At 37.0% G+C, this 69,599-nt stretch overlaps 7 protein-coding genes and 1 pseudogene across 14 annotated transcripts in view; 3 read left to right on the top strand and 5 right to left on the bottom strand.

Annotated features, from left to right (window-relative positions):
* Positions 1-660, bottom strand: part of LOC109009858 (germin-like protein subfamily 3 member 2) — a 955-nt gene extending 295 nt beyond the window's left edge. Inside the window, exon 1 of the mRNA XM_035685223.1 lies at positions 1-660. This exon is cut by the window's left edge and continues 295 nt beyond it. Within this exon, the coding sequence (XP_035541116.1) occupies positions 1-400 (400 nt within the window). The 5' untranslated portion in view covers positions 401-660.
* A 2,447-nt stretch (positions 661-3,107) lies between these two features.
* LOC109013970 (ACT domain-containing protein ACR12) lies at positions 3,108-15,313 on the bottom strand. 2 transcript variants are annotated; one of them, XM_018996254.2, is made up of 10 exons: positions 15,065-15,313; positions 7,473-7,527; positions 6,531-6,653; positions 5,908-6,002; positions 4,734-4,818; positions 4,519-4,578; positions 3,973-4,028; positions 3,674-3,779; positions 3,521-3,589; positions 3,108-3,401 (listed from the first exon to the last, which is right to left on the bottom strand). In XM_018996254.2, exons 1-10 carry the CDS (start codon positions 15,298-15,300, stop codon positions 3,339-3,341), a joined length of 948 nt encoding a protein of 315 aa, XP_018851799.2. In that variant the 5' UTR covers positions 15,301-15,313; the 3' UTR covers positions 3,108-3,338. The 2 variants fall into 2 exon arrangements, with proteins under 2 accessions (XP_018851799.2, XP_035541115.1); XM_035685222.1 differs by having other exon boundaries at positions 3,521-3,779; positions 15,065-15,284.
* Positions 15,314-18,235: 2,922 nt separating this feature from the next.
* LOC109013967 lies at positions 18,236-35,744 on the top strand. 3 transcript variants are annotated; one of them, XM_018996249.2, is made up of 16 exons: positions 18,236-18,480; positions 19,340-19,850; positions 20,149-20,380; positions 21,289-21,566; positions 22,735-22,899; positions 23,025-23,786; positions 23,906-23,997; positions 24,929-24,991; positions 25,100-25,188; positions 25,301-25,366; positions 25,932-26,585; positions 26,867-26,941; positions 28,042-28,112; positions 28,244-28,301; positions 29,910-30,144; positions 34,837-35,744. In XM_018996249.2, the coding sequence occupies exons 2-16, from the start codon at positions 19,438-19,440 to the stop codon at positions 35,553-35,555; spliced, it is 3,972 nt and encodes a 1,323-aa protein (XP_018851794.2). In that variant the 5' UTR covers positions 18,236-18,480; positions 19,340-19,437; the 3' UTR covers positions 35,556-35,744. The 3 variants fall into 3 exon arrangements, with proteins under 3 accessions (XP_018851794.2, XP_018851796.2, XP_018851797.2); XM_018996251.2 differs by having other exon boundaries at positions 18,384-18,480; positions 19,499-19,850; XM_018996252.2 differs by lacking the exon at positions 19,340-19,850 and having other exon boundaries at positions 18,386-18,480.
* A 4,344-nt stretch (positions 35,745-40,088) lies between these two features.
* On the bottom strand, positions 40,089-42,053 carry LOC109013965 (iron-sulfur assembly protein IscA-like 3, mitochondrial). Its single transcript, XM_018996247.2, has 3 exons — positions 41,791-42,053; positions 41,303-41,420; positions 40,089-40,553 (listed from the first exon to the last, which is right to left on the bottom strand). Exons 1-3 carry the CDS (start codon positions 41,987-41,989, stop codon positions 40,448-40,450), a joined length of 423 nt encoding a protein of 140 aa, XP_018851792.2. The 5' UTR covers positions 41,990-42,053; the 3' UTR covers positions 40,089-40,447.
* A 1,184-nt stretch (positions 42,054-43,237) lies between these two features.
* Positions 43,238-45,446, bottom strand: LOC109013964 (protein YIPF7-like). Of its 3 annotated transcripts, none has more exons than XM_018996246.2 (2): positions 44,634-45,446; positions 43,238-44,001 (listed from the first exon to the last, which is right to left on the bottom strand). In XM_018996246.2, the coding sequence occupies exons 1-2, from the start codon at positions 45,299-45,301 to the stop codon at positions 43,923-43,925; spliced, it is 747 nt and encodes a 248-aa protein (XP_018851791.1). In that variant the 5' UTR covers positions 45,302-45,446; the 3' UTR covers positions 43,238-43,922. The 3 variants fall into 3 exon arrangements, with proteins under 3 accessions (XP_018851791.1, XP_018851789.1, XP_018851790.1); XM_018996244.2 differs by having other exon boundaries at positions 43,238-44,007; positions 44,634-45,375; XM_018996245.2 differs by lacking the exon at positions 43,238-44,001 and having other exon boundaries at positions 44,419-45,375.
* Positions 45,447-46,952: 1,506 nt separating this feature from the next.
* On the top strand, positions 46,953-56,035 carry LOC109013972 (probable aspartyl aminopeptidase). 3 transcript variants are annotated; one of them, XM_035685461.1, is made up of 10 exons: positions 46,953-47,205; positions 47,329-47,419; positions 49,610-49,745; positions 50,086-50,358; positions 51,423-51,570; positions 52,072-52,311; positions 52,817-52,949; positions 53,109-53,290; positions 54,529-54,641; positions 55,580-56,035. In XM_035685461.1, exons 1-10 carry the CDS (start codon positions 47,038-47,040, stop codon positions 55,686-55,688), a joined length of 1,593 nt encoding a protein of 530 aa, XP_035541354.1. In that variant the 5' UTR covers positions 46,953-47,037; the 3' UTR covers positions 55,689-56,035. The 3 variants fall into 3 exon arrangements, with proteins under 3 accessions (XP_035541354.1, XP_035541355.1, XP_035541356.1); XM_035685462.1 differs by having other exon boundaries at positions 53,118-53,290; positions 55,580-55,905; XM_035685463.1 differs by lacking the exon at positions 46,953-47,205 and having other exon boundaries at positions 50,078-50,358; positions 55,580-55,905.
* Positions 56,036-57,572: 1,537 nt separating this feature from the next.
* Positions 57,573-64,037, bottom strand: LOC109013963. Its single transcript, XM_018996242.2, has 5 exons — positions 63,515-64,037; positions 61,817-62,525; positions 61,266-61,635; positions 58,040-58,504; positions 57,573-57,901 (listed from the first exon to the last, which is right to left on the bottom strand). Exons 1-4 carry the CDS (start codon positions 63,792-63,794, stop codon positions 58,454-58,456), a joined length of 1,410 nt encoding a protein of 469 aa, XP_018851787.1. The 5' UTR covers positions 63,795-64,037; the 3' UTR covers positions 57,573-57,901; positions 58,040-58,453.
* On the top strand, positions 58,867-61,249 carry LOC118344524 (annotated as a pseudogene).
* Positions 64,038-69,599: the final 5,562 nt, after the last annotated feature.

Raw genomic sequence — 69,599 nt, 5'->3', positions numbered from 1 at the left:
AAATCCTGTTACTTGTATCAACAAATCCCGAATAAATCCTCCCCTCCAGCACAAACGCAGTCTCGGTTGCTCTAGGATGGAAATGTGGCACGTTGATGCCACCCACATCAAAGTCTGCTCTCACAAATGACATGCCAAGCGTGTTTAAACCTGGAAAGACATTTGAATTCACTGGCATGGCTGAAAAGCCAGTTTGGCTGTAGTTTCCAGGAAATTTTATGCCTGAGAATGTGAAATCTTCCACCGTAACGGCTGATGAGTTCTTGCACGAGTGGTTACTGTTTGCAGATGCTTTGGGGGTTACGCAGAAGTCCAGAACTGGATCTGGGTCTGAAGCAAAGACTACATGGCTGTGGAGGAGAATAACAACTAATAAAACTGCCCTTTTCTGCATCATCATCCTCTACTCTCTGTTATTGGATCCAAAGACTTCGATTTGTTGGAATTACAATAGCTCTATATCACAAACTAAATACAGGGAACAAACACAAACAAGTGGTAATGCAACTGTAAGAGCAAGATAAAACTTGTGGAAACAGCTGCATCAAGCAGGGAAAATTTAAGGCTATAGCTAGCTGAAGAAATAAAAGTTATTCTTTCTGTATTTATAGAAGTGACTTTCCATGGTGTACTTTGCTTGAGGATAAAGAGAGGTTAGGTTCAAAAGATAGCATCTATCAACACTGGTTTGCTTAATGCTTTTGCCTTTTTGCTGTTTCTAGCTAGTGGGGGAATTGGTTGTCAACTGTGTTCATGGCTTAGATTATTGCACAAGGCGTATATTCAAAGACAGAAAGCTAACAAATCCCACACCCCTAAACACTTTTCATCAATTTTCAATCTTTATATTGTAAATTTGACCAAAACCCAAGAAACTCCAACTGGGAAAACGTTGACACTGTTAATAAATGTTCATAAGGATATATAAAGGCATCACACGAGTTTGTATACAGCTTGTGCACATGGTTTGATCTCGACTTTTGCGGTATTTTAAGAGCACTTGTAAACAAACATTATCCCAAATCAAGAATAGAGATTATTATTATTATTATTATTATTTTTTTTTTTTTTTAAAGGGGGTGGGAGCTTCGGCTCCTCGCCCCCTCCCCTTGCCCTCTCCCTCTTCTCTGTCTAGTTTTTAACTTCTGTGTAGTGTTTTTATTTTTCTTTGTGTTTTTAGGCCGAATAAGGGAGGATCGCCGTTCGAGCCTTTCCGGCCACCAGTTCTCTACACGCGCCCCACCGGTGTGAAGCCCAACCGCCGATCTTCAAAACCTCCAAATTCGGTGTCCATCGGAGTGGCGCGTAGACCGCACGCGCGGGACGAAAATCCGGACAGCGTTGGCTCGTGGCCCTCACGCGCCACCGAGGAACCCTCTACCGACACCACGCTCGGTTGCTGTGGAACCGCTAGCTCCAGGTCTTCCAAGTCTGACCGTCGGCTTTCCTCCCAGCGTGAACAGTCCTGCACGAAATATTGCCGACCAAATGTGTACTGTTCATCCGTTTTGTTTTTTTGTACTGTCTTTTGTTTCGTTTCTATGTTGTTGTCCGTTTCAATTTTTTGTAGCTTGTCTTGTTTTCTTATGTTAGTGTTGCTTTTGTTGACCCGAGTGAGGTTTGGACCTTTAGATCGGACGTAATCCGGGGCAAGGCTTTTGAGAGTGTTGGGCGATGCTACGGCCGGTGGTTATACCGCCGGGCTGTTTTGGTCTGTATGTACGCTGGGTGCTCGCTCCACCAGAGTTCGAAATGACGATGCTTGTGGTGGGCGTGTCGCCTGAGGTCTCATCAGAGCTTGTGGTCTTGTAGTTGTTATTGTAGTTTTTTTATAGTAGTTTGTTAGTTTTAGTTATAATAAAATAGGAATAGGCTTTGGATTTGATGTCCATAGCAGTGTCCCGTACTCTTCTTCCCTGGGAGGATAGAGAGGACTTTTAAGTTCTGTTTTTACAGAGCGCTTTCTCGGGTTCGAGAAAGTTTGATTAGAAGTTAAGACAATGTCTACCGCAAATGTATTTGTGTGTGGAGAAGCTACAGATCTGTTGAGTTAGTTGGCTTATTACTGGATTTTCTGTGTATTGGAATTTCTTGTATCGATAAGTCACATTTGTAACTTCGATTTCTTAATGAGATGAGTATGCTCCATGCAAACAGAGATTATTTTTTTTTCCTGGGTCTTGTACAAGTAACATTAGTCATTCTTAAAGCTTCTTTTTTATTTTTTGGATTGGGTTCACACGAGGATGAAATTATATTTTGGTTATTAGGAAGTGGGATCAATGATTATTAGAAATTGTTTCAAAGGGAGTCCATTCATCCATCCAACTTAGAATGATTGCAAATGACCCAAAAAAACAACCAAGGCCAGATGAAGCATTTGGTACGCTTTATCCGCTGTCAGATCACCAATCAAGTACCCAAAAAAAAAAAAAAACCAGTAATAAGTGGAGAAATAGAACAAGAATTCTCCAAGGGCAAGAGATCAACTGGATGGCACTTCCAAAAAGTTTTCCCTTCCAACGAGGTTCTAATTTTAAATTGAAAATGAAAAACAAAACCAAAGATTTCAACTCAACTCATTTTATTTCATATCATGTAATTTAATTATTATAACTTTTTAAAATTTTCATATAAAATAAAATAAAAAATTCAAATTTTTTTAAATCTCAAAATAAAAATAATATTAAAAAAATTTATTCTAATAATATTTTATTTAACTTTTTAATTTTAATCTCAACTCATCTAATCTACAAAAACAAACGAGGCTTGAAATTTTTATTTGTAAAAATCTCGTTTATTTTCACAATTTCTCTCAACTCATTTCATATCATATCATCTAATCATTACAATTTCTTCAAATTTTTACATAAAATAAAATAAAAAATTTAACTTTTTCAAATCTTAAAATAAAAATAATATTAAAAAAATATATTTTAATAATATTTTATTCAATTTTTAACTTTAATCTCAATTCTTCTGCAAAAACAAACGAGTGCTTAAATATACCGATCTTGCTGGCAATGTTAGGATTCCTAAAGAAAACCAGTATTAGCGAATTCTTAGCCCACTGTAATTGACCACGTATGCCAGCAGAACATCTGCAATGAAACCAAAGGTCCGAAAGTAGCTGGTTTTCATATTCCAATTTATTATTTATATCAGTCATTACCCAGGTAACGAGAAGGGAGACACTGGCATCTGTTAAAAAAGCCTTCCAGAATGCGAGTAAAGAACCATAGCGTCTGAGTTTTTTGGGGATTTTTACAGCTCAAGGACGATTTGATACAAGAAGAGTTACACTGGGTTTACAGACATGAAAGTGGTATTTCCGGGTATTAGTAACTGTCTATATCTGTTTCTGGCCTTCGGAGATAGTAGCGTAGACAATTCACCAAGACCTGTACATTCAAATAATTCGTTACGTGAGAGTGAAATGTATCTGATCATATGATTGTAAGCTAAAATTGTCTTGAGAATGACTTAATAATCATTAAGAAGATCTACATGGGAAACTTGCCTGAGACAAGGAGGTGTTTAACGCTGCCCCTCTGTAGCTGACATGAAACTTATCTTTGGCTACCAGTCCCTGTTGAATGAGAGATGAGCACTTGATCATAACATAATGTATGTGTATGAGAGAGAGAGAGAGAGAGAGAGAGAGAGAGCCTACTTCTGTATCAATTTCAGCTGATTCCACATCAATGTTAATATCAGCAATAACTTTGATGATTTCTACCAGTAATCCAGGTCTATCTGCTGTCTCTATATAAAGTAAACTGTAAATTGCAAAGCAAAATCCATACTTGAGATGATAGATCGTCACCCTCATTCTTTGCAAATACCTTCAAACTTCACTCAGATTATGATCTCCCAACAGGGTGGGTCGTGCAAAGGTAGGACCAGTAGAGAAAACATAAAATAACCAATAAATTGTAACGGTAAAAGACAACAAAATTAAAAGTAGCAAACCTCCTCTTGGGTCCATCTTCCTTCACTTGTACGTGCGTTGCAATATCAACATCAAGCTGCACAACAAAGTCACAAAGGTTACAAAAAGAACACAAAATGGAACTTGGGTGGCAAACTAGATCCTGGCCATGTAAACCCCCTAGATCCCCAATCTATTATATATACATTATTGATCACTGTTGGCCAATTAAAATGAGGCAAGCAAAGCAGTACTTGGCTACTTCATTAATGTTTTGAGATCCATCCTCTCCGTCCAACTGTTCCGAACGCTAAATTTGACATGTTGTGGCTGACAGCTATTAGCACAGATATTTTTTGGGCTGCTATGCTATTTCCATAATGGAATCAACAAATGCCGAGACTCAGTATATTTTTTTTTTTATAAGTATGAGACTCAGTATATGCAATCCAAATAAATGCAAGGTCAAATAAGAGTGTGCATTTTATGTTCAATCTCTGAAAAGTATGTCCCAATGCAAAGAGAATGGAAAAATAAATTATGCCAAGAAAATCAACTTAAAATAATTCAAAGGATCTTCAGCACACCTTCTTCTCTGGTGCTTTTATTCCAAAAGCCTCACCCATAGCAAGTTGGGCACTAGATTCCTACAAGAAATTCAGAAGAGACATGAGATTTGCATATGAAAAATTCTTTTTGTAAGAACTGTAAGATAAATGAGAAAGAACTTTCTCCAACTTTCATCCATAGAAACTTCAAAAGAACGAAATAAGACCTAAATAGAGTATTTCAGCATACTCACTGGATGATACTTCAAAAGATTGTTAATGATGGTCAGTCGAATTCTCTCTAACATATCAGGATCTTCGACTTTGCGCCCAGTGTCTCTAGCATAACCAAATTCAATCTGTAAGTGCTAAAAACTAGCAGTAAAAGAAAAAGTATTGGAGTTAATCTAGTTTTGTAAATGTAATGAATGGTGATGATGTGTTGGAGTTAATCTAGTTTTCTCTATCTTTTTAGTCGCTGTGTGTAGGTATTTCCTCTTGTATACTTTCTGTGTACTGGGCTATGCCTATTCATGGTAATAAAATTCTTATTAATTATCAAAAAAAAAAAAAAACTAGCCGTAAGCAAGTAACAGTACATAATTAGACCAGTGGGCTGATGTAATTTTTTCAGAATACTGATATCTAGTGTCGGAAACATTAACTGTTTAGACAACTATTTAAAGCATCTTATCAACTTCTGCTAACTAAAAGGAAAAGACTCGAAAGGGAACATTAAGAAGACAGTGCAACTAGTTTCAACACTCTTGGCTTCAATATTGGGGGTTTGCTTCAATGCTCGTATCTTCAAAATGAGCAAGACTATACTTAGATATATTGCACTAGCACCAGCCTCGAGAGGTGTCTGGCAATTATTTTATCGTGGAAAGACAGCAGTTTCATCTTGCTGTCTGCAGCCAGTGGTTCATACAAAATATGCACTATTACTGCCACAAAATTTTGCACATACATTTTGGGGTCCTTTAGCCATGGTCTAAAGTCGTGTGAAAAGCAAGTATGTTCGTATAATAATTCAGGGCAGGGTATGCCTATTCTTATTAATACTTTACTTATAAAAAAAAAAAAAATTGTTCAGGGCAGGGTAACGGGAGCAAGTGTCCAGTGGTTTTGAGATAAAATACATGTTTTTTTCCTTGCTTAGTAACTGAAACACTGTCCTGCTTGACTAAAAGTTAAATGTTACTCAATAACTACAAAGAACCGGCATCAATCTCAGAACAGAGCTTTAAGAATTTGTCTCTAAAGGTAGAAAATGTAAAGGAAAAAGTACACTCAAGAATATTATGTTGCAGATGAAAAATTAGCACCAGACAACTATACAAAACTTCATTTTTTTCCTTCAGAATCATGTATGGGGGATTAACTCTATTAAAGCACCATTGGCAAGATGCCAATAGAATTACTTACAATCGTGTGATGAAAAGTTTTGTTTGTTTGACTGACCCCTCAGTGGCAACAGTTCCCTTTGACACATCCAGTCCCAAATCTTTCAATGCTTTCATCTGCCCTAGCATAATAAACAAGGGCAGGTCGTTAACTATAACCATTTAAAGAACATACTGGTATTAAAAAAAATAGAGGGCATTTGCTCAGCTCAGTGGCAAGTGGCAACACCGTTGTAATTATTTGCTCATAACTAAATAGAAGGAAAGGGACAACAAAAGTGGAAAAATTCCAAACAATCCATTCGTGGTTTTGAGTTACTGAGCAAAACAGCCCATTCATTGATTAGGTTGGTATGTTTTTCACCAATAATCCCTACCCGTACCTATTTTCTAGTAATCCCTTAAAGTTGTGGAATTCCAGGATCAAATGTGGCCCCTACTCGAGAATCAGCCTATTTTCATTCTCTTCAATAAAGATTATTACTTATAAAAAAAAAAACTTTCTCAGAAATTCAACAAGGAAAACTTGTTGCATGAAGAGAGTGCCTCAAGAGAATACAGAAATTCAAGATGTATTAACTATTAATCCTATGCAAATGTTTATTCAGAGAGGTGAATGCCACATGTTGCCAGCAGCCACTTTACCGTGTCAATGAGAGCTCCCAGGCGATCTCCAAAGCTGAGCTGTACAATTGTTGCATCAGAATCTGAATCTTGATCTATTAGAACTATTGGCATAGGGACATAATCGGCATCTCGATCAAACTTCTGCATTTACAGTTATCCCCTTGATCAGTAAATATATTTTTTTAAGAGAAAACTTAGCCGTACTGGAGGGATATATGATGTCATTCTCACAATTTATGAGTTAAACCAACTTCCAACGCCCCAAAATTGTAAACAAAAGAAAAAATGTATAAATATTTTTTTAATGACTTGTAAGAAATGCATAAATATCAGATATTAAATTCATAGATTGTAAATAATTTGGGCCACTTGGACCAGACAAGCATGTTTCAAGTGAACTGTGGTCCAAATTCAGATGCTTAAAAGTAAACAGTCATTGGTAAGAATCATGTCATACCAGTACTTGTGATTTAGAGGAAAAGAAAAAGAATTCCATGCAAAAACATCCAAAATTGAATATGTCCACTTACAAATCCCTCTCAGTTATGGATGGAAAAACACTTGTCAAAAAAGGTCAAAGACACAAAAGCACTAATCATATAATACTGCTCAAAATGAAATTGTTCAACCACCCTAAAAAAATAAAATAAAAAACTGGCAATCAAGCATCTCATCTAGACTATCTAGTCATGCAATTGCTCAAGAAATCTTTGAGAACCAAAGCTAAGTCACCGGTTTGTAATTTTCAAACTCAATCACAAACCAGCCTTCGAAGGACCAAAAATCTGCATGATTTTCCATTCATTTCAAGAGCGCTACTGTTAGTACAGCAATACTCAACATCTTTAACATATTTTATACTCGGTTTTTCTTAATAATGAATGAAACAAATAAACTCAATTTTTCTTAATAATGAGTGAAACAAATAACATATCAGGTAGAAAGAATCATTTTACCGACCAATGAGGTTGAATCAACTGCATTCAAACCATCAGTAGATGCATGCAAAATATTCCTGCATAACAGTACGAGCAACATTAGACAATAAAACATTCAGGGTTATCCTTTCACAATATCATACAAAGAGAATCGAAATTGGACCACATAACAATAACATACTATACACAATACTAAAGCAAGTGATTTAGCAAATTAACAATGACTGATGAAGTCACAACCTGCAAAGTTGCACTACAAAGACAAGATCAGTGAACAAGATAAAGCAAAGCCACAAGCATCAAATGACATTAACAAACTTTCTTCATCATTATCCCTCCAGAAAATTAACACGACTGTAACAGTACGATTGAAGAGAATCAGCAAGAACCTAATGCTCTGTTGGAAAAGTAAACAATGAAAATATACTTCAGCCATCTCTTTAGCCTTGGCCAAGCAGCACCTTCTGAGATCACTTTTATTGTTGACAACTAAATATGAGCGTGAAAACAAGACAAATTCAAATAGAATAAAGCTTATACGCACAAGAAGTTGTCAACAATCATTGGCTGCTAACAGATAGGTCTAAAAAATCACCCTCTTTTTTAGTGATTTTTCAGTAACTGTATTAAGATAGGTTGAGAATGGAGATGGTCTTAAATTCCTTGAGGGCCAAAATCTAAGATTTAAGATACAATGCTTTTGATTGCTGTAGAGAACATAGGCAACAAAACTGAATGAAAAAGAAAGTTCTGATCAGCAAATGGTTCAGTCGATTAAGACAGACTAAAACATCTATTTACCACAGCTGACTTAAGACTTTCATTTTCTTGAGATGTTTAAAGAGGACATGAGACTCGAAACCCCGATGTTATTTTCTTCTCCTTATTATTTTTCTCCACCACACGGACAGCCGATTAAGCATTTTCTCAGAAGCCAAACACAGCACCAGTACAAACAAAGTTATTTTATAATTAATTTATCAAAAAAGAGCTTCCAGATCCATGGAGTTTTTTTACGAGGAACCGAATCCTATCAAGATGTAAGGTAACCTCTCCGTACATTTTCGTTCTCATACACTTTTTTGTGCATGAAACTGTATTTCAATGGCGTTTGTGATTGCTTGAACATCTGAGTCGTGTTTGGGTTGGGAAGGAAAATGGCTCTTGTGAAAGCTGTTGTCATTGAGCTAAAAACCTTTGAGGTAGCTAGGAAGGGCCGATGGTTGATTCTCACAGAAAGAGGATGGAAGTTTGTGAGAAACATGAGAATGGAGTTAGACACTGCACGGTGGTTCAGCAAAGCCCTGGAGGATGGCAGGAGGAAAGGGTTTTACGCTAGTCATCGGAAAGGGGACAAGGGATTCACTGTGCAGAGGTGTTCAAATATTCAAGGTACGTTCATGGCGTTGGAAGAGCATCGAGGGGGAGGGCGTCGTAACTGTATCCTTGTTCCGGAAGACAAAGAAGGGAGGGGATGGTGGAAACTGGCGGAGATGTTAAGGGAGGCTGCTCGTACAGGTGGGCAGGCACCACCAGCGACAACGGCAACGACGCTTTCGAAATCTTTGTAGTCGTATAAGGAGGCGCTTCAACAACCAAGGGATTTGGACCTGTCTAATCAACCTGATAGGCTGTATGGAAGGGGTGTATTGCTGCAAAGGCATGGAGTAGCCGCGGTTTTTGGAAGGGTACAGAGAGTAGAAGGGGATGACAGAGGAGAGGTCGGGCCAAGTAAGGAAATGTTTCTAAGGGAGCTGAAGGTGATGAAGGGCGCAACTGAATGAGATGCAAACTAATATGATCTGGATGATACGGTGAGTTGAAGGAGAAATAGAAAAGGGGCTGGGTTTCGGTTTGAATGGAGGGCCAGTGCTGAGTAACTCACATGGACTGGGCCAAGTGAATGGGCGGAATGTGGGTAACAAAGGGAAAGGCCCCATAGGCCAAGAGGTTGGGCTCCAACCATTAGGTAAGAAACCCACCTGGAGGAGACGACTTTCAGCTGAAGCAAGCCCATCGACAGAGGGGGCTTAGTCCTTACCGCCGGTGAAGGGTCAGGGGGCTCCAGCGACTACTGTAGCGACATCAACGGGGGCTAGGCAGCCAGAGACGACGCCCATGCAGCTCCCAATATGCCTGGTCTCGGACGAAATCTCTGGAGTTCTTGCATCTAGAGCTTCGACTAGGTTTGAGGGGTCATATTCAACATAGATCAGGTCGGCGAAGGTGGTAGCACCATCGACGGGGGCCAGCTTGCCGGATATGGCACACGCAGAGAAGTTTTCAAGAAGCGATGGGTCGGCAAGTTGTCTCGAGGCTCCTACGATCAGTACCCTTGAGCCGATGGCTCCATCCAAGGCTCAGCAAGTCCCGATTGTCTCTGAGGAAGCCTCAGGAGGGCTAGTGGTGGGGCCCTATGTGCAGGATTTTGAGGAAGGGGAATTGGTGGAAAGATCACTGGGAAAGACAATCCCAATGGCTTTTGTGGGAAAGGAGATAAGGCTAGGGGGTGAGGGTACTAGCCTGTTGAAACACTTGTTGAGTTTTGAGGGCAGTAGACAGTCTTGGGAGGTGTCTGCAGATTTTCATATAGAATCTATAAAAGAGGTTGTCAATTCGGATCTACAGTTGGAGGTATTCGCAGTAGATAGTGATGAGGAGGAGATAGGTAGTCCGTCACCGTTACAGATGCTTCCCCCCTAAATTGCACCTAGAGCATCAGATTGGGTGTTAAAAAAAGTGGAGAAGCTTCAAGGTTGGGTGGGAATATCATGTGATAGCTATGAAGAACAATTCATGACTCTTTTAGTAGCTTTAGAAGCTGGTCAATCCACGGCCATGAAGTCAATAGTTCGAAAGGAGAGAGAGTTGAGACGACTGCATTGCTCTATTAACTACGACAATAAGGAGGGAACTTTGGGGAGAGATAGAGCCAAAGGGAGGGAGTTTACTGTTGATAATGAAGACTAAAATACTATCTTGGAATGTAAGAGAGATCAATGACGTGAATAAACGTCTTCGCATTAGATCTCTTCTTCGTAGCAGGAAAATTGACATCATTTGCTTGCAAGAGACCAAGTTGAGAGGTATTGATAGAAACATTATTCGTAGTTTGCGGGGGTGTTCATTTGTGGGATGGAGCTACTTAGCTTTGTCAGGGACTTTGGGAGGTGTGTTGGTGATGTTGGGATAAGAGAGTGGTGGAGATGGTAGACGATTGTACTGGGTCTTTTTCAATGGCTATAATTTTTAGGAATATTGAAGATGGGTGGAGGTGGGCTTTTGCGGGGGTGTATGGGCCTAATGTGGATGGTGATAAAAGCTTTCTGTGGGAGGAGTTGGCGGGTCTATATTCTTTATGGGATTTACCTTGGATTTTTTGTGGGGATTTCAATATTGTTAGGTACCCTAGTAAGAGGGCGGGGGCATCTACGACAACAAGAGCAATGGAAGACTTCTCAAAGCTGATTTTTTATCTAAATCTTGTGGATCTTCCTTTGGTTGGGGGGGACTATACTTGGTCTAACAGTAGAGGGTGGTCAAGGTTGGATAGATTTTTAGTCTCTTCTTCGTGGGAGTCTCATTTTCCAAACCTATGCCAGAAAAGGTTGCCACGGGTATGTTCCGATCATTTCCCAATTTTGCTTTATTGCGGAGGAATTCATGTAGGTAGGCGTCCTTTCAAATTTGAGAATATGTGGTTGGAAGTTTAAGGCTTTGTGGAGAAGGTAAGAGCGGTGGGAAGCTTATTCTTTTGAGGGTACCCCTAGCTTCATAGTGGTGGGTAAACTTAAAGCTCTAAAGGCCGACTTAAAGAAGTGGAATGAAGAAGTCTTTAGACACACGGAAGTGCAGAAAAATATTCTCTAGGATGAGTTGCAAGCATTGGAGGAAGGGGATGTTAATGAAGATTCTTTGTTAAGGAAGAATGTGGTGGTGACAGAAATTGAGAAAGTATTGTTGATGGAAGAAATATCTTGGAGGCAAAAATCAAGAGCGCTTTGGTTGAAGAAGGGGGATAAATGCACTAAGTTCTTTCACAAGGCGGCCAATTCTCATAGGCGCAACAATGCTATTGAAGTACTTCACTCAGGTTCAAATGTGTTACATTCCCCCAAAGAGATCCAATATCATATAGTGCAGTATTATGAGGATCTCTTAGCTGAAAAAGTAGAGTGGTGTCCTAAACTTGACGGCTTAAGTTTTGACCAACTGGATCCGGATGTTGCAAGTTGGATGGAGAGACCGTTTGATGAAGAGGAGGTGCATCAAGTGGTGAGAGTTATGTGCAAAGATAAAGCACCGGGTCCGGATGATTTTTCTATGGCTTTCTTTCAAGAGTGTTGGGATATAGTGAAGGAGGAAGTGATGCAAATTTTCCATGCTTTTCATTCTAATCTTAGCTTTGAGAATTCATTAAACGCTACTTTCATCGCACTCATCCCAAAGATAGCCGGTGCCCATGACTTGAAAGACTTCCAACCTATTAGCTTGGTAAGTGGGATCTACAAAATCATTTCAAAGGTACTAGCTAATTGTATGAGTTTGGTGATGGACTCACTCATTTCCAAACCTCAAAATGCTTTCCTTCGGGATCGGCAAATTTTGGACTCAGTTTTGATAGCAAATGAGTGTTTGGACAACCGGTTAAGAGAAGGCCTTCCGGGAGTCCTTTGCAAGCTAGACATGGAAAAGGCTTATGACCATTTGTGTTGGGACTTTCTTTTCTATATGCTTAGAAGATGTGGCTTTGGAGATAGGTGGTGTGAATGGGTTAAACATTGTATTTTGACCACTCGGTTCTCAGTATTAGTCAACGGAAAATCTTGCGGATTTTTTCAAACTTCGAGTGGTTTGCGTCAAGGGGATCCGCTATCTCCTTTCCTTTTTGTTATAGTGATGGAGGCTTTTAGCCGAATGGTGGATTTCTTGCAGGTTTTTAGGTGGGAAACAATAGCAATGGTGTCAGCTCCATCTCCCACTTACTTTTTGCAAACACTCATCTTTTGTGATGCCATTAGTGAACAGATTCAAGCTCTAAGGGCGGTTTTGTTGTGCTTTGAATCGGTTTCGGAACTCAAGGTGAACTTGGATAAGTCGGAGTTGGTACCGATGGGAGATGTGAGTAATATTGCTTTTCTAGCAGAGTTGTTGGGTTGTAAAACTGCCTCTCTTCCTATGAAATATCTTGGACTTCCTTTGGGGGGCGTCATTCAAAGCAAAGGGCATTTGGGATGGGATGGTAGAGAAGATTGAGAAAAGACTATCAGGGTGGAAGCGGCTATATCTATCAAAATGGGGGAGATTAAGGTTACGTTTGGGTAGCCAACATACCTCAACACTTTCCAAGTATTCTCGTACTATTGGAAATACTCTACATGCCAAACGCAATGAACTATCTTTGTATCAAAGTCTTTCCAAAAATCACTATAATATTTATCACTATTATATATAAATTAAAATTAAAATCAATAATATTTATCACTATAATATATAAATAAAAAATAAAATCACTATAATAAAATCACTATAATATATAAATAAAAAATAAAATCACTATAATATATAAATAAAAAATAAAATCACCATAATATTTATCACTATTATATATATATAAATAAAATCATTATAATATTTATCATTATTATATATAAAAATAAAATAAAATCACTACAATATTTATTAATATTAAAAAATCACTATAATAAAATCACTATAATAAAATCACTATAATAAAATCACTATAATATTTATGGGACCCGCATCTTTTTCAACTACCTATCCAAAAATCAACAACTCAACATATTTCACACATCCAAACAACTCAAAATACTCTCAATGGGACTCACAAACTCACTCCAATCTCTACTCATAACTATTCACAAACATTCTCAACACTTCTCAGGTATTCTCACTACCCAAACATAGCTAACTCTTATCAAAGATTCAAAAGTACCATCTCCAATCTCCCCACTTACTATCTTTCTTTATTCTCATTACCGGTGTGTGTGGCAAACCGGATTGAAAAGTTGTTTAGAGCATTCTTGTGGGGTGGCATAGGGGGGAAAACTATATTTCACCTTGTAAGTTGGCCAATCGTGAGCTATCGGATTGCGAATGGTGGGCTAGGGGTGATAAATTTGAATACTTTTAATAAGGCACTCCTGAGGAAGTGATTGTGGAGGTATCAAATGGAAGATAACTCGTTGTGGAGAGCGGTTATTGATCACAAGTATGGTAGTGTGTGGGGGAGATGGTGCTCTAAGGAGGGTAGGGGGTCATATAGAGTAAGTTAATGGAAGTTTATTAGAAAAGAGGTGGAACACTTTTGAAAAACATATTAAGTTTGAGGTGGGTGATGGAGTAAGAAACCGATTTTGGTTCGATGCTTGGAGTGGGGAGAGCCCTCTTTACACTGCTTTTCTAGTTGTTTTTAATTTGATAGAAAATCATCAAGCTGCAGTTCAAGATTTGTTGTGTCATACAAATGGGATGGTAACTTGGAATGTCATTTTTACTAAAAATGCTCAAGACTGGGAACTTGAAAAAATGCCAGAGTTTTATAGATACCTGTATTCAGCAAAGTTAGGAGGTAATGGAGGTGATCATATGTTGTGGATACACACGCCCGAGGGGTAGAAGTTTACTGTCAAATCTTTTTATAAGGATTTGACAGTTCAACAGCCCACATTCTTTCCGTGGAAGAGCATTTGGAAGGTTTAATCCCGTCTAAAGTTGCGTTTTTTACTTGGACAGCTGCACTTGGAAAGATATTGACGGTTGATAATCTAAGGAAGCGGGATATGGTGGTCACGGAATGGTGTTACATGTGCAAAAAGAATGACGAATCGATAGATCACTTGCTTCTACACTGTGAGGTGGCTGGGGAGTTATGGGCTGATATTCTTAATAGAGCTGGGCTGAGTTGGGTAATGCCTAAGAGTGTGGTGGAACTACTAGCGTACTGGAACAGAAGGCACAATAGCACTCAACTGGCAGCAGCGTGGCGAATGATACCTTTGTGCTTAATGTGGTGTTTATGGTCTAAAATGATAGGTGTTTCAACAACAAGGAGCGGGCAGTGGGGAAAATATGGAATTTATTTGTACTCTCTCTTTTACAGTGGTTTTCTGCTATTGTACTGAAGGGTGGGAATGTCCATGAGTTTCTATCTTCTTTTCAGCTCACTATAATGTAATTAGGTGTCTCACTTTGTATACTTCTTGTGTACTTAGGCATTGTCTAATCTCATTCTCTTCAATAAAGATTCTTACTTGTCAAAAAAAATAAATGTAAGGTGACTACTTTGAACAAAAGTGAAATTCACACATATAGTACAACTATCAACGTGTAGCTGCTCAGAAAATAGAGAAATCCACGAATACGATAAATTCAAAGGAAAATAAGCCAATAGTTTTCTCCTGAAGTAATTCAAGTGCAGGTTCAGTCTTACTGGGGCAAGACACTGATATAGTGATAATTACAACAAACAATACTTCCGATTTCTACTTTTTTATGCATATAAAAGCTGTCTTTTTACTTTCGATTTGCGCATGAATATTTTCGAGGCAACCGAACAGCGCGTGAAGGAAAATATCGGAGGTTGCATCTTACTTCTTACTCGAGAAAGCGAGTGCAGGTTCTGAGCACTTGTAGCGAACCGGTAAAACTGTGAGTGGCTCGCACGGAGAGAGCTGTGGAACGAAACCGAGACCAGAAACCCTAGATCGACGGAGGGCAAAGGACGAGGAGAAGAAGGCGGTGTTTGCGAGGGCCATGGAAGTGCTGGATTGACAGTATAGTTGGATTGCTAAGCAAATTTTGACTTTTGGCAGGGTGTGTGCGTACATATAAAGTGCGATATTTTCACTGTTTGGAGCGGTGGTTCGCTTGTTGCGTCACTCGGTGGGGACGGCGAGAGCTGGTTGGATGCCACGTCAGGTCGCATGCGTAAAAGGTACAAAATTTTGTTCTTTTGGAACCAAAAAGTTTAAAAGTGGTTCTCAAAAATAAATAATAATAAAATAAAATAAAGTGGGGCAAATGGTCGTATTTTGTTGCGATGACGGTATATTAAGAGAATTGAAATAAAAATTAAAAATTAAATAAAATATTATTAATATATTATTAATTTTTTTTAATATTATTATTATTTTAGTATTTATAAATTTTAAATTATTTATTATATTTTATGTAAAAATTTTAAAAAATTATAATAATGAGATAATTTTAAGATAATTTTTTTTTTAATAATAATGTTACGAACAAATCTTAAATATATAAATTTTTTATCAAAATATGTATCACATAAAAAAAAGAAAAAAAGAAATTTTCACACTTTTTTATAATAAAGTCTACTTTTTTATGAACACTAACTCGTGTTGAATTCTATATTAAATAAATCCTAGTCGACTTTAACTATACAAGTAATTATATTGAAGAAGCCCTGAAATTCTTGAAATATCACTACAATTGCAGCTCGCACTATAGGTTATAAAACTCCCATTAATTATAGCTTGATGCCAAAGCTCTTCTCTCCCTTATTATGAAATGAGTTTTTCTATTTGCAAGTCAGCGTGTAAAACACATCAGCGTCATTATTTATATTATATTATTTAATAGTATTTAAATTTAAAAATTTGTCTTTAAAATCAAATTACTCCACGTAAACATTTATGAACTTTCAATATGAATTAAATCATAACTGCTACGTACAATCGACATATACAACTTTTATGCAATCGGCTGACACAACTGGGACCCACTTATCACTTAATTCCTCCCTCCCTCTTTCTCTCCCCTTTCATTTGTCTGTTTGTCAAAAAATTTAAAAACTCGATTTAGTGTTTCTCTCTTACAAGATGGACTATGTTTATGCATTTCATCACCCAGTCGTTCTTTCTGTCTATGCATTTCATCACCCAGTCGTTCTTTCTTTGCATAGTGTTCTAGCCACCTCAACTCTCTCAAACAGGAAATGATAATTTGTAAATAATCTTCAAGCATTTGAAGCAAAAAAAATCACACTTCTGTCATTGAACTCAAGTTTAAACATTACATATAACTAAAATTGAAAATCAAGAGGTTCTTTAAACTGAAAAACCACAAATCATATCATTATTCAGCCAAAGTCTTTGTTCTTGTAGAACAGACAGATGAAACCCTTCAACAGTACTACAAGAAAAAATAGAATCCACCCAAAATTATATCAAATTAGAAAACAATCAGAACCTAACAATTAGAGTAGGACAATAAATTCATTAGAAAAATAATATTTTACCGAAGCTAATTTTTTTGGCGTTGCTACGGAAGCATTGCCTATCAAGCAAAGAAAAAGGCAACACAAAACTAAAGTCGGTACCTTCAAACTTTTTAAGCTAATACCAGACCATGTACAAAATCACAACTAGAATGAATGAGCCATAAAAATCCAATGCACGGAAACTAATTCATTCTAAAAATCCATCCACAAAAACTAATTCATTTTAAATCCAATCCACGAGCTTGTTCTATGTCTCAGCGAAAGGGGAAATTGGAGAGAACTGCGGAAGCAAGAGAGCAAGAGGCTTTGAGAGAGAGGAAACGAAATGGAGAGAGAAAGAAATGAAAACTTTTATTAAATTCACCGCCGGTTGCACGCCGGTTTCACCGCGCGGTTGTAACAAGTATTTCTCGAATTAAATATTTGTTTTTCTTGACGAGTAAATGATTTCCATTCAAATTAGGTAGTTAGAGTTTTTAATACTTGTTCACATACCTTTTGCTTTTTTTTTCTTTGTTCATTCCTCATATCTTTCTTTATCATCTTCTTATTACATACATTGAATATGAAGGAAAAAAAAAATACGGAGGAGTATAATTGTGAAGATTACAAGCCATAGGTTCAATGAATAAAAATACAAAACGGGCAAAAAAAAAAAAAAGAATTTACGGAAATAAAAAAGGAATTTAGATAAGCCAATGATTCTTATGTTCTACTTTGAGTAAATTAATGATTATCTTTGCGTGAAAAAATAATTGAATGGTTAATATTTTGTAAAAAAAACAAAGGGAGTCCTGTGGGTGGGTGGGACTATAAAAATATTCTATCTAGCAATTTTTGTAAAGCCTATTTTAATTATATAATTCAAATAAGATGATATGAGATATTTTATTAAAAGTTGAATAAAATATTATATAATATAATTTTTTTTTTAAATTTAAAAAATTAAATTATTTATTATATTTTATATGAAAATTTTAAAAAATTATAATAATTATATAAGATAAGATAAGATAATTATGTACAATCAAATCAACCTTTAATGATAAGAATAACGATAATTTTATATTATCGTTTGGGCATCCAAATGCTTTTTAAAATTATACGTGACTCGTCACTTATCACACTCATCCACACACCCTACAAAACAATAAGCAATGTTTGATTAACTAATTGTTTTAAGATTTAAAAAAAAATATTTCAAATCCAATCCAAACTTCTTTTAAGTTTTCATTTAATCATTTGCCTATGTTTCATTAAAAAGTTAAAAAAATATAAAAACCAAAACAATTTTTATAAAATTAAAATAAAAAAGTTATATTCAAATGATTTTTTAATTCTATTTTTATTTAAGCGCACATGCATTCAACACAAAAATTTGTACAAAATTCACGAAACACATCCCTACAATTCACAGGTGCTTTGGAGGTCCTACGTACGACGCCGTTTCAGGCCAGGGTTAGGAGAGTTTGCATGACGTGGCTTGTTCTTATTTGGCAACTGGTCGGTATTGTAGGGATTGTAAATTTGTACGTCTCTTGTAGGCCCTATCTTCCCATATCCTAGATGTTGAAAACCTGATTAACGGCCCTGATTTAGCTGGCTGTCCTCCCCAAGCTCTACATATATCTCTGCGGGACCCTCAAAATTTCTGTTTCGACGAGAATCTCCAATACGACAGCCCTTGAGCCCAAAACGAACCGAACCAGCCTCTTTTGCTTGCTCGTCTTTTCTACAATTTGATGTCCAGTTCGATCGGTCAATGCCGGTACGTCGACGTCGTGTTTCGATTATCTTTAACTTCGCGCTCTAGAATTTTTCCATTTTCTTGGATTTTTGTGGTGCAATTGGAGGTTTTTTTTTTTGTGGAGAAACCCTAGAATTTTTCGCTCGAGTTAGGGTTTCAAAGCTTGCTGACTTTGGTGTCCGTTGAATTCTTCAATCTCCGAAGCTCTGCTTCTGCTGAATTATACGAGTTCTAGGCTTCTGTTATTAAAAAATATTTGAATTTCTGTGTTTATGTACAAAGTCTTGGATTTCTGGCCTTTTTTGCGGGTTATAGTTTCAAGATTGCTTCGTCTGGTTTTTATGAGAATGTATGAAAGAAATAGATAATACAATTCCGATTTGTATTTTTGAATTCGGAATGTCACTAGAAAATGTTAACTTTTACTTGACTGTACTTACCTATGTTTTCGCTGAGTTGAACTGGATGTTTTTTTTGTGGGGGTGGGAACTACATTTGAAGTTTATTTATTTATTTATTTTAATTTTGAGTTCAGCTGCCTGACGGGTTTAGTTTAGAAAATTGTTTTTTTCCTCACGGGCTCCATATTAATGCTTCATTCTATAAAAATTTTACCCCAATTGATAGTTTTTTTTTGCTAGAGATGCCGAATTGTCAGGTTCAATTTAAAAACTCGAGTGAACAGTGGGTTCCAGACTAGTTATAGTTCCTTGAATCACTAAACTAGCTAGCGTGCATAGGTGTCCTGTATACTCGGGCCTTTGTCTATTTTATGCTCAATAAAAATTTTTTTACCGATAAAAAAAAAAAAAATTACAGTTCATGTGGTTTGAATTTATACTGGTGCTTATTTCTGGATTGCTGACTTGTTCTCGAACAGGTTGCATTAGGTCACTGCTCTAGTTTTCTCAAATCACTGGATTGTGTTGTTGAGGGAAGCTCTCTCTCAATTTGAGTTGTTTCAATTGAATCTGGGTAATGGCCAGAAATGTGAGGTTTGAGTCGTGTTCGGCTAGTTCTGAGGAATTTTCTTTAACAGGGAGCTTTTTAAATGGTCAGAGGGGGAGTTATAGCAGTGTTAGTCTGGATAGGTCTGGAAGCTTCCGTGATGGCGGGGAGAGTCGTGTTTTTGGTTCCAGCTCCCGGGGGAGTCCTACATCAACTGGGGATTTGCCCCAGTTATCTGATTGTTTAATGTTGGATCCTGTTAAAATGGGGGATCAAATTTATTCTCGGTCCGGTGAGTTAAGGAGGGTATTGGGGAGCTCATTCGGGTGCTCTGTGGAAGATAATTCTTTTGGAACTTCCCATTCAAAGCCTCTACCTCCAGTAGCTATAGAGGAACTAAAACGATTTAAAACAACTGTGCGAGATGCTTCTATCAAGGCCAGGTAGTTCAAGTTTTTTTTTTTTTTTTTTCAAAATAAAATTTTTCTCATGATGTTATTGTACTTTTGTATAATTCCATACATATTACCAGGTTCTAAACTACTTTGAATAAGATAGAAGTTACTCGCAGTTCATATTTTTTTGGTCATATTTATCTTGGACACGTATGCCACATATATCATGCTGTAGGTGCTTTGTAGTGGATAAATCGAACTTGGTGTGATTGGCAGAACCTAGAATGTAATGATGTTGGAATTTGAATAGTCATTCTCTACTGAAGATACCACAATTTTTTCTCAGGGGTAGGGCGAAAAAGTTTGCTGATTCCATTCATAAGCTGAATAAGTATGGTGAAGCTTTAAACACAAAGAAACAACGGAGTGATATGCTATCAAATGAAAGATCAGTGGGTTCAAACTTTGTGAAGATGGGAACTCAAGCTGAGCGATACCTCTTGGCTCAAAGATTGGAGGACAAACCAAAAAATGTTGGTCTAAATAAGCGAGTCCGCTCATCTGTTGCGGAGATCCGGGTTTGTATACTAAAATATCTTGAGATTTATTCTCTATTTTCAACCTATAGAATTTATTGTCCCATTTTTTGAAAAAAATATTTGTTAATAAACAATTGTTTCCTTTCATGTTATTCCTTAATTTTTAGGACATGTTTTACTTGTGTGTTCGCATGCAAATTTTCTTATACTTGTCATTCTGTGCTATTAAGTGTTTCTTATCCTAGGACTACTCTTGCCCTATCATGCTTAATGAGATATTTGTGATGGATTCTGGTGCTTTGGTGTTGCTCTGATCGCACACAAAGGCTATAAGTGTTTGGATGGATGCTCACAGTAGATTTTTGCTCATTTTCTTCATTTTGCTAGTTGGTTATAAACTTTTGTATATTTTTTGTGTACTTGGGTTGCCCCTCTATGCACTTCTATTAAAATAGCATCATCTAGTGAAAGACTATTTCAAAAAATAGAAGTAAGGGACAGCGGGGAAGAAATGTTACTTTTTTAGAAAATGAGGGAGGAGATGATGGGATAGGAGGGGGTCATCTAACACTTGCAAGCCAAAGGCCAAACAGAGCGCTATAGAATCTGATGTATGGTACCCTGTCAGGTTGACAATGAAGAAAGAGTAAGAAAGGAAATTAGCATGAGATTCCATTAAATCTTCTTTCAAGGAAACAACCTTTCATCTAAACTTCAATTAGATCTACAAAATCATACATGATTTGTAATTTTTCCCATTTTCAATAATACCTTTGACCTTTTAAGATCAATAAATATATTACAAAATGTAATACTAAGTACAGTAATTGCTTCAAAATCCCTTTGTAACGCAAAACTGTGGATTTATTTTGGAACTTTTTTGCAACATGTCTTTAATATCTCATTGTCTACCATGAGTTCTCATTTTCTTCCTGTAAATACTTTAGGCTGAAGGTCGAACTAATTTCTCTTCGAGGCAACCTCTGCTCATGGGAAAAGATAGAGATATGATTATAGATGCTGTTGAAGGTTCTGACATTGTTGAGGAAAAGATCCGTCGACTGCCTGTTGGAACAGAAACGTGGGACCGGAAAATGAAAAGGAAGCGTTCTGTGAGTGCTGTCTCTACCAGACCCATAGATGGTGACGCAAAGCCAAAACAAGTTGTGCATCATAAGTTTAAAAATGAGAGTGCTTTGCGGTCTTCTGATGTCCACGATTTTAGGTATGTGTGTTTCTTTTTTGGTGTCATGATGTCTTCAGTTTCTAATTTGCTTATGAGGTATTGATTATTGTTTATGAATGGCAATGGGATTTGAGAAGAATGATATAATTTCTATTATATGATTCTACCAGATTTCTGGGAGAAAAGAATATTCCTACATAAAACTAAACCTTTGTTTTTGATTCCCAAATCAAGGTGCACAACATGTTGCTAAGACAGTTCCCTCCCTCCCTACCCATCTCACATTGTATGTTTTAAGGTTTATGTTCCACATACCTGCAGTTTGGCAACTTCAATGAATTTGAGTGCCATTAAAGTGAGCTTACATCCCCGGTTGTAAGCCCTACTAGTTAGGTACTTCTCATGTATACATTCTGTGACTTGGGCTATGCCTCCTTTTCTTATGAATAAAATTCTTGATTACCTATAAAAAAAGTGAGTTTACATCCCTAATGTTGGTATGCTTAACCTGTACCGTTTAGTCTTGTAGATAATACCAACATTTTAAAAAAGAATGCAAGGATTAAATATGCAAATAACCTGATCATGCATGATATTTAAACAACTTCCCTGTGGTGGATTAATAGCGAATCTTTAAAAAGAACTCATAAGGATAAAATTGTAGAGCAAGTGAGAGGCAACCTGAACTATATTTCATCTAGTCTTTGTATTGTTTTTAGACAGGATTTATTCTGGAAAATGTTGCATATCAAGTTTATCATTTTATCCAATCAAACTCGCCACTTTTTATTTGTAGAGAACAAAGTATGAGGAAACTCAATTAAATGAACCAGATTAATTGTCCTAAATTACTTTTGATAGTGTATAAGATTTATGCTGAATTTCTTGCTTTAGACAATTAAATTCATCAATGTGTCAAATCATTGTTATCATTATGGCTGTAGTGGTTTTCTTTTCTTTTGATACAGTTGCACTACTTGTTTGCAAGTGTATACTTCAATAAAGTTTGATACTGTCAGTTATACTAGTGCTATTGTATCGGAAATATAATGATAGGTTTAAATCTTTTTGCCTCAGAAAAACTTCAGTTCCATTCTTCATTAGGGTCATGTATTCTGTTTTCATGTATGGACTTGAAAATATTAGTATAATTTTCATGCATTCTGGAAAAAATTACATAAATCTTCTGAAACTTCATATCTTGCAGAATGGGATCATCTAATGGTTGTAGTGGCATTAACAAAGATGGTACAACCCTTCCAGTTGGTTCAAACGCCCGTGTGACTTCCAAGAATGAATCTGAAAGAGTCTTTCTTTCAAGGGATTTAACGTCTGCATTGAGTAAGGAACGAAGGATAGCAAAGGGAAACAAGTATGTGTACACTGCTTAGTGTCAATCTTTCTATTACTTGGTACCTGTCTTGAGAAGTAGTTTGAAGCTTTGTTTGATTATTTTATCTGAACTCACTCCATGTTTATTATCATAATTGTGTTTAGGTTAAGTTCTTGTGAGGATAATGCTATAGTCAGCCCTAATTCATTATCAAAGGGGAAGGTTCCACTAGCACCACGATCTGGCCCTGCAATGTCAGGAAGCTCATCTCCTAATCTTCCTTGCACTTCTGGGGCACTTGAAGTCTCTGAGCGTCCTCCAAGCATAAATAAATTTCATTCTACGAGTGGGTCTAATAATCGCAAGCGTCCTTTGCCCACAGGATCTCCTTCCATGGCTCAATGGGTCGGTCAAAGACCACAAAAAATCTCTCGTACCCGAAGAGCAAATCTGGTGTCTCCTGTGTCAACCCATGACGAGGTGAAGATGTCTTCAGAAGGGTGCTCACCTTCTGACTTAGGTGCTAGGGCAACTTCTATTGGAACCAACGGGTCACTTCTTGCCAGAAATGACAAACATTTTAGAGTGAAACGTGAACATGTCTCATCTCCAGCCAGATTATCTGAAAGTGAAGAATCTGGTGCTGGTGAAAATCTTGAAAGCAGATTGAAGGGTAAAGGATCAGGAAGTTTTGTAGCAGATGAAAGAGGGGTTAACTCTGTTCAGAATGCTGTTCCTTCTGTATTGTTTACAAAGAAGAATAAAGTAATCAATAAAGAAAAAACTGGTGATGGTGTGCATAGACAAGGAAGGAGTGGCAGGGGATCATTAGTTTCTAGGGTTAGCATTTCACCAATGGGCGAGAAATTGGACACTCTGGCAAAGCCACCCAGAAGTACGAGGCTTGCTTCTGAAAAGAATGGAAGGTATAAAAAAATTTTCTGTGCTGTTGAATGGAAGTCTCTCTCTCTCTCCCCCCTTTAAAACAAAAAAAAAAAATAATCATTATTGTTATATATTCAATTTATGTATATACATTTTTCAGTAAGTCAGGGCGTCCTCAAAAGAAACTGTCAGATCGTAAGGCCTTCAATCGTCTTGGGCATACATCAATCGGCAGTTCCCTGGATTTGGCTGGTAAGCTCTCGAAGTAATCCATTTTAGTATGATTTTTTGTTTGTGGAGGTTGGACTAAGCATTTATTCTGTGTTTTATATTCCTACTAATTATCCACAGTTGTCTTTATCGTATTATAGTTTTTCAGATTTAGTTATATGTGCTTTTATATTTTGATTTGAATAAAATGATAAATGAATATTTAACCCAAAAAATGGTGAGTATATGTGGCAATAATAGCTGAAGTAAAAGAACAGGGACATATGTTTTTTACAGGGATGGCTAAAATCTTGTTTACCGATACCTTTAAAAAAAAATAAAAATTACAGGGATTGCTAAAACAGCCACCTGCCCCAGTGGCTGGCCACATCTTGTTATTTTCTTGAAAGCACATGAAGGTTAAGTTCCCATGCAGCATGCCTACAAAAATATTGCATTTTGAAACATTTATGCCAGCTTTTAACGGGATATATGTAAAATTGGAAGTATAGTTTTACTGGTTGGACTTGGGTACTCCAGTTTTAATAACATGACAGGGGAATGCTACGAAAAATTGTATTTCTTTTAGATGTGCAGCCATATTGTCTATATGTATTATTTAGACTTGGTTGTGGCCTACATTTTATGCAGATTGCATTTTCCTCTCTCTCTCTCTCTCTCTCTATATATATATATATATATATCGCATAGTTCCCACTAATATTTCCAATAACATTGCAGTTCTCATTTGCTGTGATTCACTGCTGAATTATAAAATAAAGGAATGAAATAAGAGATGGAATGCTTTCATAACGTTTTTTTTTTTTTTTAATAAGTAAAAAATTTTATTGCTCAAAGAATAGGCCTAGCCCAGTATATACAATAGGGAGCCCTGGCTAAGAGGGCGCAAGAGAGAATGCTTTCATAACTGACCTTTTGTTGCCATGGTAAACTGTTATTTATGACCTTCCAGGCGAATCGGATGACGATCATGAAGAACTTTCAAAAGCTGCCAATTTGGCATGCAATGCCAGCTGTATGTATTTTTTTTTTTTTTTTTTGCTTTCAGTTGAAAGATATACCTCAATATATATCATCTTGTATATGAGCATTTTTATTTAGAAGAATGCTGCTTACTTTGCAGATCTTGCCTGCTCAAGTTCATTCTGGAAGAAAATGGAACCAATTTTTGGTTCTGTCAGCTTATTGGATGCATCCTACTTGAAACAGCAGGTGATAACCTGAAAGCAGAGCTAGAAAGATCTCATACTTTGAGTCATATAATGTAGTCAGTTTTGAATGGTTCCTCATGTATACTTTCTGTTGTCTGTTGTTATTGGTTCAGCTGAAATCTACTCAGGAGAATAGTGAAAGCATGTTTCGGTTGCCCGGCCATGGCAAAAATGTTCTGGTAATGCCTAAGAGCATATTTATTGTTTTTATCATCTTTTAATAATAGTTAAGGACACATTCATGCCCATCTAACGCCCCCCAGGGCTTGCCCTAAAAAGAAAAATCCCCATTAGCCTACCTTTGATTTAAATTGGCATCGTAGATCATTTGGTTGAATTTGGATCCCTTGTGGTTCTTTACAAGCACATATAAAATGAGCCATGTGATTGGTTATCTTGTTGTCCATCATTAGGTTTTGTTGACAAACATCTTCTATGATTTCTAACCGCATGAGATTAATTTCATCTTACTGTTCGATACGTGCCATTTGTATTTGAAAAAAAAAAACTGTTCTATCCATGCTGAGTCGCCTTGATTGTCTGTCATATTCCAATTGAATCCTTTCTCCATTTCACTATCTTTGCTTGTCTATCTGTATATACTAACCTCTTGGACATTTTATACTTCATTGCCATTAGCCCTTAAAATATGATGCAAAACACCTTTGGAGCACAAGTATTCTTATTTCTAAGAAAGTTTATGCTTATTCATGTAGTAGTTCTAAATTTATCTTGTTATCTCAGAGCGAGGTGCCTGGAAAGAATTGTTGGTCTCAAGCTCTTGATTCTGGACAAAGAGAGAGAAGCCTGGAAGAGAAACTTGCATCTGGCGATTTGGATAATCAAGATCGGGACATTGATACTTTTGAAAAATTTGATGTGGAAATGAAAACAGAAGCTACTCCATTCTATCAGAAAGTATTATCAGCTCTGATTGCGGAAGATGAAACTGAAGAATTTGAAGAGAAGAATGAAGGAAGGGATATGTCTTTCCAATATAATAGAGATGATTTTTCTAATGAGACTTGTCTCCCTATTGATGTTGATAACACAAACCGGATGAGGACTGAATCCAAATCTGAGTCCTTTTTGGGTCTTCAAATTCAGAAGCAATGTGCTATCAACAGATTTTCTTGTAATGGGAGGACCAACTTCATCAGGGATACAAGCATCCACAACAAATTATCTAGTGAGGATCTGTTCCAAGAAAATCCTGGATTTATGCATTCAAATAAGGGGACGTTCCCATCATTTTCTGAATATGGTGTTGATGGGCAACTAGCTGAATATACAAACGCTTCTGGGATTTTCTCCGTTGACTGCCCATATGATCAAATGTGTCTGGAAGATAAACTGTTGCTAGAGCTGCAGAGTATTGGCCTATATCCAGAGAAAGTGGTGAGCATTTAATTTACACAAGTACTGGCATAGCAATCTTGAATTTGCCCCTTTTGTTTTCTTTTGTGTTTGGATGTATGTATGGATGTATATCGCTTCTATTAACTACATTCTTGTTAAGGACATCAAACTGTTAAATGTTTCCATGTGGGCTTTATGTTAGAAGTGTGGGGTTACATTTTTTGTCCTTGTGTGCGCATGCATGCATGGATATTTTTTTTTTCTTAAAATTAAACAAGCCATTTATATTTTCAATCCCTCATATGGGTGTCTTGTCACAGCCTGCCCTGGCAGATGGAGAGGATGAAGCAATTGATCAAGAGATAGTTGAACTACAAAAGAAACTTTGCCAAAAGGTTATGCTTCCTAAACATTACTCTTTTTGGATCTCTCTAATATTTGAAATTTTCATGTTGTGACTTCCAAATTTTATTGTATTTTAAAAGTTGAAGAAAAGTATTAAAGAAATATTCCTGCCCCTAATTGTGGCTTGGTTTGAGATGAAATGATTATTAATTGCAGTGGCAGAGAGTAAGGGAGCTCCCACTGGCTTTGAAAAACTAGGTTAATGTCAGTGCAAAGCAGAGAAAAGCATTGTTGTGTCTTAACTCGAGGAACTAGTTATTAGCCTTCAAAGTTATTATTTTCTAAGCTAAATGGCTAACTGCAACTTTTAGCATTTTCTTAGAGAGATTATGCTCCTGTAATCATCAATGGAGTATGTACCAAAAAAAAAAAAAAAAAAAAGAAAAGAGGAAAAAAAGTATAACTAAAATCTTGGTTGTGGTTCTTGTTTAAAAAATCTTTGAGACAAAATTTGGAATATGCGCACATAACACTTTTGGTTTCTTATCTTATTGCTTTGTTCTCTTCTTGATTGACTTATCAATTTAATTAATAGTTATAGATAGTTATAGGCTTATAGCTGAAAAAAGTTGTGGGTCTGCACTTGTTCTAATGTTTAATTTCTTGTTTGATTCATGATGATTAAAGTGATGTAAACATTATAATAAACATTATTCTTCTGATATTGTTGGGATGTTATAAAAAAAAAGGTATTTGTTGAGGTGTTAAAATTCGAAAAAATTTTAATGATAGTTTTCTTATTACTTATAAAAAAATTGAAAACATTCAATTTTTTCTTAACCCAAAATTTTGGCATCTATAAACTTTCTTCAAAACTCAATAGTTTAGCTTTTAAAATTTCTAAAAGCCAAAAGATGTTCTTTAAAACCCAAAACATGTGGTCTTCTGGTGTCCTCTCTTACCTCCCTACAACTTCTCACTATCTAATTTGCTCTCTTCTCCCTTTTAGAAAATGATCTTAATTTGTCTGATGACCAAAGATAGCACAAAGATTTCCGCCCATGAGAGATCCTGCAATTTTGTTTGATTGGTTATATTCTTGGGATTTTATTTAGCAGTTTTCTGAATTTTTTTGGGCCATGTTCTGCAGGTTGAGAAAAAGAAGGTTCACGGGAACAAAATTATTAAAGCAGTTGAGGAAGACAGGAAAATGGATGAACGGTAGGATTCTTTCAGTAATTTAAATGCACTTTGGATATCAGACTTATTTCAGTATGGGCAGCTATTGTTGCACCTGTAAAAAAAAATTCTTCGTTTCTGTTGAAAGATGGTATTTTCTGGTTTATTTTCAGGGGCCTTGAACAGGTTGCAATGGACAGACTAGTTGAGCTGGCCTACAAAAAGCAGCTGGTAATATTTTTTTGTTGTGTGTTTTTGTTTCTTTTGGTTATTATTCCTCGAAAATTGAAAGCTACCTACGTAGGTTTTTTTATTCTTGATACCATCCCTCCAGGCAGACTTCTTCAAGTATGTAGGGTGTATATGAGTGCTGCCCATCAAAAATAATAAAGGGAAACGTAATAGAAAAACTGAAGATATGCACACTAAATTTATTATACGCCCTGTGTACTTGGGCTTATGCCTATTTCTTTGAATAAAATTTATTACTTATAAAAAAAAAAAAGATATGCACACTAAATTCTCAAGCTTAGACACTTTGAGAAAGATCCTAATGCTGCAAAGACGCAATAAAAAAGCATTGAGAAAGCCATTTTGATAACTCCCACAGATTCCTTCTTTGCTTTGAATGCCCTGTTGTTCTGCTTAACCTAATGCTCCATGTCAAGCAAGTGGACACGGGTCTCCATTCCACTAAACCCCTCAATTTTCTAACAGAAAACCGGCAAATCAAGCATGGATATTCTCATAAAAGTAATTTTGATTTTTTTTTTATTACCTTGATAGAAAGTTAGATATTGATAATGGTATGGGAAGGAAGAATATTTTGAGTGCTCTTCTACTAGAATGCACTGTGCAAGCAAATGATCTCACATGTAACTTTTTTGTATGATCTTTGTGATCGACCTATAAACTTTTTAGTTTTTTATTTTTTTCGTTAATGAAGTACCATGTCAGCAAAGATGAAAAAACAAATCCCCTCATTGACAACTTCCAGACTACCAAATGATTGTGGATTTAAACTGTTTTAGTTTGAATAATTCTATAGTGAGAAGTAACTATTTCGATGTAAACTATCTTGAGGATAGGAGCAAATAGCGTATGTTTTTCTTTCCTTAGCATTTGTTACCCTCTAGACTTTTTTTTCGTCGGGAGAAGGAGTCATAGATAAGTGGGCCTAGTATCTTTCCAAGGAATTCGTGGAAGGTGGAGTTTTGATGAGGTGTCCTAAATTGGATTTGGATAAGAGTAACAATCTTTCCTCTTTTGCCTTCATTAGGTGGATAAAACCTCTATTGACATTTAGGAAGGGTTGTTTGTGAATAAAATAAACGCTGCAAATGGTTGCTGCTCTGAAGCAACACCAGAATGCAGAATGCGAGTGGAATGCATTCCTACTCATTAAGGTGGTGGCAAAGCACCATATAATCCATGAGTTTATGCATGGATGATGTTGGGTGGGGCAATGATAGAATACTCTGAGTTAACCCTATTTTTTAATATTTTTTTTTATAAGTAATAAGATATTTTATTGAAATAGAATAGGCATAGCCCAAGTACACAGGAAATATAAATGTGATTACACCTAGTTATTAATATTTTTTAATATTAATGATAACAAAAAAAAGGTTTTTATTTCACACATTTATATTTCCTTTCATTTTGGGCATTGAGTGGGGTGGGTGAGTTTCCTTTTAAGCTTAAGCTTCCAATAATACTTGGCTATAAGCAATGTTATTCCAGTTCAAAAGTTCTTTAGAATATATGCCTTCTGGAAAATCTAATTATGAACAATGCATTACTGTATATTACAAATTCACCTATGGCTAATATTGACAGGCTACTCGAGGAAGTAGTGCTTCAAAATGTGGTGTCACTAGGGTTTCAAAACAAGTTGCCTTGGGTTTTATGAAGAGGACCCTTACTAGATGTCGGACATATGAAGATACAGGAAAAAGTTGCTTCACCGAGCCTGCACTTCAAGATCTCATTTTTGCTGCCCCTCCCCACTGCGATGCTGCTATAAAATTTCCTCCTGAGACTCAAAACTTTCAACTAGAGCTTGGGATATCAGGTTTGTGATGCACACTCACACGTTTTTTTTTTTTTTTTGATCAGTAAAAGATAAATATTATATATATGAATGAAATAGGCCTAGGCCTTGTACACAGGAAGTATACAAAAGTACTCCTAATTACATTCTAAGAACGATTAAATAAAGACAAGAATTCCTGGATATTATCCCCATCTAATACAATAGTAGAAAACCAACACATTAAAGTATGGAGAAAAAAATTCTTTAACTCGGTCATTGAGCGTTCTTTATCTTCAAAACAACGTGCGTTCCTTTCTAACCAAATACACCACATAATACACAACGGAATCATCTTCCATACTGCTACCACTTGATGACTACCTTGCATATTTGGCCAACACCCCAACAAATCCACCACCCTCATAGGCATAACCCAAGCAACATCAACCCTTACAAAGATTTCATCCCACAACACCCTTGCAAACTCACAGTGTAATAATAGATGATCCACAGATTCTCCATTCTTTTTGCACATGTAACACCAATCCAACACTACACAACCTCTCTTTCTCAGATTTTCAGTGGTCAATATCTTCCCAAGAGCAGCACTCCAAACAAAAAAAGAAACTTTCGAAGGCACACGAGATCTCCAAATACTCTTCCAGGGAAATTGAATACTACCTCGTTGTGTTGTTAAGATATTGTAATACGCCTTCACTGTACATATCTTGTGGTTGTTAGTCCGCCACTTCAAACTATCTCGCTGCGCTGTAGGAATCTCCAATGAGTATAATAGTCTGAAAAATTCTAAGACTATAGGTAATTCCCAATCATGGAAATCCCTAATAAAAAGAACATTCCATTACTGCACACCATGAGAGTATACACGCACATCTGCCACTGAAGCTTCCCCATTAACTGCAATGCGATGTAAGGCCGGAAAAACCCTTTCCAAAGTATAATCTCCACACCACACGTCTCGCCAAAATCTAATACAAACGCCCTCACCAGCCACAAAGCGTATTTGATTTACAAACCCTGACCATCCCTTCCTTATGTACTTCCATAAGCCCACACCATACCTCCCTCCCACTTCCTTAGAGCACCAACCACCCCAATCGGCCCCATATCTAGCGTCAATAGTTTCCTTCCACAATGATCCCCTCTCCATGTGATATCTCCATAACCATTTTCCCAATAATGCTTTATTAAAAATTCTCAAATTACATACTCCCAACCCCCCATTCACAACTGAGGCACATACGGTTTTCCATTTAACAAGATGGAACTTCTTTTCCTCCCCCATACCTCCCCATAAAAAAATCCTGAAAAGTTTCTCCAATCTATTCACCACCCCTACCGGCATAGGAAACAAAGATAGAGCATATGTAGGGAGATTAGTAAGTGTACTCTTAATAAGAGTGAGACGACCCCCTTTTGATAAATACCCCCGTTTCCAACCAGCAAGCTTTTTCTCTATCTTCTCCACTACTCCATCCCAAATAGCTCTATTCTTGAAAGTTGCCCCCAACGGGAGACCCAGATATTTCATAGGGAGCGAGGACACCTTACAATTCAAGAGACTTGCCAAATCTAGGATATTTGAGACCTCACCCACAGGAACCATCTCAGACTTACCCAAGTTCACTTTTAACCCTGACACTGCTTCAAAGCATAGTAGCAAAGCTCGTAAAGTTTGGATGTGGCTACTAGTCGCTTCACAAAATACTAACGTGTCATCTGCAAAAAGAAGATGTGAAATGATCATGGAACCACCAGAACCACTTCCCACTTTAAATCTTGATAAGAAACCTCCCCCAACAACAGCCTGCATCATCCTACTTAAGGCCTCCATAACCATAACAAAAAGAAGAGGAGATAGAGGATCTCCCTGTCGCAATCCCCGCGAACTGTCAAAAAAACCAGCAGGTGTGCCATTAACTAGAACCGAGAATCGAGCGGTTGAAACACAATACCGCATCCATGCAATCCACCTATCCCTAAATCCAGTTCTCTCAAGCAAGTAAAAGAGAAATTCCCAATTCACATGATCATATGCCTTCTCCATGTCAAGCTTGCACAGAACACCTGAACCTCCCTCCTGTAATCTGAAGTCCAAACACTCATTTGCAATGAGTACTGAATCAAGAATTTGTCTCCCACGAATGAAGGCATTCTGGGACTTGGAAATAATATGTTCCAACACCGGACTAAGCCGGTTAGCAAGCACCTTTGAAATGATCTTATACACGCTACTAACCAGACTTATAGGCCAAAAGTCTTCAATAGAATCTGCCCCATGTTTCTTGGGAATGAGAGCAATAAAGGTCGCATTCAATGATTTTTCAAACTTTTGGAAAGAATGGAATTCATTGAAAACCTGGAAAACATCACCTTTTACAATGTCCCAGCAGGTTTGAAAGAAACCCATTGTAAACCCATCCGGACCCGGCGCTTTATCCTTTGCCATACCTGAAATGACCTTATAAATATCTTCTTCGCCAAAAGGTCTCTCCAACACATTTGCACTCTGAGTGTCAATAGCCTCAAAATGCAAAGCATCAAGCTTTGGCCTCCAAAGAACCGATTCTGCAAGCAGGGTCTCATAGTACTGAACTATATGATTTTCTAGCTCGGATGGAGAAACTAGTACCTGGGTCCCTGAAATAAGAGACTCAATAGCATTGTTACGCCTATGTGAATTAGCCACTTTGTGGAAGAACTTTGTACACCTATCACCTTCTTTCAACCAGAGAGCCCTTGATTTTTGCCGCCAAGAAGTCTCCTCTGACAACAAAACCCTCTCCAAATTTGCCATAACCATGCCCTTTCTCAATGCCACATCTTCCGAATTATCTCCCAAGAACTCTTTCTCTTCTAAGTCTTGCAGTTCCTCCATCAGTGTACCCTTCTGACTGTCGATGTGACCAAACTCCTCCAAATTCCACTTCCTCAAATCTTGTTTTAAAGCCTTCAATTTGCCAGCAAGAATGTAACTAGGGGTACCAATAAACTGATACGAAGTCCACCAAGCACGTACCATCTCTACAAACCCATCCGCTGTAAGCCACATGTTTTCAAACTTGAAATATCTGTGCCCCCTGTGTATACCCCCGCAATCCAAAAGGATAGGAAAGTGATCTGAACTGACTCGAACTAGTCTTTTCTGCCTTACTTCAGGATATTTAGCTTCCCACGAGGGAGAAACCAAGAATCTATCCAATCTCGACCAAACCCTTCCATTTGACCAAGTATACTCACCTCCTACCAAAGGAAGATCCATGAGATCAAGATCAAAAATGAACTCATTGAATTCCTCCATAGCCCTCGAATGTCTACCCTGCCCTGATCGCTCACTAGGAAAACGAATAATGTTAAAATCCCCCCCCATGCACCAAGGCACATCCCATAAGTAATATAAACCCGCCAACTCCTCCCACATCCCTCTCCTAATCCTATCCACATTAGGACCATAAGAGCCTGCAAATGCCCATTCCCAACCATCCACCACATTTTTAAAAAGAGTCGCCACTGAAAATTCTCCTATACATTCCTCAATCATCTCAACCATTCTTTTATCCCACATTAGTAATACTCCACCTGAGGCTCCCACCGAGGCCAAATAAGTCCAACCCACATACGGGCACCCCCATAAACTTCTCACAATTTTTCTATCAATGTGTCTCAATTTTGTTTCTTGCAAACACACTACATCCCCCTTCCACAACCGCAATAACGATTTAATACTAGCTCGTTTATTACGATCATTGAGCCCCCGAGTATTCCATGATATAATCTTGGGCTTCATAATAAAACTATGTTGCCCCTCCCTCTCGATCTATCCCTTCCACCACTCCCTTCTTTCACATCATAATTAACAGAGCACGTTAACTTTTTAAGTTCCCTATCACGCCTTGAAGCTGACTTCAAATGACTATCCTCAAGAGCTACAAGGAGAGCTTTAAACTGTTCCTCATAGCCTCCAAACGAAATCCCAATGACTGCTTGAATCTCTTCTACTTTCTTGAAAACCCACTTTGACGAACCACACCCATATTTAGAACTAGGCAGGACTGTACACAAAGGAGTTAGGCTGACCCCCTCCTCCTCTACAGGAGTAAAAACAGCCAGCTCCGAGCCACACACTAATTCTGGTTTCCCACTGACAGGGACAGCCAAATTTATCTGTACAGCCCCATCCCCCACCTTATTTTCTTCCACAGATACCAACTCCAATGCTATTGGGTCAATCGTGATAGGCAACTGCTCAGATCTCACCACGCTGCCTTCCATCCCCCCACCCCTCGACTCAGCGACATTATTTCCCAGAAATACCCCACGACTCAGCGTCGGTATCTCACCCAAAAGTCCAACTTCTTCCATCGAGCTGGACCTTGAAGCTGCAAGTAACCCTTCGACCACCACACACGGCTGGTTCTGTGTACTCCCTGACGACAAACCCCCTTGCGACGACAGGGAATTAGCCCACACGTGTGTCAGCGTGTTTCTGATTTCAAGGAATATTTACTTTTTTGTCTAGTATGGACCTATGGTCATCCTATTTTGCCACACATAAGACTGGAGGCATTTGGTTGGTGACCATATTAGATATAAACTCACCACCTGTCTTGATGTGGGCTTATGTTTTAAATGACTCCAGGTGTTTTTAGTATCTTTAATAAGTTTCCTGCTCTAGCTTGACACACTTAAATGGGTTTTCTGTCCCTACAGGTTCCTTCCCTAATAGAGCTGAGCGGCATGATCTTCATAATGATAAAAATGGCAGCAGTTCATTTGATGTTGGAAATCTTAATTACCCGTCTGACCAGGATTTTGCTAAAACTGGACCCATATTTAACCGAGGGAAGAAGAAGGAGGTGCTGCTTGATGATGTTGGTGGCACTGACTCCTCAAGAGCCAGATCAACCCTTGGTAATAACCAAGTGGGTGGAACCAAAGGAAAGAGAAGCGAGAGAGAAAGGGACAAAGACATGGCTGGCAGAAATTCTGTTGCAAAAGTCAGTTATGCATCAATGGGTAACTTTAAGGGAGAGCGTAAAATGAAAACAAAGCCCAAGCTGAAGGGAACTCGACTACAACCTTCTGGGGATGGATTTGTTAACAAGTTTACAGAAACAACTCATCCTGAGTATCATTCAAGTATACGATCTAGTGAAGTGGTTGCCAATGGCAGCAGTGCAAAAGGAGACACAAGGTTGATGTCTGGTGGTGACATTCCTCAGGATTCATCTAAAGAGATCAAGGAACCGCGAGATGATACAAATTTGCGGTTGAATGAACTAGACAACATGGAACTTCATGTAGCCAATGACTTTTGTGGGCCCGAGGATCTAAGTACTTTGTTGAACTTTGATGATGACGGTTTGCAAGACCATTATTCAGCGGGCCTTGACATACCTATGGATGACCTCTCAGAGGTGCTTCTATGAAGACAGTACACTGTATATTCCCAAGGATTATACAACTATTTAGATACGAATGATAGTGCTGTTGCTGGGGAAAACCTGCTAATATAAGTTATGCCTCTAGCTATTAGCACTTGTAATTAAGGCCATTCTTTTTGTACACTCATTAAAAGAAATTAGTTAATGAAAAAGGGAAAATCTTTTAACTGTTTACCTGAAACGTATAATATCTCAACTTTTAGCAGTTTTGCAACTTACGTTTACCTTTCATTGCCTTCTGTTTTATCTTGCCTTTATGCTGTCTTCACTGCATCACATTTACTTTGTAATGCTTATTGGAATCTGTGTGCAAGTGAAAACTTCACACATAAAATTTCAAGTACTTTAAAGGCCTTCATATGGCACTTGGTATGGGATGTGCCCTCATTATAGTTACGTTGTTCCTTTATTAGGTGAGCAATCTAATTGCTATTTCGAAAACTAAATTGCAATTTAGCAAGTTGTAATTTTTTTCTTTCAATACAAGCTGTAAAATTTTGTTACCAATTTTGTAGTACTTTACTTCTGCTGGATATTAATACTTCTTATGCTTGATAGGCACTAACTGGTACCCAAGGGAGAAACTTAGGTTTGCCGTATTTTTCTTAAGAAAAATATGCTGCGAGTATGGATTTAGTCCCTATATTATATTCTTGCCAGAATTCACATCTCCAGCATGTTGTTCTGAGTGTCTTGTGGGTCTGAACAAAATTTTTGTTACAATTGAGTTGCATCCCTTCTGGGATCCTTTTTAGGGCTGCTTTAATCTTGGAGACTTTATATTTGCTTCACTGTTTAATCCCTTTTTAAATTGAAACTTGTGGTTCAGAAAGGGAATCTGGTATGTTTTTTTTTTTTTTTTTTTCATATTTTGTAGTAATTGTCCATATCATTGTTGTCTTTTTTCTTTTCCATTAGTTTTCATTCTTTCTTTTTATTAATCTAATTGTTGGTTGGCTTTCTTGGATATGCTTGTCTTTTGTCTTGTCCTGTGCTCTAGTGCTCACCAAGTTGGACTTTCCTGAATTTATTTCATAATATTTTTGTGCCTTTGCTGCATAGCCCCGCAGTAAGATCTGAACCAGAAATAGAAATTTGTCTTTACCGTGACAGAGGCAATGCATCTTTGCATTTCAATATCAATGAATTTATTATTATCTTGTTGATTGCTTTTTCTTTCTTTCTTCCTGTGTTCTTTTATTTCTTTATTTGATTGTCAAAGTTTAAAGTTTGGGTTTTTAGATGTGTGGTTGATAAAGCACGAGATATGGTGATTGTATTCACCATCATTTGGTGTATTTGGATAGAAAGGAATGAGCGGTGCTTTAATGACATAGCGCGTTCTCTAGAACAAATCTGGAACTTTTTTATACATTCCTTGCTGTTTTGGTTTTCAGCTTTAAGGAATAACAGAACTTCCATTCATGATTTTCTGTTGTCACTTTTCGTATTCTAGAATGTATTTAGGTATTTTCTTTTGTATATTTCTTATGTACATGGGCTTTGCCTATGCATTCGTTTCCAATAAAATCTCTTTTTACTTGTAAAAAAAAAAAAGTTCTAGAGATAGAAAAAGATACACCCTGTGAACAATAGTTTGCTTCTTAACGGGCATGACATTGTTTTGGAGAGCTCTTATAGGGCAGAATAATCTAGTACTGGGGATACATAAAATTAGAGAAAGGAGCACAAATCATTTAAGCTTGGCGGAGTTCATATTTTGGTTCTGATTGACTCTAAAGCTATAGGAGGAATTCTCTACGATTTTTCTTTTATTGGTGAATTCTCTACGAATTACTTTGTATTATCTGTTGCTGTATATTTCCTCACTCTTGTCAGTTGGTTTTGGCAATATCTATACAAGTCACAGGACTAGCATCAGTTGTGGCTCTAGTTGCAGATATGTGTGTTGTAAGTCTATTTATTATGATCATACCAACTAGGAGAGCGGTTGAGGCACGACCGGCCGTCTTGGTCCTAGGATTATATATGTGGTCTGGGCAAATTTTAGTTTTATGATTATATATGTGGTTTGGGAAAATTATAGTTTTCATAAAACGAGACTTCAAATTTCAAGCTAGTGTTTCAGGATGCTATTGCTGGTTACTACGGCCTGTGTTACCAGTCACCTGTCTTCACCATGGGTCATCGCCTTGATATCCTCTAAAAGTTTAAATGGTGCCTAATTTTTTGAATTCTGCATTTGGTAACAGCTGTAACTCTTATTATTTTTCTATTATAGTTCTTGTTCTTAGTTTTGCTCTCCAATGGTCATCAGTTTGAGTCCCTTTAGGGTCATTGGAGGTTTACCTGATCGTTAACTTCAGGACCCCGTGGGATTAGTCGAGGTGAGCGCAAGTTGACCCGGACACCCTTGGTTATCAAAAAAAAAAAAAAAAAGCAGTTCTTGTTCTTGGTTGAGACTCCTGAGTCTAAGAGAAGAGAAAGGTGGTTCAGTTGAATGTAAGAGAGGAGATCATTCAATGCAGGCCCTGGAAATCTTGGAAAAAGTCATTTGATATATGATAATTAAAACACTTGAAAGATGGACAAATTAGAGGCATTCAATTGATTACGGTTAGAGGATGAACTTCTGCTTTTCTTTTTTTGGGATCAGTACTAGGAGAAGAGCTTTTTTGAGATCATAGACAGATTTTCGATGATCATAACGGTGGAGGCTTTAAAACGATGCACGATATATACCTGCACTTAGGCTCTAAAATCAACGTGTTGCTTAATTTGCGTGAAGGCATTTGTTTTTCTGGCGCATACGCTGTAAAGCTAAACCAAACTGCCACAACAAAGATGCCAATCCCCTCATCTCGGACGAAAGGGAAACGAGACAGTTTCATAGCTTTTTTCGGTGGGTAATTTGTTATCCAAACCAATGCTGTTATTCTCTTACACATCCACCGGCACCTATAAACATGTTCTGTCTATTTTTCCAAATGCTGGAGACTTAAAAAAGTTTGTGAGAAAAATAGGTTGTCGTGAACAATGATGAAGTTGGTGAAGGCTCAGAAGTACAAGCCCCAGCAAGATGAAGCTAGCCGGTTAGGGAGAACAGGCCAATGGAGTGGAACTATGGGGTATAAAGATATGGGAGATGGCATTCTTAAGGTGGCAAAACTTTTGGAAACCATGCAAATGGCCATTGTTGTTATAAGGGAGGAGCAACAACAGCAATCTTTCAACATTTCTGGATAGAGTAATTTTACACACAAATATGAAGTACGTAAACGCCGCATAATCGCTTTGAAAAAAAGTGAGATCCATTATTAAAAAATTAATTTTTTTTATGTGAGTCTTATATTTTATTCATTTTTTTCAAACCGATTACGTAACGGTTGCACAATTCACGATTGCAAATATCTTTTATTTTCTTGATATGATTATTTTGATACAACCATCATAAGATTGGTGGTCTCATTAGGTGAAATTTTGCTTCTTCAATAAATTAGATCAGCTTGCACTCTCTCTCTCTGTTTTTGTTTTGTCCATTCGTTTTTTTCTTTGTAATTTGTTTTTGGGATTCTACTTCCGTAGATAATTTAGAGTATAAATAAAATGGGTATATTTGCATTGCTATGCATTATTACAGACACTGCATGAATTTGCATCTGTGCATATAAAAATACAATGAATTGTATCTCGACAAAAGCATTAAGAAAGAGAGTCCTTTGAGTTTCAATTGTTCAAATCCTCGTAAATTTCCTAGGGTTTCGTTTGGATAAGCGAATTTAAATTTAAACTTTCATTTCATCTAAACAAAAAAAAAATGTCGTAATTTCAGATCTCTTGATTTTAAAACTTTTTGTTTGGATGAATTTTAGAAAGGAAAGAATTTGAATTCATTGTAACATATTTGTTAGAATGATTTGCAATTCCTTTTCAATAAATAGAATTTGAAATACAAGTTTTTGATGATTAAAATCCTGCTTGGATTTGATTTAAATCCAAATCTCATCTTTCGTTTGTGTACCAAACAAAAATCCGAATCCTCTCTCCCAAGTTCATCCATCCAAACGTATATTAAGGGCTTGTTTGCATAGAAAAACGAACTTATCTCATTATTATAATTTTTTTAAATTTACACATAATATAATAAACAATTCAACATTTTCAAATCTTAAAATAATAATAATATTTAAAAATAGTATTTTATTCAACTCATCTAAAACCATCTCCTCTCATATCATCTTATTATCCAAACCACACCTTAGTGTTTGTTTAATTTAGCTCTAAGATGACGTTCTTCCTCCATGCCCAGGTACACTTTTTATAGAAATAAAATGTTGGACACGTCCAAAGAATTTCAGCTTCAACTCACATCCAAACAACTCCTAACCCAAATTTCTTAGAAAAATATTGAAAGCAGCGGGTATTCATATAAATGTTAATTCAAAATAATGGTACTTGCCCCGTTATATTGCAAGGATGTCAAGGTATTTACAACTTTCGGCCTCCTAGAAAGAAAAGACAAAGAAACGTGAAAAAGATAAAAAGAAAAACGTTTTCAGCAACAACTTCTATGAAGAATAATAAGAGATCATCGATCATATGCCTACGTAATGTCCTCTGCAAGACTGAATTAACATATCCACAGGCAAGTACAACCTTAGTGAAAAGAAAAGTATCATCATCTCTCTTGTGCACAAAGTGTGTGACTTTGTACATTCAAGATGTTCTTATTACTGAACTCAAACTTGACATGGAGGAATTGTGCACTGAAAAGACTATACAAGCTCTGGTTTGGCATCACTGTCTCTCTCTGGTACACTCAAGAGATCCTTTCTTCTTCCAAACGACGCTTTGATGGTAATTTCTATATTTTCAGATTTGCAATATACAACATATTTCCTAAAGGTAAAAATCTTTTAACTGCCTCCTCGCTTAGCAGCTTCTGCACTACTTGTTGTCATGAAAGACTCTCCACAACCACACTGTCCTTTAGAGTTTGGATTAATGAAAATGAATTCAGATCTGTATCAAAAAAGAGAAACCACAAACAGTAGTTAAAAGAACAAGGAGGCTACACAGAGAATAGTCAGGAAAGGAACAAACTTTGGTTATGGGAAATTACAAACAAAAAACAAAAAATCGTGAACAGGTCCCAAAAATTTATCCGGCAGCCATAAATTTTTCAGTTTCCAAGTGCAGCTTGACACTACTTTAATGCAAGGGCTGACAACTAATTCGTTTTGTTCATTCACATGCATGCTGGAAAGAACTTCAGCCGCCTAGAGAAGAGAGAAGTTTTTCTAATCAACAAAACCTCAACACGTTGAACTTTAGTTCTTTTGTTCGTGGAAATACATCTTAGAACATTATAAGTGAGGAATCCCAAGTTATAATAATCATTAGAAAAACCAAATGATGAATCAACACGTTTTTTTCCCGCTTCTCTATGGCCATAAGATAGGAAACTGATAAAATTACCTATTCTAATGTACCATAACTCATGATTCAAAGAACTATTAGTCCGTCCATATAATGCGGTGCTCAAAACAAGATCGCGGTGTTCTTAGTGTAATGTTTATTTTTCCTTAATATGGGGAAAAAGGAAAATCTAGAACATTGTAAATTGTAATTAATAAGAATGTAACACCAGTTCAAGGAAAACGCGGATGCTAGATCAGATGTGTTCGTTACTAATAAGTAGGCATATCTCAGTTTGCGTTCCGTATGGACTACCATAGAACTTGAACAACCGTGTCGAATGCTCTCCGTACCTGAGTTTGTCATCTACGAAATCCATCTCGGTTCCTATTACATGCATCAGTGCCTTTGGATCAATCAGTATCTTCACACCCTTGTCATCAACCAACTCATCGAACTTCCCCTTCTCGTCTGAACACAAATCCACCAAAGGTCAATAGCTGTCATATTACGCAAAGGATTGCATCTCTCAAATGCTTCAAAAGAAATATATATCACATGAAAGATAGAAAACAGAAAGTTCGAATCTACAAAACCGCTGTAGCTTTCTTCCTAAATCTTTACGTGCCGTAATTCATAGTTCAACCAATAACAAAGAACTTGCGTAGAACTCAATTGAATTTTCTAAGGGAAATTGAAATTCAAAAAAGAGGAAAAAAAAATTACGCTTCAACTAGAACCTGAATAGAACTTCAGTCGAAAGGATTTTACGAATTACAAATTTACATATTTGGGGAGGTGAAAACAAGTAAATTGAGGGTTTAGGATAGAGAAGGACGACCTGCGTAATTGAGGGTGTAGGATAAGCCGTTGCAGCCGCGAGCCTTGACGCCGAGACGGAGGAAAGTGCGCTGCCGATGCTCTAGCAGCTGCCTGATTCTAGCAGCGGCGGTGTCCGTCAAGGCTAGGACTTGGCGCCGGAGCGCCGGCCCGGCCTTCTTGGCCGATCTCGCCAACAAAGAAGATGAAGACGCTGCCATTTTTGCGCTTCTCTCGTCTTCTTCTACTTCTCCGTTTTTTCCTCTTTTTTTTGTGCCAATTGACATTTTTTGCTTGTTAATAGTGCTCTTCCGAAGAGATTTCCAGTCACGCGCCAGATACAAGCGTGGTGGACGCTCAATAACGATCAGTTATATCTATTTTAATCATATTAAATAATATATAGTATATTCATCACTATTAAGTTAATAAAAAATATAAAATAAATAATTATTTAATAATAATAAATATGTCACGTCATATTTAATAAAATAAAAATAGAATGATAATATAGTATATAAAATTTTCTTAAAAGAATAAAGACAAAAAGCTTGAGACCACATCAACCAACAAGTTTAATTGATAATTATAGATTATATATTTAGAGAAATTTTAAATTTATTAAAAAAATTATAAAATAAACTTATAAATTGACGTAACTTAATATAATATTTCAAATAACTCAAATCTATTTTATAGTAAAAAAAAATTATAATCTAATATATAATATCAAATTACGTCAATTTATAAATTTATAAATAGGTGAGACATTTCTCATATATTTATATTTAATTTTTTTATTAATAAAGTACATCAATTAATAAAATCAAGTACAATATTACAAAACTGTTGGGTACTACATTGCCCTTAAAAGACCAACAATATTATCATCGGCAGCCCAATTAGCAATGAAGTCTATTATTTTATCTGACCAGCACCTCAATCTCCAGTTTTTAAACAAAACATTGGAAGGTGAGGATGTAAATCCTCTTTTATTTAATGTCCAATTAGATGGTTTAATCTGATGAGATAAACACTCATGCAGAAGCTCGTTTAAGGGTTTCCCAAATAAATATTTAAGATGTCGTTCACCCTAAAGGCAGTAAAAATCTGTGGCCCAAAAACAAAAAAAAAGTTTCTACAAACTGGCTTAGGCGCCCTGAGTCAATGCCCACTTCTTGTGATTATCGAGACAATTTAGATTAGGTTTAAATAATGAGTTGAGATTAGATTAATTGAATTGAAAATTGAATAGAATATTGTTTTAAGATTTAAAAAAATTAAATTATTTATTATATTTTATCTCGGGGATAAAATGCAATCCCTGAGCTTTAGAAACTTCGGGAATTGCTTCGGCTTTCGTGGAGGTTTCATCTCTTTACGGCAAATAAAAAACAGGTCAGAAAGGGTGCACAACCGAGGTAGCATCATCACCATCACCACCAATATATGTTGCAGAATGGCCAGCAGAAATCTTAAGCACACTCAATTATATTAGTAGCAGCAATGTCACTGTCACCAACATGTAAAAGCAGAAACCCCTCATCATCAAAACGAGCGACAGCAACCGCTCCACTCAGCCTCCACCAACATTACCAAGCAGCATCACCGGTTCCTACTATAGAAACATGAAATGGACCCATGCCACCAAACATGGCATCCAACAGAAAAAATTGTTTCATCTGAAGTTTTGAATTGGTGACTGTACCGCTTCAAGGAAAACATGTTATCCACTGCAAACTTACCAACAAGTAGATACTATAGTGACCAAAACTATTCAGGTTTAAAGGCATCGATTCCTCAACAGATGCAAATCCAGGTAGCATCACCAGCCGAAATCTCACCCTGTTCATCCTAGAATCCCACCACATCAATGACACTCCAAGATGTCCAATAGTTCTTGCATTATTCAGGTATCCAAAATCAAGGTCTACATGACACCCAACCTTCAAAAGTCGAACAATATTTTTCCACCCTTCATGAATGTACTCGTAATCTCTTCGGCACATAAATTCAAGGAATTATTTTTTGCATTGAGTAGGACCAATGTGCTTTTGAACAATTATAGTGAAATTTCATCCCTAAGACGGATAATATAAGCCACCACACTATCTCATTAACACACGCAGTCTTTCTCTCTTTCATAGAGTCGCGCTACCTCGTATAAGCCCCCTCCTTTCTTACAATCACGTACATGCACACACTCCTCCCACTCACAGCATATGAACTCAATCTGCAGCTAAACAGAGACACATTGACAAGGTCACTGATAAAAGAGTAACTTAACCATCATTATAGCTTAGTGCTTATGGACATACAAGAAGTAACCAAAAATCACAGAGCATCATTATCAAATGGGCTTCACGCACACACTTCAAAGTTGTGAATCAACATGCAGTCCAACGCCTATCCAAATGGTGAATTACGTGAGGAAATGACCAAGTCCTTTTAGTTTCGCTAATATCAAGGGGAGGGAATCCACACTCTCAAAATGTAATAGCAGGCTACTAATTCTAATGGAATAGCAAGATATCTGAACAGATACGAGGCCATATTGAATTTTCATTTCTGCATTATCTTCCATTGTATGTGCAGCTTCTTGCTAATAATGCATGCGGTGACCTAAACACCAGCGCTCATGCCAACCATAAACACAACGACAAAGAATTTGCCTTTTGCATCTGATTTATAATAATATTGAACAATCTAGGATTCAAACTACGATAGAAAGAAATTCCAAATTGGCAAGCACAAACCCATAAAACAATTTTCAACCCCAATCCAACTTAAAATATCACCAAGAGCGAAAACAACATGTAAATCAAGAAACAAGCATAGGCAACCAAACCCGGGTGTTCATCCCACCTCGCTGCCTCCAACAAAAGCCTTGCACAAACCCGCGTCGACCACGCAATGAAAGCTGCCGCCGTAACAAGAATGACCGGCCCGCCTTGCGGCACGAACAGCGCGAGCGCCGATAGAAGCACCATCGGCAGCATAGAGTAACCGACCAGACTCAAGCACCTGTACAAATCCAAGCTCCCGTTCCGCCCGGCCAGCATGTTGAACACTGTGTACAAAAAAACAGCAGAGATGGTGGCCCACCCGAGGATTATCCCAAAATGGATCTTCCCGGCGAGCAGTTGGAAAAGCCCAAAAGCTAAAAAGAACAGGAACGGACCCGAGAGGTCCGCCTCGGAGTGGAGATTCGGGTTTGGGCGAAACGGGTTGAGTATCGAAATCGTTTTGCTCCAGATTTGCTTTGTGTTGATGCCGAGTTCTTCGAGAAGAGGCGGTTCTTCGTCGAAGTTTGAGCTTGCGGTGGTGATTGTTGGGCCGAGATGAGGGGTAGCGAAGGAGGTAGATTGAGCGGCGGAGCCCACGTCAAAGGACAGAAAAGGGATGGGGTTCGTGGCGGGTGGGCGTGGCTGAAACGGCGGCGTTGGGCGCCGTAGGGCTGCGGATGTGGGGCCTCCAGGTGGGTCTCCACCGGAAGGGAAAATAACGGGCGGGACGTTGAATTGCTTCGACATTTTGGGGGTAAGGATCTGGGATTTGAGGAATTGGGTTTCTCAGGAAAGTGGATTGTCTGTGCACTTATATTTTTCCGAAGAAGCTTTAAAAAGGCGAAGTGACGTCCGAGTGCTTTAGATTTAGGTTGGGTTTGGACGTTGAAGTGAGTTAAATTGAGTTGAGTTGAAATGATAAAATATTGTTAGAATATTATTTTTTAATATTATTATTATTTTAAAATTTGAAAAAGTTAAATTGTTTATTATATTTTGTATTGAGATTTAAAAAAGTTGTAATGATGAGTTGAGATGAGTTTGGTAACCAAACTCACCTTTAGAGATGTGTTGAGCGAATTGAGATGATTTATAAATAATAAAATAAAAATTAAATTATTTATTATATTTTATATAAAAATTTTAAAAATTTATTTTAAAATTTTAAAAATTAAATTATTTATTATATTTTATGTAAGAATTTAAAAAATTTATAATAATAAGATAAAATAAATTGAGATGGATTATAAATATAAACGAGGCCTAATACTATCCTGTTGAACTGGAGGACATCTGTATATTATTTTTTAAGTTATTATATATTATTATTTTTTTGCATTATTTTATTTATAATCTTAAACAATACGCTAAAAACATTTTAATGCTCAAGAATTTGATAATTTGAACATCTTAATATTAATTCAATACTTTGAGATGTGGTTTTAAAGTATAAATAATAGTTTGGGGATGTCATAGAAAACTTATAAGACTCAAATCACCTCAAAAATTTCTACAAATTTTGATCAAAGTTTAATTTATTCAAAATCCCTTCAAGAGCACTCCCAATGAATTTTGTAAAACTCATTTTTATTTAAAATTTAAAGAAAATGAGCTCAAAACTATCTCCAACGGATCTTGTATTTTCAAATTAATTTTCTATTTTACTATAGTATTTAGTTACATGTAGCGTGAATTATATACAAATGTAAAAATATTTTATTTATTTATTATCTTTTCATGTACTTTATCTCTCATAATAATTTTTTTTCCTTATACTTTTTTTTCAACAAACTATTAAATAATATAATATAAAGAAAAAATAGATAAATTTATATATGATATATTGCAAAAATCAGAATGTAAAATAGAAAAAATAAATTTTGATGATATATTTTAAAAGATAAGATACATAAACCATTAGAAGTACTCTAGCCATATTGCTAAGTACATATCAATCTTAAATGTGTAAATCACGTATAAGTGTTTTATAAAAAAGTGTGCTTCAAAAAAATTATATATATATTTTTATTATTAGGTTCCATTTTTCACAAAAAAATTAAATTAAATTAAATTTATATACTTAAAATTTGTACAAATCATTGTTTCGTCTTAAAAATATCTCTATTTTTTTTTACCTACATAAGAGATCAATTCAGGTATTTTGGATAAAGAGAATTGTCACGTACACAAATAGATTATATAAAAATAAATTTATAAATTGATATATTTTTATAAGATTCATTAAATTAATTTTATAATAAAAATTATTTTACAATTTAATTTATCATATCAAATTATATTAATTTATAAATTTATTTTTATGTAATTTATTTATATTTAAAGTATTTTTTTTCGATAAATTTGAGGAAAAAAAAAACAAATGAAGTCCAGAGTTTTTCAACTCTGAATATGTTCCAAGCAGTAGGAGGGTGAGAGAGGGAAGCACAAGTTCACAACACGGTGGCAGTAGCTTGCCAAAGAAAATGGCGGCGATATCTCGACTACAACTCCTCCACCACTCATCTCCGGCTCTCAAACCTTTCTTGCTCTTCCCCAAATGCCCTCCCTCACCCTCCTACTGCTTCAACCCCAATCTCCGTCGCAAATTCTCCTCCACGCCTCTCTGCTCCACCTCTGATTCAACCCACGAGGTCCCTAATCTCTCTCTTTCTCTCTCTCTCTCTCTCTCTCTCTCCATATATGTTTATCTGTATGCATGTGCATATGGTTCTATTCTTCTTTCTAAAAGCTGATTTTGTTTGGGGCATTCTCAGAGTTCATCTTCAACGGTTGGATCGGGAGAGTCTATAGTGGGGGATCTTCTGGACTATCTCAACGAGTCCTGGACTCAGTTTCATGCGGCGGGTACAAAACGCTCTGTTTTCCTTTTGGTCTATGTTCCTCGGTTTTTCCGGATTTCTGATTAATTTGTTCTTTCTTATTATAAGTCTATGTTTCCTTATACATATATTTATTCTGTGCAACTCAATTTTATAACTGGGTTCAGATTGTTGTTTTTTGAATAAAACAGATTGAAGCTTTAGCAAAACTTGGCTTGAAAAGAAAACATACCGCTGAGTGCAGGTCTTGTTAGTTAGGTTCCGGACAACTGTAAATGTAAAATTTAATATCTCACGGGTAGATGCTTTTTGAGCCAAGTATGAAACGAACGAGCTTTTGGTGTGAGTACTTGTCAATTTTGTGACATGAACATGAACATGAACTTCAACTTTCGAACATCTCAAAATCAGGTGGCTGCATAAGTTTTGAGACTTGTTATTAGTAATATTATTTTTGGTACTGATGGAGTTCGAGCATTATGGAAAAAATATAGCTCGAAGCGAATATATTGGTACTTTCCACAACTTGGAAAGTAATGCATTCTGGAAAAATGTTATTGATGTAAACTATGGTAGTTTGTAGGGAGGTTGGTGTTCTAAAGATACTAGTGGTGCGTACGGGATGAGTTTGTGGAAGTTCATTAGAAAAGGATGAGGGGTTTTTTCAAATCATATTAGATTGAAGGTGGGAGATGGGAAGAGGATACTTTTCTGGCATGACTTGTGGTGTGGGGATGCTTCATTTAAGCTGGACTTTCCCTCTCTTTTCAGAATTGCAAGGGATCAAAATGAAGCTGTAGGAAATTCTTTCTGTTGCATTGACAATAATATTTAGTGGAATGTTATCTTTATCAGGGATGTTAATGACTGGGAAGTGGATGATGTTAAGACTTTTCTGGAAAGACTTTACAGTTCAAAGTTGATGCTAGGTAAGGAGGACAGCATGTTGTGGATTCCTGCAGGAAATTCTAAGTTCTTAATTCCTCTTTTTACAGAATATTAACCAGTCACATGAGTTGTGAGTTTCCCTAGAAAAACATATGGAAAGTGAAAGTTCCTTCCAAGGTTGCTTTTTTCTGTTGGGTGGTATCCTTGGGCAAAGTGTTGACAACTGAAAATCTTAGAAGTAGAGGTATGTACATTGCTGATTGGTGTGTCGTGTGGAATCAGGTTTTGAATCGGACTGGTTTACTTTGGGTAATGCCCAAGGAAGTGGTAGATTTATTGGTAGGGTGGAAGGGTTTGAAGGGTTGCAAGAATGCGGTTCGTGTTTGGAAGATGATTCATTCTTGTCTCATGTGGTGCCTATGGCTTGAAAGGAATAGGAGATGCTTCGAAGACAAATAACGTTCATTGGGAGAACTTAGGGATTTTTTCTTTAGTACTTTGAGTTTATGGGCTAAAGCTTTTGTAATGGAAGATAATTTCTAGAATCTGTTTTAGTTTTCCTTTCGTTTTTGGAAATATTTCCTTTATATACGTTCTGTGTACTTGGGCTTATGCCTATTTCTTAGGAATAAAATCTTGTATTACTTAAAAAAAAAAAAAAAAAAGATATCCTTGCAAAGGCGCCCATGGCCTAATGGACAAGGCGTATGACTTCTAATCAGGCGATTGTGGGTTTGAGTCCCATTGGGCGTGCCAATTTTGGCTAGAACGGAACGTGAGATGTTTTGAAGACAAAGGACGATCGACGGAAGAAATTAGGGAATTTTTCTTTAAAACTCTACGCCTATGGGTTAAGGCCATTGTAATGAATGGTGATGAAATGTTGGAGTTTTTCTAGTTTTTTTTTTCCTTTTAGACGTTGTATGTAGGTATTTTCTCTTATATACTTCATGTGTACTTGGGCTATGCCTATTTCTGGTAATAAATCTCTTATTAATTATAAAAAAAAAAAAGATATTCTTAATGGCCCCGCACAAATTCAGTGTGGTGACCTTGTTGTCAAATGAGTTTGCTCGGTTCTGAAATCTTTTCCATTCACTGATCATGCTTTAGTCCTCCAACTTAACTTTAAAATAGGATTTTATTTATTAAATTAGTATTAAGTTTGTCTAGCTATTTTATATTAGTAAAGTACTTATCTCACTGTTGTGGCTGAATGATCCATATATCTTGATGAAGGAAATATGGAATCACTTTTAGTTTGAATTTCAGGAGATCAGGTGTCTGGTCTGAGCTTTTCTCTCATTTACACTATTCTCATCTGCAGCTGAAGCTAAACGACAACTAATTGATGCTGGTTTTCATTTGTTAAATGAGACTGACGAATGGGACCTAAAGCCTGGTGGACGATACTTCTTCACACGAAATATGTCTTGTTTAGTAGCTTTTGCAATTGGGGAAAAGTGAGTGGAATAATTCCTCTTTTAAAATTTATACTCAATTCAATCTCCATACATGTTGGGCTTGTACAATACAAGACTGACTACTGGGCGCAAAGGAGGTTGTAGACTGTGATCACTGACACTTTTAGGTTGGAAATTTTGAACAGCCCTCATTTCTTGTTGCATAGTTTTTCAACCAGTTTTTTCCTTAAATAGAAGTTCAGTTGTTACTGCTGCTTTCTAGATTGTCCATACACAACCATTAAAATTTCCTGTTCAGTTTCTTCATTAGTTTTACCCGTCTTATGTGACATTGGATTAATGGAAATTTTTTAATAAAAGGTTTCTCTTAGTTATGTAGGTATGCTGTTGGTAATGGTTTTCATGTGATTGCTGCTCACACAGACAGCCCTTGTCTAAAACTAAAACCAAAATCTGCATCGTCCAAGACTGGTCATCTGATGGTCAATGTGCAGACCTATGGTGGTGGTTTATGGCATACTTGGTTTGACAGAGACTTAAGTGTTGCTGGAAGGGTGATAGTGAGAGGTAGTGACGGATCTTTTGTGCACAAGCTTGTCAAAGTAAAAAGGCCCCTGTTACGAATACCAACACTGGCCATTCATCTTGACCGGTTTGCCACTGTCTCCTTAAAGCCTATCTTCTTTTTCATTTAATTCCATTGGTAACGTAAAACACATGAATGATAGTTCCATAGTAAATTTATTTTTGTACATTGACGGTGAAGATTAGAGTTTAACATCTTTGTAGATTTTGAATCGATCTTGAGTCAAATTTTAGAGTAAATTTAGACTGGACTAAATAATGGTAGTTAACTTGACTTGCATAAAGGATGCATCTTTCGCTGTATTTTGAGGCATTCTAATATAAAGCTCAACTTGACTGTCTGGTTTGAAAGGAAGCTTGGTTAATGTGGTTAGCAGAGAAAAACTGGTGAATGCTAAGGACCAATTTTATGGAACCACTTTAGGATTTTTTATTTTTTATTTTTTTATATATAAGTAAAAATTCCAATATAATGCAATGAGAATTGATCTTGAACTTTTTAGGTTTCAAGGTTGATGAGAGGAGAGCTTAAATGGAGGTTGGAGAGTAAAAGATAGGAGAGGAGGGATTGTTACCTGTTCTTTTGTTTGGATGTTTTGATAAATAATATGAGGGGAAGCAGGAATAGATTATACTTTCCTTGCTTTGTTTGAAAGGTGGGAATTTTTAGAAAAGGATAAGGATTTTATTTTATTTTATTTTTAAATTTGAGAATAATGTGAGACAAGTGATAAGGGTCTGTTCAGGCACTGCTTGTAATTTCAATCAATGGTCAATGGATAAAAAAATTGACAGAAATTGGTGAACCCCATATCCTCTCCCTTGAAACTCCCTTCAATTTGAGAGAATTAAAGAAAATACCTACTAATAGTCAGAAGGGTAATCCTCATCTCTTCACCTCTCCTCTGCTTCCCTCTCCGTCCACCTGAGCATACCCTAAAAGATCATTCACATGCATGTATGCAAATGAATGACCTTTGAGGGATGCTTGAGTTTTAAAGTTTAGAAAACAGGTTCTTATTATGTGCTATGTGTAGTTTATTGTTTATTGTATGTATGATGTACCTGCAACATGTGATCACCGAGGTTATCTGCTGGCTTTCTTTCTGAATCAATATTTTGGTTATTTAGCACAGTGAATAAGGATGGATTCAAACCGAATCTAGAGACTCATCTGATTCCCTTACTTTCAACAAAACTAGAAGAAACTTCTCTGGAGTCAAAAGAGAAAAGTACAGCATCTTCTTCAAAAGCTGCTCATCATCCGCTGCTTATACAGGTATCCCATTCACTTTTCCTCCAGTTATTAGCAAATTAATGTATGCATACCAATTCTTTTTTTATTTATGTAAGTAAATGCATACCAATGCTCTAGGTGAATTGTGAATTGAGCATACTCTTTCTATGAAAAGGTAAAATGTTCAAACAATCACGTCACACAATCAAATTTGTCACATTTCAATATCATGAACAACAGAAATTCATTGAGAAATTTCTTTAAGATAATCTAAGATGACTTTATTTACATAGTTTTGGGAGAGTTGTATAGCTAAATCTCTAATATTGTGCCTACTGTCTTTGAAACACGTTACTATCCGATTAATTCCTATTATACCTTTCTATATGAATAATTAAATCTTTTTAATTGCCCAGGAAAAAAAACTTTACCTACTTGTTGAGACAACTGCTTAATGTAATGGAGCAATATATACATTTCTATGAAGTAGTTGAAGGTGTCAGATCATCATTCTTGAAATTAATCTAAAACTTCAATTCCCAGGCTTTATCAGATGAGCTGAACTGTGGCATTGATGACATAGTGAGCATCGAGTTAAATGTTTGCGATACCCAGCCTAGCTGCCTTGGAGGTGGGAAGGATGAATTTATTTTTTCTGGAAGATTGGACAACCTTGCTTCCAGTTATTGTGCATTACGGGCACTTATTGATTCATGTAAATCATCTAGCGATTTATCAAGTGAACATGCAATTCGGATGGTTGCTTTATTTGATAATGAAGAGGTAAACATCTTCTACTGGTTCTTAAGTTTGCATAGATGGAGTTTTATATCTATCTTGTATGCTTATTAAAATAACGGTTATGCTTTATAATCATATTTTTTTTACTATAGAACATGCTATATGAAAGAATATATTATTTAAAAGTTTCTTTTTGCTATTGGAGCTAGTTCCCGTTGATTGAACATATTTTACTATTGACTCTCTTATTACTAGATTGAAGGAACTAGAAGGATCACATTTGAAGTATTATTATGTTTATGATTTTATCCATTTTCAAATATTTGAGGAGATGAGTGGCTAATGGGCAACCAGCTTGTAAACAACGTGCTATTTTTCTAAATTGGTTGTCGGAATCAGATGGCTTTCAACATTTTTTTTTCTTTTATTCTACTGCGCATTTGCTTGTTACTCTTAATAGATTTGCAAATGTGGATGATCTTTTATCTGCATTGGCTCTTGCTATGTTAGCCATTTAACAAATGTTCTTTCAAATTTTTTTCTTTAGGTGGGTTCAGATTCAGTTCAGGGAGCTGGTGCACCAACCATGTTTCAGGCTATGAGGCGCATAGTTAGTTGCTTAGTTAATGAGTATGTTGGTGAAGGTGCTTTTGAGCGTGCAATTCGCCACTCATTTCTTGGTATGATTCAATTTGTACAATTTTGACTTTGGTAGCTGCACAAATTTGCAGAAATCTGTATTTATTCTTATGTTTCTGTAACTTGTATTCAGTTTTTATTTCATTAGTGCACACAATTCAATTTCTGAAGTATCTTTTTGGGATGCTTTCTCTTTGTAGTGTCAGCAGATATGGCTCATGGAGTTCATCCAAATTTCATCGATAAGCATGAAGAACACCATCGCCCAGAAATGCAAAAGGGACTTGTTATCAAGCACAATGCAAACCAGCGCTATGCTACTAGTGGTGTCACGGCTTTCCTATTCAAAGAAGTTGGCAAAATTCATAACCTTCCAACTCAGGTAATGGTCATTGAAATTGACTATGTCCATGGATTATTCCTATAATTTTATATTAGGTATGCCATTGGAGTATTCCTATAAAATCTATTACAAAATAAATCCATTTCAAAACAAAAGATCAGTGACGCAAGGGATTCTTTATAGAAACAAATAGATGTTTTCTTTTCTAATCACCAAAGAAGTTTTTTTTCTTCCTCGTAGGTCATAACTCGAGGTCTCTTCCGTAAACATAAACTTGATGTTTTTTTTTTATAGGTAAACAAGTATTATTAATTCAATAAAGGCAACAAAGTGCCAGTTACAAAGGTCCTTATGCCCTATCTACGTAGGCGCATTAAAAACTAAGAAATCATAAAAGTTCATGTCATTGAAGTCTACAGCAATAGCCCAAGTACAAAGAGTCCTAAAAAAGAAAACTTTAAGCTCCGCCATAGATCTCTCTGTCTTCGAATGTCCGCTCATTGCGTTCCTTCCACAAGCACCACATGATACAATTCAGAATCATTTTCCAAACCGCTTTGATCTGTTGCACACCTCTAATAGGGGTCCAGCTTGCCAACATTTCCACCACAGATTCTGGCATCACCCATGCTAGATCCATTCTATTAAACATAAACTTGATGTTGAAGACTTAACAACTAGGTTGTATTAAAGATGTTTGAAACATCTATGAATCTATGATCCCCATTAAGATTTAGCAATATGTTATGATTACAAAAATCCAGCTATTCTTCAAGACTAAGGGCTTGTTTGGATAATGAGATGAGATGAGAATTTTGTGAATGGTAGTGAAATGGTTTGTGAATAGATTTTTTATTGGGTTTTGGGAAAGGAGAGAAAAATATGAAAGTTAAAATATTGTTTGAATATAATTTTTTGTTTTTAAATTTGAAAAAGTTGTATTGTTTTCTGTGTTTTGCTTGAAAGTTTGGGAAAGTTGTAATGATTAGGTAATGATTAGATGAAAATGTTGAAGATTTGAAATTGAAAAGTGTTTTATGTTTGAATGATGTTGGGGAAGGAAATTATGAAAAAAATTGATATGAGATGTTCTCATCTCATAAAGTGTCCAAACATGGCCTAACTCTACTTGTTTTGGAAATAATTTGTAGAATTTAATGTGATGGGGTAGTACAACTTAGTTGTCATGTTTTGCACACTAAAGAATATTAGCAACATGTTACATACCACAAACCTTGAGGCAGCAGGAATGTTTACCAAATTATTTGCTTGTGTAGGAATTTGTGGTGAGAAATGACATGGGATGTGGTTCCACCATAGGTCCAATTCTGGCTTCAGGAGTTGGCATTCGGACAGTTGATTGTGGCATTGCTCAACTTTCCATGCACAGGTAGCAAATTAGATTACATCTTCTTCTAGATTTATCTAATATTTCCTAGATATTAAAAAACAAGAGCATAAAGAAAAAAAGGAATTATAAAGTTTGGATGTCAACTGGTGAGAGGTAAACATTAGGATGACTAAATTGTTCATTGGGAGTTATATCTTATTTGTTAAATATACTCGCTCTTGTGAGAAATGAATTAATTTTTTTGAGTTTGATTGAGAGTTCAAGCTAATGTTGTTGTACTGGCGTTTGAACACATAGCTAGAGGTTCCCCACCCTAGGATGTAGATGCTCAAATAGCTGCGAATTTATAAATGTTTTTTCTTTTCGAGTCTGGATTGGAAAATTTTGGGCAGTTTGAAAATATTAGAACTAGATGTTTGGACAAAGATTGCTTCATCCCAGTTTCGATGAAAGTTGGTGGTACCAAATAATAATTTTCATCCATGTTAAATTCATTTGGTAAAGTTTGTTACTTGAGCATCTGAATTAATTTTAAATACGCCAGTTATTTGAGTTGTTAAACAGCTGACACCAATTAGCCGTAGCCAATATAAGTTTTTTTTTGCACGGGAAATTCAACAGAGCAGGTTTCCTTCTTTGCCCTCTCTGCCTGTTCTTGACTTCTTGAATTGGTGACCTGTAACCCCTATCCAGAAAAGCAGCTCTCTCTCTCTCTCTCTGTTCGATGACCTAGGTCCTAAATGGTGAACCATGTCATATTCTTGGCACTACATGGTGATTCAACTGGTCTCTGTACATCTATGAATTAGCTCTTCAGATTTTGACCACAGTGCCACACTGCCAGTCTTCTTATTAGAAAATCTCTGCGGAGTTTATTCTTATTAGAGTCTCGTGAATAAAAGGGAAACATGTCTGTTTTTACTTCTTCCATTTATTGTAGCGCTTAAGTTGGTTTCTTGTTTTTCGTTCAACTGCAGTGTGAGAGAGATATGTGGGAAGGAGGATGTAGACATTGCTTACAAGCATTTCAAGGCATTCTACCAAACATTTTCAAGCATAGACAGGAAGCTGAATGTGGATTTTTAAGATCTAGGCCTACTGGAGATTATTTATTTGCTCACACAGAGAGAGAGAGAGAGAGAGTTCTTCATCAAATAAATCTTCAGTTCATTATATTATTTTTCATTGCTATGAAAGAAATGTCAGAACTGAAACTGTAGCAAGGTACATGAACATAAAAAACAGGGATGCCATCAGTCCTTTTCTCTGTATGGAGATCGAGGCAACTGTAATCATATGTCAAGATTTGTTGGAACTAACTGGACCTGGGGCAGAAGTGGAGCTGATATTGTGGCTAGGGTTGTTGGTATTTATTTTTTCTTCGGAGAGTTTCTGCTTCAGTTCAGATAACAAAGCCTGGTTCTCCTGGTTTAGCAGTTGAGCTTTTTTCCTTAGCCTCTCATTTTGTTCGATTATATAACAGTTTTGCAAATATAGCTGGGAGTTCAGCTTCTCCATCTGGATCCACGTGTGTTGCCCCTGAAATGATGAAACACAAACTTGTAATCTTGGATAAATATCTTTAGTTTTCAGTACAATTAGGCAAATAGATAAACTAAAGCAAACTGTTGCAGGATCAGGGTGACAAGCTGAGTGTGACTAAATCGCTTGCATACAAGCAGAATGACTGTGCATGTATGAGTGAGATGTAAGTGGCAAAACTGAGGTCGGTTAGAAAGTAATGAAGATTTGATAATGGCTAGACAGTACGATATGTGGGTGTGCATCTGCATGCGTTTCGATGATGGTATATAGAGGTTCGCTGCCCATTGTATGGAGGATTCAATAGTGAGTAGAGAGACCAACGTTGTTCTGTGAGAGAGACAGAGACAGAGTTGGCATGAAACGAACCTTGTATCCTTCAATCTGGAGGAATCAGAAGAGGCTGTGCTGATTATGTGGTTTCATTTCAGATATAAATATATGGTGGAATATAGAAGACAGAAAGCTAGCATGCAAAAACCATAGGATTTTACTTGAAAACGGCAAACATCAACCCACAAAGCCCCCTTGTCTCCCTTTTTCCTGTAGAAAGAACTTGACTGTACACGACTTTAACCGTCAAACACGAGAGAGGGAGAGAGGTGGTCATCATTGGCACTCTCAATAAGAAGACTCGCCTTTTTATCAAGTTGTTAGAGCAGTACACGTAAAAGTGGTGAGGGCTTTGCACCAAGGGCTTGTGTAGCAATAGAGACAACTGGAAAACAGAAATGAAAACAGGGATGGAGATATTCACTTGTGTTTCTGGAATGGCTTTTTGGTGAATTTTTGCCTTTCATCCATCATTTATAAATTAAGTACCGCAATGGTTAAGATTTTGTCATCTTTGTCCTTATCGCCTATGACATGTAACGCATTAATAAACACTAAGTAAATAATTTCTCCAATGGGTAAATATTGAAGTAGCCAATTGGACCCTGTATTTAAGAATATCATAAGGAGTCATCCAAGGAACTTTAGAGATGCTAACTTAGAGAGAGTGAAATTCGTGATGTGGGGGGAGACAGCCAAACTTCATAGGATGCCAACTTATAGAAAAACAAGTGAAATTCGTGATGCAGATGGTACAAAGAACGTAGTGGGAGAGAGCCGCTGCTGCCCCCAACAGACATGGACATGCTGCATGTGTTGTGCGGTTTGCATGTGAGACAGCACAAAGGAGAGGAGGTGAGGCTCTCGTTGTTCATGTGATGTGAACAGCGTGGCTGATTACTGTATAGTCTGTATTTTCTTTTATAATTTGAACTTCGAAAAACAAAATTAAGACTAACCCTCTCTGATTTTAATCCTTTTTGGCCAATTGGGTCATTGACACGTGGAGTGCCTACTTCATGAGGTAGCAATATCCCATTGACACGTGTAAAGCAGCGCAAGGAACCGCGAGTAAAAAAAGCGGGAACCAGGACAATCGACAAGGAGCCGATGCCATTCGACAGAACCTAAATTGGCTCAGGGCATCCAGAGAGGCTAAACATGTCCAATACTTCAATACAATTGTGCTAATCACAATTATCAGTAATATATCCAAATAAAAAGATGATAGTGAGCTCTAAAGATCATTGTCGTGGTACATGATGTGCTTTGCTTTTCTTATTTCTGCAACAAGCTAAGGTTCCAGGAACGCATAAAAAGTGATGATCAGAGCTTCAAAAAATCAAACTCAGATGCACGCCAAAGCTCCTATAAGCCAAATACAACTAACCAGGTAATTTCCTTCGCTTTGATTCTTGACGGTCCTGTTAACACAAAGAAAACATCCATATTAGTATAAAGCTTGAACTTTGAAGACTAGCTAAACAAGGAGGCATTTTTTTTATTTTTTGCACTTGGCTAATAAAACGTAAAGCCATAAAGAAGAAGATGAATCGGCTGACCTTCATCCAAGGTGATCAATTACATCCCCAGCTCTGGTAAAATCTTCCTCTATTCCCATTCATCATCATCATCAGTGGTAAATTGTAGCTCTAAGAGACCTCAATTAAACGATGGGATTGGTCGAACCATTTGACTTCTTTGTCATTCATCAAAGATGAAAGAAGCTTCCATCAATGGAATTGGTAAACGGGGTGAGCTTCTTCATCATTCATCAAAGATGTAAGAAGCTTCCATCAAAACCAAGATGGTGGAATGGATCAAATATTGGTGTGCGTGATACATCCACTCCAGTCCACCTCAGTTTTCTATGCCTGCACTCCTGCCAGCTAAGTAATATATGCAACTGTGGCAGCCCCTCATCATATTTCAAGATTGAGTTCCAGCTGGCAGCATGCAGGCGTGGCCCATGCCCCTCATCGGGGCCGGGCTAATCCAAAATTTGCATCAGGTTGCTGTTGACGAGACTACATCAAGCAAGCAAAAGAACAGTTAATAGAGTGATTTAAAGTCTAAATAGAAAGTGGGAACAGAGCAAGACCACCAAAATTCATAAGAGAGACATCAGATATGATAAAAAGAAGGCCCTCGGACCTCCTAAAAGAAATAGGGTGATGTATACTTCTGGTCCTCCAACCTTCATCATTCCTTCTTCTTCTTCTTCTTCTTCTCCAAGGTAGGGCCATTCGGACTCCCCTGCAGAGTAAACCCCGGTCCCGTGCACCACACCCTCGGAAGTTTCCCTACACATCATTCTATTTGATGTTTATTCTTCACATCGCAACAATTTTTTTTTTTTTTTTTATGTCGGGAACCTCTCCAAGGCAGGGCCATTCGGACCCTCCTGCAGAGTAAACCTCGGTCCCGTGCACCACACCCTCGGAAGTTTCCCTACACATCATTCTATTTGATGTTTATTCTTCACATCGCAACAATGTTACCCTCCAAGTATTGTGATTTAACGTTTTTGCATTTACATTCAAAAGATACACACGGAAATTTAATAGATGCACACATGAACGCACACGCAGACACATTTACATATGCAACATGAAAAGCATATCATTGATTTTAGTCACATGTCTAGCAAGGGTCTAGCTCCATTGTTTTAACCAATTTGGATGGAAGGGTAAATTTGAAACAGTGCCAAAAAATTAAAGTGTGATATCATTGCATAAAAACATGGGGACCAAATAGAAATATAAATGTTGGGAAGAACAAAATGCAGTTTACCTTCATCATCAAGACCCATTTTAGTTGTACTACATGAGTGAGGAGAGGGGGGGGGGGGAGAGAGAGAGAGAGAGCTCCACATACTCCATTTATAAGCCAGTTTTTGGTAGGTGAAATAAATCCAATGCTGTTATTAGAGAGATTAACATATTATAAACCAAATGTCTGCCAACTGTAGCCTCCACAGAAGAAAGAAACAAAGATTAAATCTGCCAGAGAAGATAAAGGCAATTGCTTATGAGGCTAAAATTGGATGGTTATGTGTGTTTGTGTGAAGCTTTTATCCGTTTCTCATGGCGTCTACTCATGAGGGACATTATAGAGGGGTACACAAGAGGCCATGGGGTCGCTATGCTGCTGAGATACGTGATCCGTGGAAGAAGACCAGGGTTTGGTTGGGTACATTCGACACCCCCGTAGAAGCTGCTCTCGCATATGATGGTGCCGCTCCCTCCCTCCGTGGAGCCAAGGCCAAGACCAACTTCCTTGCTCCGGTCAACGCGGGCCTCCCCCTCGACCTCCCCTCCCTGACCACTGGAACTCCCAATCCGGCTGTCTTGCCCTCGGTGAGTTCTTGCAGCCCAGCCACATCCTCAACGACATGAGCTGCGGCATACAGTTGGACTCTTCATCTCCGCATAGGCGAGAAGCTCTTGTTACTGTCTCCGCGGGCGTAGCTCCATTGCCAAAAAGCCCTACCACGGCATCTTTTTGTGGACTCGCACGTCGCGGTTTGCCCGTTGATTTGAATGAGCCTCCTCCGTTGTGGCTTTGAAGGAATGCGCGAGAGCTGTCTAGGGCCCTCGGCTTCTTTTTCTTCTTCACTCAAGAGGATCGTTGTGCTTCTCTCATGCATGACTTAGATATCGCCGAGTTTTTTCATTCCTAGCTTCTAGTTTTCCTCTCCATACAATAACAGCGACTAGTCCCCTTTTCTAGCTCCGAGTTTAGACTTTGAGAGGTAGCAACCGAAAGGAAAAATTACGAAGAAATGAAAAAGGGATATGTGAATATATCAGTAAGTATATGTTTTTCGTTTTTGTTTCCAAGAAACACGACGTTCCACTTCTGTTTTCTTCCAATTATCTTCTTATTCTAGAAAATTGGTCCCTTTTTTTTAATGCTAATATTTCGTCGGCGAAACGTTTGTCAGTCTGACGGTTGATACGTTTGGTTTGTCCCACTGACCCCAAACCGAATCAAACGATGATAATGAGGGATCCTCGTTCTGGCATTCCTATATATCTCGTAAAATAAGAATGAGGGAGAAAGGTTTTTGATAAAAGGTTGATGGTGCAATAAAGAGAACCCTATCTGAATCTAAAGCATAAGCTTATTCCTAAACACTAGTGCATCAAAATATACAAAGTTTTGCTATTAGATGGTTTGTCAAATGATAAATGCCCTTATAAAATAGAAGAAAACTTATCAAAAACAAGAAGAAACATCGTCATATAAAGCTCTCTATTGTAGTTCTAAGTACAAGTTTTGAACACCATTCTAAATAAAACAAGAAGAAACATCGTCATATAAAGCTCTCTATTGTAGTTCTAAGTACAAGTTTTGAACACCATTCTAAATGCAGTAGAGGTTAGTGAGAAGGAATATGGATTGTAGGACGGTAGTTGGCAGGAAGGGGTCAGACATGTTTGACGTCATTGTCATCGTGATTAATTATTTTTGTTTTATGTATCTGAAAAGGAGGGTTCTCCTGTAGAAAGGGGGGAGAGAGTAGGGATGGTCTTGTAACCAACCAAGTCATTATTATTCAATTTTCACCTTTTTTTTATAGGTATATTGAATTTTGACTTCAAACAATAGAAATCAAAAGAAAAGCTACCACTTAAAGATATGGGAGAGTGCCCAATGCCCTTGAGGCAGGGCATCTCTATAGTAGCAAGCAAACAGAAAAAAGGTGCCTCCTCCAGTTTGAGATAAAATCAATATTTCTATTTTATTAAAAGAAGCAAAGGTGAACTACTGAAGGCATCATACCTGTGAAAAAGATTGGTGAACTTGTTCATGAGGATGAATGAAAGGCATCCGAAGATGCTGACAAGGATACTGAGAGGAATGCAGGTATATGGCAGTTGTAGAGCGGGCACCAACATGATTAGGATTGAATGATGTCATCATGGTCTCTGGATGGCCATAGCCAATCCCTGTTGGTGTTGGTGGTGCACCCCATTGCCCAGGTAGGTGTTGAGGAAGTGGATGATGTTGGTGCTCAGGAGAAATCTGAGGCCTATGGGCAGACCCAAGTTGAGGAAATTCAGTATTGTAATTCAGTGCAGGGCTGTACATAGGCTGCATGGTATATGGTCCCCCATTGTACCCAAACCCAGGATCAAATCTTTGCATATACCTGAAGAAAAAAAAAGTTACACAAACATTTGGGTTCGCCAACAGAGAAACTTTACAGCAAAGCAGAGTTTAAATTATGCACAAGAATAATTTTTTTATAAGTAAATTATGCACAAGAATAATGTATAATGGATAGGATGTAGATCTTAGACTCTTGAACAGTTAAATGAAGAGTGGCATACCTGTCATAATTCCTGTCATAATCAGGATCCTTGCGATCAACTTCACGGTCCCTAAAAATAGCCACCCTACTGTTTGGTTTGTTCCTACCAATTGGCTCCTCTGTTCTACTTCTAGCTGATCTACTGCTACTAGTTGAAGAATCGATCAGACCTATACCAGAATTTACATCAGTAATGCCGGGAACAGATTTCTCTTCAATCTTTGAAATCCCCAAGGAACAATGCAGGGTATGATCCTGCAGCCTTTGCTCACTTTCTGGTTTCCCACCCACACCACCGCCAATATTAATACTCGAGTTAAATATTCTAGCACGAGCTTTGTTATACTCCTCTTTTCTTTCCTCTACACTTTTGGAGTTGCCTGTTTTTAAAGAATTTGAACTTCCACTGTTGACAAGCTGCGACCGTTTCTGTGGCCTCTGCTTGATTGCAACCTTAATGACACTACTCTCTTCTGATGGTAAATTTACAGGGATGTCTGCAAGGCGAATCAGAGGAAGCCGGCACTCAGAAGTTTTGCGAACAATAATTCTGGAGCCAGAACCATCAGGCAAACTATTGTCCAATAAAACCATTGACTGCAGTGAGTAATGCTGTGCCACCCGGTGTGCAGCCAATCGTAAATAGGATGTAGGCAGCTGTTGGAACTCCAGCTGTTGTTGAGTAGGATCGCGAATAAACTTCTCAACATCCTGCTCCATCCGTAAAACTGGAGGAAACATATTACAAATCTTCATTAGTGTACAAATAAAAGGCAAAACAAGAAGAATTCTGAGGCATAGAAAATCACTCTTGAATACTATAAGAACAAAACATTGACATGCAGCTGTTCAAACACACAACAAAAAATGAAAGCACTGGTAACGATGATGATGATATTTCCTTACCCAACTACTTGAATCTTCCTGAACCAAGCATATCATGACAGTCTAACCTTTTTTTTTTATAAGTCAGTCTAACCTTACATCACAAACTGATTGAAGCATAATGATTCTATTTGAGCTACCTATAAAATTACAACTAAAAATCCCCAAGTTACTCTCTATCTTCAACTGATATCCCTCTCATTCACATTTACGTAAACAATGAAGAGACCATTAGAATACCACAAATTGTTTTTTGTGGAAACTACATTAGAAGACCACAATAACTAGAATCAACCAATCAACAGGCTGTAAACCATACACGACTGAGAAAAAACAGCCACTGCCCAGCGTACTTAGTCACCAGAGTCGGCACACTAACGTGTTTAATTCGAAATGCTTGAGGTGAACCATGAAGAAGTATGATATAGCTTCCTTACATTCATAGACGCGCACGGAAAACTTAAAGAACTACTCTTCACCTTTAACATCATAACGAACTCACTACTAGAGGATAAAGAATGACATAAATCCAACATAACGATCAGAGAGCAGAATTGCAACTTACACAACAGATATTAACTTTATGCTAACTATAGGATTAACATTGAAGAACAAAAAAGGAATTAAAGTCGAAAGGTAAGCATAAAATAATATTCATGGCTAATAACGCCATACCTTCCCGACCAGCAAACCAAGCCCTGATTTGGAATCATTGCAATAAATGAAATTTCAAAACTCTACATACAGATACGCATACACCTCTACATTTACATACGCGGACACATACAGACACGTATCCAGATACGAATACGAAAACCGACATGTGGCTTACTTGATAAGCGCTCACGAGGATTCTGTAACGCTTCGCGAAGGAACAGATCGACCTGATCGATAATATCGTCCGGCACGTTCTCACAATCATCGCCACCCGTCGAGCCCAAACCTAAATTCAAAGCCGATGAAGAAGCTAAAGCTGGAGCTGAGTCATCGTTTAGCTCGTTGGGCGGCTTGCAATCTTTCTTGGAGGAGAGCATCAGGCGGTTCATGGACTCGTCCAAATCGGCCACCTCCCATGACTCCGGGGCTCCGAGATCCTCCACAGAGCCCGCCATGGCCTTTAATTGAAAAAAGAAACCACAGGAAGAAAAAAAGCAAGAAAAGAATCTAGGGTTTGGGTGGTGATGAAGAACACATCAAAAGATGTCTGGGTCGGAGGCGGAGAGCGAAACCCAAAGGCCGTCCAAGCGTTTGAACTGCATGAGAATGATCAAGGTTAGGGTTCGGAATTTTGGGGGTTGGGGGGAAGAGGATTAAGGATAGTGATCTGACGCAGGACAGGAAGAGAGAGAAGGAGAGGGGGGGGAGAGAGAGAGAGAGATAGGGTTTGACGTTTTGACCATAATTGGTATTTTTTATGGGTGGGCCGTGGGTGGGTGAGCGCGTGCAATTATTTGTAACGCGATTTGGTGCGTGTGGGGGTAGGATCGGTATGTGGGTGGGCCTGGGCGCATTATTGGGTCGCTTCCGGTGGTATGTATAAAAGATGAGAAATGATATTTACAGTTATGAGTGTATAAGTACTGTGCATTTATTTAAAATAAATAAATAAATATGAAATTTATATGAAAAGATATTAATTTTTTAATAGTAGATCTCACTCTTTCTCAAAACGATTGTATAGCATTTACACATTTCACGACTGTATATAGCGTTACTGATATAAGATTCTGAAACTAATGTACAGAAGCCTACTGCAAATATAAGGCGCCGTTTGTATTCGACTTCAATTCATCTCAATTCATTTTAAAATATAATAAATAATTTAATTTTTTAAAATTTTAAAACAATAATAATATTAAAAATAATATTTTATTCAATTCATCTAAAATCATTTCAATTTATCTCAACTCATCTTTGTATCCAAATGGGACAAGTTGTTGTAAGTCTATTTTGGATACAGAAATTATCACATCTCATCTTATTTTATCATTATAATTTTTTAAATTTTCATATAAAATATAATAAATTATTCAAATTTTTTAAATTTTAAAATAATAATAATATTAAAAAATAATATTCTAATAATATTTTATTCAACTCATCTAAAATTATATCGTCTCACTATTTAAACGAACCGATATTTATGATTGATTTGTTGGTATAATGATTCAATATTTATTTTATTTATATGTTGTAGTTATAAATAAGGGTAGTGCTAATGTGCCACCCAACTTTGACCGATGTGCGTGCTCAATAGTATAAATTTTACTTTTTATTTTTTTATACATCAATATATTAATAATCACTTCTTTAATTAATAAGTAAAATAAACAAATTAAAAAAAATTAAATACATGAGGGTCAAAATGAGGTAGCATAGTATCATTATTTTATAAATAATAAATATTATGAAAAATTCTCTCAATATATTTTTTTTCACATTTTTTGCTCCAAAATTTATTGAATCAATATTTATACAAATATTAAATATTTTATCATTCCCCGTTTTATTCCAAAATTATTATTTAATAGGTACTGAAAATAATTAAAGTGGTTTCCAACTAGAGAAAAATTCAAAGAACAAAAAACCCAAACATATTTAACACCATATAAATACACATTATCAAACGAATAATAATGTTTGAAATGATTTTCAAAAATGGAAGAAAAACAAATTACCAAACAAATAGAAGTGGATTGTAAAGAGTAAGTACGTAGCTGAGAACCACTCAAGATGAATAAATAATGTTTGAAATAATTCCAAAAAATAGACTATAGTGAAGTAAAACACAAATGGGAGTGGATCGTTGCTTACCTTGAAGGAGCTCGTCCTCAAAGTCATGATTGCCGTATCTTTTGATTCCATGGCTTTTATGGTCAAACTTCACTTTGGAGGAGCGCCTCTTTGGTATGAATGCTAGTGGGTAATTATAAGCAGATTTTCCTCTTCTAGGCCCATGTGCCAGGCCCACGAAGAACCACGAGGACCTTAACCTGACTCAATGATCCTTCTCTAAGGGGGTCCTTGAAACCTTTTGGAATACCAGGCCCGCAAGCTAAAGAAACTCGTGAAGCAATCCCCTACACGAGAAAGATGAATGATAGGGACAAATGGGACTTATCACCCTGGCACCCCCAGTGACACATAACACTCGATGACATATACCTACAGGTGGGCAAGAAACACGGATAACCCTTGATTCCCTGTCAAAGTATGAAGGAGCGCGTCACCTACCATCTATTGGTAAGTCACCACTCGGGAAGCCACACTGTATTAATGGCGCGATCCCCCGACTCCCACGTCGCATTAATAGCGCTACTCCATGCTCCACGCCACATTAAAAGATCCTGACAACTGCAGCATAAATGATGTGAACTCCAAAACAAGGAGGACAAGATGTCCGCCAGCAACCTCGTATAAAAGTCAGACCCCTAGGTACGAATAATTATCTCACACTCTCACACTCTAGCAAAAATTACTAAGAAGATTTACTAACTTAAGCATTAAAGGCTTCCCAACCACCACCGAGCCCCTCTTTCTATGTTTTATTGAGTGTGCAGGTATAAAGGCCCAAACTCGAGTTGTTGGAACCAGGCCTAAAAATGTGCGAAATACGACATTAACTATAATGTTGCTTTAGGCATGGACAATTTTTATAAAAGAAAAAAAATTCCAACAACAAGTGAAAAAACGTCAGTCAAATACAGCAGAGGAGTTTCAATAATTTTACAAGGGTTCACATTAGCAAAAAATAAATGTGAGGAATTCACATTAAATTCGAGTGCAAACGGGGCAAGGGATCTGATTGACCAAAGAGATTTGCAAAGATTACTGCTAATGTTTACTTAGCACATTGGTTGCAGAAGGCAAAGGGGAGCAGGGGTTCAGACTCTGCAATTATTTTCTAGAGATTTTGCCACTGTTCAAGCACCCGAATTGCAAGAGTAAGAGGGGTTAACAGTCCCTGAGCACCCGTTCAAACTGTACACCAAGTGTAACGTGAATCCCCTACACAATTTATCCCTAAAGAACTTTCTCTGCACTGTGGGGGAAGAGTGGTCATTTTGGATAAGGAGTTATGAACGTCTGATGAGAAATATAGAGCAGGCGGGATGCCGATTGGCTAAAAGTTTTGATGCATTGCTTTCAACTATCGTTACAATTTCACGTGGCACGGCACGGCATGGTGGGTTTGTTATAGAGGGTTTGAGGAAGAATAAGGGATTTCTATCATGGAGGAGAGAGAGAGAGAGAGAGAGGTGGTTGGGTGCCTACTACTAAGTGCATTGAGTGAGGTTTTCTCTTCCCTCTATCATGCGTCAGTTATTTGCTCCATCATGAATAATTTACAAACTTATGTGAATTCATTTCACTTAGATGCACTTTTGTGCTTTTGGATGCTCAGCTATGTCTAAATCCAAATATAACTTAGATGATCTGAGATCATCCAAGCATCCAAACACAATCTTAGACATTCTGTAAATGGTCCTATACTACTAGCTAGTAATTACAATTTATATCATTATTGAAAATGAGCTCATGCTTTTCAAATAGAACGAAACAAAAAAAACTAAATTATTATGGAATATTCAATTTATATCCTTATTGGAAGAGCATTTCTTCGATTTACATAGATGGTGTACGAGGCATAAACGCTTCCCCGGATATATAGGTAGGTCATATACTTGACCACCTTTAGTTCACCACCTTTAGTCAAAATCATAGTCATTTCAACTTCGTTGCCACTAGGGATGGGGGCTAGGTACCCACACTCGATCCATCCCAACCCTGCCTGAGGTGGGCGGGGGCAACACCTTGCCTACCCAGGTATATATATATATATATATATATACATATATATGTATATTATAAGAAATTGTTTTTAATCAAATTACGTTGATTTATTTTAGGGTTAATTAAATTTTATCCCCTCGAACCTTCAATCAATTTACAATGTGCCCCTGAACTAAAAATTGCAATAAAGTGGACCATCTTACTTTCAAAATGTACCAATTTCCCATTCCGTCTATTCCCAGAGTGAAATGTAATGGAAATATCGAACACTTACTTCTCATGTGCTTGACTACCACTGCAAAGACAAAATCACCCCTGACTTCATCGAGACCAAATTCGAAAACCCTAACCCATTTTTTTTCTCCAGACTCGTGACTTCATTGACCCCGAACTCTTGGAGAACTGATTTTTCATGGTAGACGCACCAATCTAAGTGGCTTCAAACATTTTGGGCAGTATTCATCGAATTCTCTCTATCTTATTCGCGTAGTGGGTATTGCAGAGGTGAGTCAATCTTGAATTTCTCTGTCTTCTTTGCAAGCTAATTTATTGTTCCATCTACGCGTATATTCAATATTTGTGCATGGACATATGTTTAATTCGTTATACGGAATTTTGCATAGCAAATGTTTCAGTTTTGAGGATGTTAGTGTCCAATGTTGATTTTTTGGTGATATATGTGTCCAATGTTTAGGTTTTGAGGATGTCTATGTCCAATGTTGCACGTGGATGGATCCAATGTTGTATGCTGGATGTGTGGATTTTAGTGGTCCCAGTTTGAGAACAACTATCCGAGATATTATAGTATGTTGTTGTTTCTGTTGTCGGGTTGTGATAGAGGTAGTCCCTTGCATAGGAAAATGGACAAATTTATCGGTGTGATCCAATAGATCCCTTTGTTTATTTTATGTTTGGTGTTTGGTTTGACTACTTTTAATTTTATCTGTTTGGACTAATACTAATTTAATTGACAATATTTTATAGGATGACTACGAGAAAATTGTTTTTTGAAGTTCATCATAGTGGGATAATTGATATGTAGTACAATGGAGAATATCCTAGGGGTAAGATTGATGTGTATCATGAACTTTATGATGAGGATGAGTTGTCCTGGCTTGAGATACAGACAATTGTGATCAAGTATGGTTAGATTCAAGGTGACCTAGTTTACTATAGACAACACAGCTTGAGGATGCACAATGGTCTTCACTTACTTACATCTAATCATGATGTGCTGTCTATGGTGGCTGCATATAAGGGACAACAAATAATTAATTTATGTATTGTGTCTCATTCAATAACTACAGTGCACCAGTCTGATTTGGATGATTATCACATCGAGGAGGATGTGAGCGAGGATGAGGAGGAAGCAGAAACACGTCGTCTTGGACTTAATGATCCATTTTAGAAAGCAGTGTTGAGTAGTGAAGATGAGTTGTATGACATTGATGTCAGCACAGTGGGAACATTGAAGTCTAGGTTTGCACAACCAGTGTGCACTAGTGTTGATGGTGAAGTGGCACTTGATGATAAAGAGCCACAACCATAACAATCTCCCTCAGATGCTGAGGATGAAGATGATGAAGAGTGTCATCTGTCACCTGGAATAGGCCAGGACAGTAATGGTCCAAGCAGTGATCCATTTTCAAGGTAGGCAGAGGAGAATGACAATGGTATAAAATACTCATATATTTTCTGGTTTATTATTTTAGTGTTCATTTCTCTAAAACTATTAAACAGTGCTTGGTTTGACAATTACCAGGAAACTTATCTGATATGACACCAAGTGATGTCCTTCAATCTCCCGTTGATAGTGGCGATGAAGGAAATTGTGATTTTAATTACCCTGAGTTTCAATATGTTGACTTGGAGAATCCAAAAATATCTGTTGGAATGAAGTTTGATCTATAGTACAATTTAGAGAGACTGTAAGAAGATTGAACCTAAATATTGGTAAGTCTATAAAGTTTGCAAAGAATGATGGGAATAGTGTTACTATTGTCTGCAATACCCCTAAATATCTTTGTCGGGTTTATGAGTTTTTGATTAGAGGGCAACATACTTTCCAGATAAAGTCTATGAATTCAAAACATGAGTGCAAGAGGAGTTATAAGAACTCCATT

Source organism: Juglans regia, chromosome 14, assembly GCF_001411555.2.
Source record: "Juglans regia cultivar Chandler chromosome 14, Walnut 2.0, whole genome shotgun sequence".
NCBI lineage: Eukaryota > Viridiplantae > Streptophyta > Magnoliopsida > Fagales > Juglandaceae > Juglans > Juglans regia.
Note: the sequence above shows the minus strand (reverse complement) of the source record. Positions and strands in the feature narration are given on the sequence as shown.

Coding starts and splice junctions, on each gene's coding strand:
- LOC109013963 (XM_018996242.2), bottom strand. CDS start 63,794: ATGGCGGGCTCTGTGGAGGATCTCGGAGCCCCGGAGTCATGGGAGGTG. Junction 62,526..63,514: donor TCCTCGTGAGCGCTTATCAA/GTAAGCCACATG, acceptor TGTTTCCTCCAG/TTTTACGGATGGAGCAGGAT. Junction 61,636..61,816: donor TATGACAGGAATTATGACAG/GTATGCCACTCT, acceptor TTTTTTCTTCAG/GTATATGCAAAGATTTGATC.
- LOC109013965 (XM_018996247.2), bottom strand. CDS start 41,989: ATGGCAGCGTCTTCATCTTCTTTGTTGGCGAGATCGGCCAAGAAGGCC. Junction 41,421..41,790: donor CTACACCCTCAATTACGCAG/GTCGTCCTTCTC, acceptor ATTTGTGTTCAG/ACGAGAAGGGGAAGTTCGAT. Junction 40,554..41,302: donor TTCGTAGATGACAAACTCAG/GTACGGAGAGCA, acceptor TTTTTGATACAG/ATCTGAATTCATTTTCATTA.
- LOC109013964 (XM_018996244.2), bottom strand. CDS start 45,301: ATGTCGAAGCAATTCAACGTCCCGCCCGTTATTTTCCCTTCCGGTGGA. Junction 44,008..44,633: donor CTTTTGTTGGAGGCAGCGAG/GTGGGATGAACA, acceptor GTCTCTGTTTAG/CTGCAGATTGAGTTCATATG.
- LOC109013967 (XM_018996249.2), top strand. CDS start 19,438: ATGGCCAGAAATGTGAGGTTTGAGTCGTGTTCGGCTAGTTCTGAGGAA. Junction 24,992..25,099: donor TTTGGCATGCAATGCCAGCT/GTATGTATTTTT, acceptor CTTACTTTGCAG/ATCTTGCCTGCTCAAGTTCA. Junction 26,942..28,041: donor AAAAGAAACTTTGCCAAAAG/GTTATGCTTCCT, acceptor CATGTTCTGCAG/GTTGAGAAAAAGAAGGTTCA.
- LOC109013970 (XM_035685222.1), bottom strand. CDS start 15,228: ATGGCCCTCGCAAACACCGCCTTCTTCTCCTCGTCCTTTGCCCTCCGT. Junction 6,654..7,472: donor CAGTTGATTCAACCTCATTG/GTCGGTAAAATG, acceptor CTGTAAATGCAG/AAGTTTGATCGAGATGCCGA. Junction 3,402..3,520: donor TAAACACCTCCTTGTCTCAG/GCAAGTTTCCCA, acceptor TTGAATGTACAG/GTCTTGGTGAATTGTCTACG.
- LOC109013972 (XM_035685461.1), top strand. CDS start 47,038: ATGGCGGCGATATCTCGACTACAACTCCTCCACCACTCATCTCCGGCT. Junction 51,571..52,071: donor ATCATCCGCTGCTTATACAG/GTATCCCATTCA, acceptor TTCAATTCCCAG/GCTTTATCAGATGAGCTGAA. Junction 54,642..55,579: donor GCTCAACTTTCCATGCACAG/GTAGCAAATTAG, acceptor GTTCAACTGCAG/TGTGAGAGAGATATGTGGGA.